The following is a 70192-nucleotide window of genomic DNA, read 5'->3' on the forward strand; positions in this document are numbered from 1 at the left end:
ATAGAGGGTTGTTTGGACCTTGTTTACTTCTTGAAATATTTTGCAAAATGTTTTAGATTTTTCGTCACATCAAATCTTACAGCATATGATAAAAAAATAACTAATTATATAGTTTGTATGTAATTTACGAGATAAATCTTTTGAGTCCAATTAAACTATAATTGAACAATATTTGTTAAATACAAACGAAAATACTACTGTAACATTTTGTAAAAAAAGTTTAGTAAGTAAGGCTTTGTTTAGTTCCAAAAATATTTTGGATTTCGGTACTGTAGCATTTTCGTTTTTATTTGACAAATATTATCAAATTATGGATTAACTAGGCTAAAAAAATTCATCTCGTGATTTACAGGCAAACTGTATAATTAGTTTTTATTTTTTATCTAGATTTAATGTTTTATGCATGTGCCGTAAGATTTGATGTGATAAGAAATTTTGAAAAGTTTTTGGTTTTTGAGCCAAAAATGAATCCAAGGGCAGGCAGGCAGAGGCAGAGTGATGGTGGTGCTGTTCCTGCAGCGGCGCCACACTACAGTCGGCAGCAGAGTGATGTTGGTGAATCCAAGTTGCCGATTCCGAGGGGGCGAGTGAGAGCGACGCGTCCCAGGCCCAAAGATCTCCGACAGCGATGTCAACTCCTCCTCCCTTCCATACAAATGCCCAGAGCTCAGCGAGACGACTGTCCTGTGCGTGCTCCGCCTCTTTCCACTTTCCAACCCGTGGTTTCATTCATCAGTTTGCGGCGCCTCCGATCGGAGCACCGCCGGTATTATCCATTATTCACTATTCATACATACAGCAAGTTGCAGTTGCAGCACAGCTCCATCCATCCATCTATACAAGAAGAGGTAGCAAGCAGGTCCGAGCTCACTCACCTCGTCGATTGATCATCACTAGTATAGTATTATAGGAGTTGGAGTTGTTGTTTATCTGTCTCTTCTTCCGCTGCTGCTTCTGTGCCATCCATCCATCCATCTCGTGACTCACTCACTCACTGACGGGGATCCGGTATGGGCGTCAGGTATCTGGGCGCCTCCGGCTCCAGGAAGTGGCTGCTCGCCATGGACGGCGGCGAGAGGCCGGCGACGACGAGCCACAAGGCGCCGCACCCTTTCGTGTAAACCAAACCTTCCCTTGCTCTGCTAGTCTGCTCCCATTTAGAGTACTTTCTTGTTTCGTTCCCCCCGCGTCGCGTTCGAGTTCTTGACCCTTTCCCGTTCGCGTGGAACGAAGCGCAGACCGGACGGCGAGCTCGTGGAGCTGCTGTGGCAGGACGGCGCTGTCGTGGCGCACTCACAGGCGCAGGCGCACCACCACCACCACCACCACTACCGGCGGCCGCTGGTCCAGGTCGCCGCCGGCAACACGGGCGCCAGCGGCGTCACCGGGGAGCAGGCGCCCGCGCTGCCGTGGCTCCCGTGCAGCGGCGGTGCGATGGGCGGGGACGTGTACTCGCAGCTCTGGCAGAGCATCGCGCAGGCCGACGGCCGCGTGGTGGGCGCCGACGCCGTGGCGGGCGCGCCCCGGCCGCCCGCCAGGAGCGGGAACAGCGGCGTCGGGTCCAGCCGGACGGCCGGGCAGGAGGTCGGCTCCAGCTTTAGCGGCAGCAACCTTGTCGCCGCGGCGATGCACCTGGACGACGACATCGACGACGTCGGCGTCGCCGCCGCGCTGCCCGTGCCGCTGGACGACCCGGCCACGGCCACGGGCGCCGGTGCCGGCGCGTCCACGTCCAGCGGCTGGAACAGCAATGCGCCGCTGCACAAGAGGAGCAGGGACGAGTTCGACGAGGTTGTTGTGTTCCTCGTTCTCCGTTGCTCGTGGCAATGGGTTCAGTTCAGACTGCATAAAATTCAGCTTCAGTTTGTGAGAGAAAAGAAACGCATTTGCAGGACGCCGACTTGGACACCGTCGACGAGACCCCGCCGTCGTCGAGGGACAGGCGGCCGGCGTCCAACAAGCGCAGGACGCGCGCAGCCGAGGTCCACAACATGTCTGAGCGGGTGAGTCTTTTGAGACCTCCAGCTGCTCACGCCATTTGCGCAGCTATATACCATGGTTGTGTTCTTGATTTTGTTCATGTATATGCTGCAGAGGAGAAGGGACCGGATCAACGAAAAGATGCGAGCTCTGCAGGAACTCGTGCCTCACTGCAACAAGGTGAAGAAACAGATTCTAGTAGCACAGTAACATGTTCTTGTGCAATTGGGATGATTCTGTTCTAACACTAGTGCTGATTTCGACCATTGTTCAGACTGACAAAGCGTCGATACTAGATGAGGCAATTGAGTACTTGAAGTCCCTCCAAATGCAGGTTCAGGTCTGAGAAAAGATACTTCCCAATTGATCTGACCTGCATATCTACTACATTGTATTGAATCTTTCTTGATCACTTCGATCGTCTCGGCATGTATACCGATATGTGTCATGCCTCAGATCATGTGGATGTCTACTGGGATGGCGCCGATGATGATCCCCGGTGCTCACCAGCTCATGCCGCCGATGACCATGGGCTTGAATTCAGCGCGGATGCCGCCACCGGCTGTGCAGTTCCTGAGCCAGATGCAGAGGGTACCACCACACTTTATGAACAACCCGTTGCTGAATCAGATGCCTCAGATGTTACCCCCTCCTACAAATGCACCCAATGTAACTGACCAAGCTCAAAGCAACCGCATGGCACTGCCGAGAAATCCCTTCCTTCATCCTAATGATAGTGATGCACTGACAACACCGCATCAGGTTACTGTCGTAATTTCAGAAATCCTTCATGTTCAGAGCTTAACCGAATCACCAAGCTTATGCTTATCTCAGGGTCCCAAAACCAAAATCCTTGCAGGTGCCAAGTTTATTTGGCTATGGACCACAGATGGTACAGGTGAATGAGATTCAAGAGCTACTGACCAGCACTGCAGCGCCGGCTTTGGGGACCGACCTACCGTCATCCTCTGATGGAACTGGAGCATAAGACCACCACAGGTCCACACTACAGTAAGGTGTTTTTCCAGGTCAGTGTACAGTTTCTGTTATTGGTAAATTGGAATACAAAGGTTTCTGTATACATATGATCTTCATCGCGATACGCTATCACAAACGCTAGCCTTACCATGTTGAATTGTACGTGTGATCATTTCCTTTAGCGCTTTAGCCGACTTATCTATCGTGTCCCAAGTTGGAGCATATCAAGTTGTCCTGATTTAGTTTTTTCAGAGGAAAGGAAACCTTGTCATCGTTTGAACTGATTACCACCACTAGAAACTAGATAGATCAGTTTTTGACATTTAGTTCTTCTTTGGCAGCTCTTGCAGCCCTATCATATTAGTAGATGCCTAGATGAACTAGGCTGTGGCGGTTGTACATCCACTTCGCTCGGTCCCTGTTGCATTCATTGGTCTGTTCCGTCGAATTAGCGGAAACAAGTGGACTAGTTCACAAACAATTTGGTACAGCATTACTTTCTTGATGCCGACAGGATAAGGAGTGCAACAAGGACTTGCATTGCATCACCGCAGCAACTAGTGCACACAACTAGCATCATGAGTCGCTTCCTTAGTTCCTTTATTCTGCTCTGTATGACGGTATCAACAACCAACATCGGCTGCTTAGCATTATCTCTGAAAGAACTCATAAATTAGACCTGCGCATTTGTCTGATGCTGAACTAGCTAATGATATTAAATAAGGCTTGGCCATATGATGTTCCTGATTTGATACCCATGCTCTGCATAATTTTGTTCCCTCAACCCAGATTGAGTACCCCAAACATAATTTAAGATGTCAGGGGAAAACCAACATGTCTGCCACATTCTAGCACTGGTGAGAATATAGGATATCTCTTGGCATATAAAACTCACTTGCATTCCCTGTAACACAATCAACGTATAGAATATTTCGTGACTAAATTAAGTTCTTTTTCTGATCATCTTTGACACTGTTGCTATGTATGCAGTGATGAACACCGTCAAGCACACGCGGCTAGGGGGAATGAATGAACAGAAGAAGTCAGAGCACGCAGGTGGTCCTCCTACAAGAATCAATTTGGATTATTAAGACGCACGCAGCGCGTTCTAAGCCCATGACCAGGCAGATCGTGCAAGCTTGATCATCTGGGAACCTCTGAGCAGCCAACACGCGGCGGCAGCGACACCATGCCGACATGATGATACGGCTCTTATCTGAAGAATAAATAGTGCTGGGGACTTGACCATCACCTTTCTGTTTGTGGAAGGACTCGATCGGTCTACAGGGGTCGAACTCGGCAAGGCCATCAGGAGAGGAGACGCGCGCACTCCTGCTGATGATGCTGTGGCGGACGTGGTGGATGATGGAGGTGACATGCTTGATTAGATTGGTAGCTAGCAAATCTCAGAAGCACAATGATACAGCACAATGCAAGAGTCGCAGTTCCTCTCCTCTTTTCGCTGATGTTACACTTGAAGCACTGTTACATTTGTGCCTGATTTGATTAGGCTCTGTGCAGTTGTCTGGTGAGTTCTGCAAGGGCAAGAACTGGTCTCCTTCTTTTACCGGTAGACTAGGTTACCGGCTGTAACTAGAAATTTACTAGGGTTCTCTCAGAGTTAATACATGTATGAAAATTTCATTTTGAGAACAGCAAAAGGCCGGCCAAGATTACTGAATTTGTCCAAAATTTCATTGAGATCATGTTTCTTTTTGTTCTGTTCTCGCAAAATCAAGATTGTGCATTGCATTGCATCCACTGGAGGCGGATGAATAAACAACAGAATCATGCTGGATTCATTCATGAATGAATGAAGCGCACATCGACATAAATCGGACAGAGCATCGATTGATGATGATGCCTTGCCTCCCACCACATGTGTATGGATCTCGTCTCCCCAGACCCCAGTACTCGTTGCATCATCGCCGTACGTGTAATGATGCGCGTTTCCATTTTCCTAAGTTAATTACGACAGTGACGGGCTGAACAATCTCGTTTGCATATTGTGTTTGTGGTGTGTATGTATGTAGTATGTGCGATCGTCTCTGTTGCTTTCGGTGGAGATTGGAACTTGGTTTTTGCATTTATAGTTTGTGATTTGGTTCTCGTGATCGAAGTGACGAGGAGCATCTTGGGATAAGAACTCTTGGCCAAACACGGACTTTTGTTGGACACAAATAAATAAATAAATAAATAATCAAGGTTTCGAGTTTGGACTGTACCGATTCGTCACAAAAGAAACTGTTGGACAAAAAAATAAAAAAAATTGTTGTACAAAAAAAATAGAAAAAAACGGTAGGAAGAAAAACAAATATGGTTTCGCCCGGGCTCGAACCGGGGACCTTCAGTGTGTTAGACTGACGTGATAACCAACTACACCACGAAACCGTTTGTGATGGTCTTAATCAGTTATCTTACTTAATTATTTTTATCTAACCTTCTAGCAGGGCGGATCCAAACTGAAAATACAAGTAAAATTCTTTTTTTTTGTGAGTATATAAAATACAAGTGAATTCGTGTGGTAATCGCTCATGTAGCAAGACAAGTATGTATGCATCACAAGTAGTATAAAAATTAGGACCTCGAAGATAAATGATGCAAAGCTGAAAAGTAGAGGTTGCTTCTTGACGTGCAAGCGATCCTCCTTGTGAATGGTTTATTTGAAAAATAGAAGATGAAAAAAAAAATAGAGGCCACCTAGATTCCATTCACAAACAAAAATGAACATCCTATTACGATCATAAAAATGTGCATTAGCGCCGCTGAAGTTACAAATTGCATCATGTGAGGTCAGCATGCATGTCACGTCGAGGTGCTGCTCAATCTGCTCAACACCTGAAGACGCTGCTGGACCTGTTCTCTGCTGCCACAGGGCTGCATATCAACTTCAACAAGAGTACTCTGGTGCCCATCCATATGACAGATTCTGAAATTTCCCAATGCACTGAAATCCTTGGATGCAGACAAGAGGAGTTCCCACATAATTATCTCGGGTTACCCCTATCAATGTCAAAACTCCCAAACTCAATTTTCAATACCTACGTTGACAGGTCCGATCGTTTTCTTTCCTCCTGGCAAGCATCTCTTCTTAACAGCATGGGGAGAGTGGTGCTGATCAACTCTGTGTTAGACAGTCAGCTGGTGTACATCATGTCGGCAACTCAAATCCCAAATGAAATTATCAAGCAAGTTGATAAGCGCAGGCGATCTTTCCTCTGGGCAGGCGATAAAGAAACCTCCTCGGCTTGGTGCCTTGTGGCCTGGCAAAATGTTTGCACCACTAAGGACCTGGGAGGCCTGGGCATCAAAGATTTTGGAGTTCAGAACGTGTGCCTTCTGCTTCACCTGATTCACCGTCTTCACAACCCTACACAGTCTGCCTGGGCTCAGTGGATTAGGGACAGGGCTGACCTTGCTAATATGAAATGCTCAAGTATGGGTAACCACTGGGACCTGCTCAGCTCAATTCTACCACTTTACCAAGCTATTACAACTGTCTGTGTTGGTGATGGCCGGGCCACTTCCTTTTGGAAGGATGTTTGGATTGGGGATGATGCGTTAGCAGACAGGTTCCCAAGGCTTTTCACCCACTGCACCAACAAGGAGTTGTCCGTCCGTCAGATGTTGGATGATGGTCTGAGTCACAGCTTCGTCAACAGACTGTCTCCACAGGCTTCAGATGAACTCTCACAGCTCTGTGCAATCACTGATGATGTGGTGCTATCTGACCAACCAGACACTAGAAACTCCCAATTTAGCAAAGGTCCGGGGAAGCTGGACTCCACTGCCATCTATGCTATGCTCAAGGCTCAGGGCCAACAATCTGATCCGGCTTCAACCTTCATCTGGAAAAACGCTGCTCCTCCTCGTGTTCAGCTTTTCGCCAGGCTGCTAGTTCGGGGGAGAGTTCAGTGTCGCCTGAATCTTTTCAGAAAACATGTGGTGGACTCCCCGGGATGCACCGTCTGCGGCGCTGCGCAGGAATCTGCTGATCACATAATCTTCTCTTGCCCTTTTGCTAGTGAGTTCTGGTCAGCCCTGGGAGTCGGAGACGCTCATCTTCACCACACCGACGACCTGGTTTGTGGCCCTGACATCCCAGGTCTTCCGTAGGATCAACGAAACACCTTCGTCATCTTGTGCTGCTGGCAATTGTGGAAGCGAAGAAACGGCTTCATCTTCAGGAATGAGTCTCTCAACCTCCGTAATACTCTCTTGCTGTGCAAATCGGATGCATCGCAGTGGAAGGCCAGGATGCCAAAGAAAAGCAAGAACGTGGTGCAGGTCTGGTGCCAGCTTCTTGATCAGGCGATCGAAAAAGTCAATCCCCCCAACCCCTTCCTGTAAATGTAATTTAGCGTGCTTTAGCTTAGCTCCTCCTCCTCGGATCATCTCATACACCCTTGTATTATAGCAAAAGTCCATGCCTTTGAGCAAATAAAGGAAAAATCAGGTGGGGAGAAATTCTCCCCCCCCCGTTGCAGTGTTCAAAAAAAAAAAAAAATTGAACCTCACATTGTTGTGGACCTCTTTCTTTCTTCCTCACTTAGGCCTTGTTTAGATCCAAAAAGTTTTTGAATTTTAACATTGTAGCACTTTCATTTTTATTTGACAAATATTGTTCAATCATAGAGTAACTAGGCTTAAAAGATTCGTCCTGTGATTTACATGCAAACTGTGTAATTAATTTTTGTTTTACTCTATATTTAATACTTCATGCATGTGCCATAAAATTTGATATGACGTGGAATCTTAAAAAGTTTTTGGTTTTTGAGGTGAACTAATAGGCCGTTGAGGGGAGGTGGAGAAGATAGACACGAAAGGGAGTATTTTGTTGGAGGTGTTAAAGTTTAACAGATACTATAGCATTTTCATCTTATTTGACAATTAATGACCAATCATGTATTAATTAGGCTTAAAATATTTGTCTCACAAATTATTCTCTAGTTGTGTTTTTAGTTTCATAAATAATTTATATTTAATACTCTATGTATGTGTCCAAACATTCAATGTGATGAGAGTTAAACTTTACCCACGCTAACTAAGGGCTAAGTCAAAAAGAAAGAAGTGGGCCTAACATGTGTGCCTTGCCAGATTCAAGTCGGTATCCAATCATCATGCTACATATAGACAGTTTAAAACACATGTTTATACCTCATGATGTATTGGCAAATCTGGAGACCCAATGTACCCTGTAGGAATTTGGGCCTCAAGGACCTATCTATATGGTACTCGATACAGGAACAAGGACCGACATTACATCACTCTTTATTTGTATCTAAACATTTTTTCTATGAAAAAAACTATCTATAAATTTTTGAAGTAATATGTTGTCATAGCGACTTGAAAACATTTTGTAGTAATGTGAAATTTTGTGAGGCCGTCCCCTTGGAACGATTTTTCTTGATTTCTCTCCACGGGAAAAATAACACTATTTTTGAAAACAAAAAATGACAATCATAATGAAATTGCTCTATGGATGAGCGAAACTCAAAGTCTAATTTTGTGAAAATATATTATTATGAATTTTTGGAGATATTTGAAAATATTCCTAGTCTGATTTTCCTCATTAAACTTTCAATTTAGGGCCTGTTTGGTACAGCTCACAACAGCTTCATGAGCTGTTGTGAGCTGTTTTTTTTTGCCAAACACTTATTTCCAAAATAGCTTCATGGGTGAAACTATTTTTCTCCTCCTCTCACAAATACACAAGTTGGATGAAGCTGAAAAAAGTAGCTTATTGCAGCTTCTCCCTTATTTCTCTCTCTCAACTATGTATGAAGTAGTTGGTGAAGCTATTTTGCCAAACACTTTTTCTAAAACAGCTCAGCTTTATCTAGAAAGTCACTCATGAAGCTATTTTCAAAAAAAAAACAGCTTTACTAGTGAAGTTGAACTGTGCCAAACAAGCCCCTTAGTTTTATTTATCTTCTCTGGCGTCACGCCACATCAAACGTTCCAAAAGTTGAAGGTGATAAAAAACTGATTTTATTATTTACAAAGGAAAAATCAGATGACAGCGTTTCTTTTCTTTTGAGAAACAGACGGCAGCGTTAGTGGAGGAGAATTTGATGTGAGGCCTTGTTTAGTTCACCCCAAAACCAAAAACATTTCAAGAGTTTCCGTCACATCGAATTTTGTGGCATATGCATGAAGCATTAAATATAGTCGAAAACAAAAACTAATTATACAGTTTGTCTGTAAATCGCGAGATGAATCTTTTGAATCCATGATTAGACAATAATTGTGAAATAAAAATAAAAGTGTGACAGTACCTAAAATCAAAAAAAATTAGGAACTAAATAAGACCTAAGTTTTTTTTCTTTTTCTGATGTGATGTGATATGGGCATATGACTCTTCAGTCTTCACCGAGGCTCTTCGAGGATGAGGCTGGGCCATGAGGCCGTTTTATGGGCTGTGAAATTTATGGGCCGCGTTCTGGCCCACGCGACGTATGGTAGAGTCCTTAGAAATTTCATGAAACCAACGATCGAAGCCCTAGCATGGTACCTGACGGCTGCCGTCGTATCCTCCACCTTCTCCGACCTCGCACCGGACATCTGCCTGCCATGTCATGGCGCCCCACTACTCATACACCCCTTTGGGGTGGTTGAGAGGAAGAATCGTACTCCTATTAATATGATAGGAACAATGATACAAGACTCTAGACAATTATTAGGCCGCATCTTGTGGAAATATTTCTACACAGACAGCGGCGGAGCCAGGAATTATGCATAAAGGGACCAATCAAAAAGTTCCAACATATGAGAATTTAGTGTAGCTTATTAATTGATTAGATTTGTGTTCCGAGGTTAAGCTATATTTTTCTGAATTTATTCTAGTATTTGATGATAACATGTTCGATGTTTTTCTTGTGGTAGATGACTATGTCTATCATCATTGGGGCACATATGATGATTAATGAATATTAAAATCTACTAGTTTAGTATTTTGAAAATATTCATATCCGTGATAGGTGACTGTTCTGTCAACAACGTGGTGCATGTGATGACTCATGAATCCTAAAATCTACCGTCTTAGTATTTCAAAAGTGCTCATAGTGGAGTATGATGTTTATTTGTTCATAGAAGTAAGTGTGCGTGCATATATGTAAATGTCTATATCTATAATGCGATTCACAATAAAAAGAGATGATCACCGAATTTTTATTGCTAGTCAAGTATACATCAGTAAAATATAAAGTATAATGAAACATAAGTATTCTAGTAGTTTTAAAAGTTTCAATAGATATATATCTCCTAATATGTAGACCAACAAATTAAGATAAAATCAAAATCTTTTATTGTAATCATATTATATTCAACTGTATTGTCTAGAGAATATCATATTATATTCAATTATATTGTCTAGAGAATATCCATAGACACATATAACAAGATTTTATTTATTATATCTTTTAATATAAATATAGACTATATATATATTATAAAATATATATAGTTTATATTTATATTATTATGGCCCCTGCTGGCACCCTTGGCTCTGCCGATGCACACGGGTTGTCGTTGCCCTATTGATCCTCGCAACCAAACAACATTATTGGTATATTTTTTCTATACCTATAAAAAAATCATTTTAGATAAAGTAAACATTGATCATAAATAATTTTAAGTTATTAATTTTAAAAATATATATAATTTTTTGATAAATATTTTTATAAAAGTAAAAAGTTAAAGTTAGGTCGTATCATTATTCTAGACGACTTTTTTTTAATATATACGGAGCATTTTTTTTTTTTGAACTAACGCGTAGCCTACACGAGACTTGACTTGCTTGCTCTCGCAGCGGTGCTAGTTACGCGTTTCTTTGAAGTTTCTGGCAACTAGGCGCAAAAAGTTTTTTTTGGATTTTAACAATATAGCATTTTCATTTTTATTTGATAAACATTGTCTAATTATGAAGTAATTAGATTTAAAAGATTCATCTCGTGATTTACAGATAAATTGTGCAATTAGTTATTCTTTTTATCTATATTTAATACTTCGATGTGACGGGGAATCTGGTAAAGTTTTACTCCCTCCGTCCCCGAAAGCTTCAACTCCTAGAATCCGTGCCAGTCAAACTTTTCTAACTTTGACCAACTTTATAAAAAAGAGTATCAATATCTATGACATAAAATAAGTATCTTACAAAAATATATTCTATAATAAATTTAATGGTATTAATTTGGTACTATAAATCTTAGCATTTTTTTCTATAAATTTGGTCAAAGTTGTAAAAGTTTGACTTTGGACAACTCTAGAAACTGCAGCCTTCAGGCACTGAGGGAGTAGGTTTTTGGCCTAACGCGTTCGGAGGATAGTGTCAACGCGTATACTTTTTTTTTTTATAATCTCAATAATGTCTACTCCTAAGCTTCCTTCCTTCTTCTGACAACCTTGATGAATCCTCATCAGTTGGGTGTTTCTTCTTCTTCTCCAATTGGACCGGCGTGACTTGAGTAGAGTAGCATCCGACTACACCAACGCTAGATCTTCATCACGGCGTCCTTCCCTTGAGCAGAGCTGGTTGCTCACTCTCGCTTGGAGCTGCGCCGTCTCACAGCCAGCCGGCAGCCGCCCCCACCGATCCTCCAGACCTCCACAAGTTCCATTCATCCCTTCAGTTCCAGTGGGCGGTAACCGGTAACGACCTAATCGTCTTCCTTCTTCAGTTCTTCTATCTTCCGTAATATCATCTCCGCAGTCATGCTCACCACATCTGTCGCCCTGAGACTCCGCAGGCCCTTGACGACGGCTTGACCCCATCCGGATCTGGGAATGCATGGTGAGGTTTGGAAGGGGATTGAAGAGGATTCAAAGGGATTGATGATGGGGCAAATCCGCCCTTATTAAGCAGTGCCAACGGATGCTCGCAGTTGCAGGTAACTTCTCAGTCACTCTTCAAAGTAAAAAGTTTATAGATGCATTTAGGCTTTTTCAATGAGGAAATACAATACAAACATTAAAAAAAAGGAATGGTTCTAACAGAACATGAGTGCTAACTAAAAAGAAAAAAAAAATGAAGCTTACGCCGTTTAGCAATCTCTCTAGCCGTAGCAAGCAAAGATCTCCATGTTTGTTGTCTACAAATTAAAGCAAGGCACGCCTGATGCGCGGTCTCTCTCTTTGGAATGGACAAATGAGCCCTGAATCAGGATATATGAGTGAACCTTCTGCTTATCAGTTTTTTCTCCAGTGATCCAGAGATTAGAAATATGTATAATACTTAGAGTTAGCAAACTGAGCAACTGATCCAGAGATTAGAAATATGAATAATACTTAGAGTTAGCAAACTGAGCAACTGACACTCAAATGGCAAAGAGCCGACTCTCTCTCTCTCTCTCTCTCAAAAAAAAGGCAAAGAACGAAAAAAGGGCAAAGAACACAGCTTGCTGAGTTTGTGGAAAAAATGTGTACAGAATCGGTTACTAAAATTGGGACACTTTTTTACCAGGGGATAGGATGAAATTTTAGACCTCCTACTGTAACTCTAAGGTGACAAAGTGCTTGCATAAAGCAGAAACTCCGATTTGGTGCTGGCTTGCAGACTTGTTGGTTGGTCTGGACGCTGGTCCTGATCCTAATTTTCTAACAAAGTACTTTGTATAAAGAACCCACATCTTTTTCCTTGGCAGGACACACTGAGAGATTCTAAGTGCCGGAAGGGAAATAACGATGGAGAAAATCATGGTGAGTGCTGCTTGTGGGGTGATGAATTCCCTGCTGCGAAAGCTTGCCACTCTACTAGAGAAGGAATACATGCTACTCAAAGATGTGAAGCACAACATTATCTTCTTAAGAGATGAGCTTACTAGCATGAACTTGCTCCTCTTGAAGCTGTCAGACATAGAAGATCTCGACATGCAAGTGAAGGAATGGAGGAATAAGGTACGAGAGCTAGCCTATGACATTGAGGATTGCATTGACAATTTTATGGGTAATGATAGGCCCAACGCAAGCCTTGTTCGGAAGACAGTAGGCAAGATAAAGAAGTTATGGCTGCGACATGATGTTGGCAAACAGATCCAGGAACTCAGAACCCGTGTTGTTGAGGAGAGCGCTCGCCGTTATAGATACAAGCTGGACGATTCAACCTCTAGGCCTCCAGTGGTGGAAATTGATCATCGCCTCAAGGCACTCTACGTTGAGACAAGCAAGCTTGAGGGCATTGAGAGCCCAGTGGAACAAATCATACAGTGGCTTACAAGGAATGGGAAACAAGATCAAGAACTAAACATAATGGCCATAGTGGGCTTCGGAGGTTTGGGCAAAACTACTCTTGCAATGCAAGTATACAGTAAACTCAAGGACAAATTTGACTGCACCGCTTTTGTGTCTGTGTCAAGAGGTCCCAGCATTAAGAAAATTTTGATAGACTTACTTAAAGATGTGGGAGCCGCCATTGACACTACAGATGATGAGATGCGACTTATCAACAAACTCAGAGAATATCTCATGAAAAGGAGGTAAATAATCAATCATAATTGTTTATGAAAGTTTCCTGAAATTGTTGTTTTGCTAAATGGAACTATATGACTTGTGTGTCCAATAGAAGAGAGTGTGAATTGGGTCACTTTAAACTAATCTAGTGCCTATTACAAACTTACTTCAAGGTAAACCTAAACCATTCTATGTATATGTGCAACTGTGGTTTATCTAATGATCCACCAAAAAGAGTCTTGCAACCCTAGAGACAACCTATAAACTATCATATGATGCTAATCTATGAATGAAAAGGACCGTCCTGGATCAGGGCAAGTAGAATGTAGCGGATACCAAAGTAGTGGAGTGAGGGAAGGTAGAGGAATGGCAGTGGCATAGTCAGGCTTGCCACGGAAGGTCATTGGCTAAGGAGAACATATATGAGCCCAAAGGGATGCTGGTGATGCAATAAGGGCAGCTATGGAAGGTCATCTAGTTGAGGAGCGTGCTGACTGCTGAGGTCAATAGTTGGTCGAGCCCACCCTACGTGATTGGTAGCACACTAGCTGTTATGACCGGCGTCACATGCCAATGCCGGGCCCGGCCCAGTGGCTAGGCCATGCCACCGGCTATGGGCTAGGCGCCCAGGAGATTTCCTTAGATATTTTGTTTACTTCCATAATTATAGGATCTTGATTGGCTGGCTTGTTAGGAGAGGGATAAATACCTCTGAACACTTTTGGAATTAATTAAGCAAGGCAATAATCTTTGCCTGGCCTCAAGGGCCTCCCTCCTGTCTCCCTCTCTCCCCCACGCCCTAGCTGCGCTGCCGCCCTGCACCAGCGCCAACATGGCTACCGTCTGCCACCGAGGGTATCGACCCTGGCCTCCCATCTCCTACCTTTACGCACTGCGTAGCCGCAGTAGGATCACTGATCCTATCACTAGCACTCAACATGACATGGCCAAACTCCATTGGTGCAAAAAACCGTCCAGTGGCCTATACCCTTTCCTTAACTATATATCCTAGGTGCATGTGTCAGCCACTAGGTTGCCAATGCGCTTGTGGCCCTTGGGCATGGAAACAGGAACGGTTTTTAGAGACACACCTCAATCTAAAACTGCCCCTAGAGACACTCAGAGGGCCCCAACAAAATGACCCAACCCGTACAAATGTATTTTTCGCGCCATCTGGAGATAACCTCCATTTCTAGGGGCAGTTGGTAACGCTAGGCGCCGAGGAGGAGAAGGGGACCTCACAAGAGAAACCTTAAAACTGTAAATCTAAGGGGGAATATTTTGCTCTTGCTTTTCTTGCAGGACGTGAATATAGGAGGCGTCCTATACAACACTCAGGTCGTGTAGTGAGGAAAAACTAAGGTTTGGTCAGAGAGAGATTTTATGGATGCGTGAGAAGGCTGAACGTGAGGGAAAACTAGAACAAATCAATGTTTGGGTCTGTAAGATTATTACCAGTAAGTGGTTTCTTATATGATCCAAAACCATAGAGAGCCCCTGATCAATTGTTTAGGTGGCTTTGAGATATCAGCCACAAATGGAAAGACAAGGGATTTGTCAAGAAATCATTTGATCCCATAAACAAATCTGAGATTCAGAAGAAAAATAAATGTTTTGTTGTCTTGGAAGAAAAATATCTAGTGTCTCTTTGGTAGTCATCTACATAATTGATTTTAAGGTAAATAACTTTCCATATATGGCACTTGAGTAGAACAGCTTGCTTAACCATGCCTTCAGGTTTTCATAAATCCTAGGCCCCGTTTGAATCATGCATCTAAAATTTTTGTAAGCTGCAAATAGTTGGAGAGAGGCAACTAATAACTTTTTATAAGTTAGTTGGTTGAAGAGTTCATAATGTGTTACTATAAGGTGATCTTTTAGGATCAGTTACAGTTTTTTTAGCAGCAACTTATTAGCTTATTCAAATAGGACCCTAATATGCCATGTCTTGTCTTAGGCTACCTACTTTTGTTTGTGGCTTGCAAACATCTTAGTTTTGCTAACATATGGCTTACTATTGTATTCAATAGGTATTTTGTAGTGATTGATGATTTATGGGATGTGTCGGCGTGGAGCTTTATCAAATGTGCTTTCTATCAGAATAATTGTGGGAGTCGAATAATCGTAACTACACGCAAAATTGATGTTGCTAAGGCATGTTGCTTCTCCTCTGGTGATCATATTTATGAAATGCAACCCCTTAGTGTTGCTGACTCAGAAAGATTATTTTTTAAGAGAATTTTTGGTTCCGAAGAAAGATGTCCTTCCCACCTAAAAGAAGCCTCCATCAAAATTCTAAGGAAGTGTGGTGGCCTACCATTGGCTATCATTACTATATCAAGCTTGTTAGCTAGTAAAGATCTGACATTGGATCAGTGGAACAGAGTGGCAAATTCTATTGGGTCTACACTTGAGAATAATCCAGACATAGAGGTCATGAGAAAAATTCTATCTATCAGTTATTTTGATCTACCACATTATCTAAAAACTTGTCTTCTTTATATAAGTATATTCCCAGAAGATCACACTATAAATAAAAAGAGTTTGATAATTAGATGGATTACTGAAGGATTTGTACAAGAAGGATATGGGCAAAATGCACATGATATAGGCGAAACTTACTTTAATGAGCTCATCAACAGAAGACTAATCCAGCCATGGTACATTGATCATGACAGTGGGAATGTGGTGACTTGTCGAGTTCATGACATGATCCTTGATTTAATCATAACAAGGTCTGTAGAGGAGAACTTTGTTACTTTGTTAAACTCTCAAGAACTTACATCAAGCTCACAAAATAAGATCCGAAGATTATCTATCCAATGTGGTGATGGAGAACCACCAGCTTTGGTACTGGAAGGGTCACTAGTGTTATCTCATGTCAGATCAGTGACTGTCTTTGGGCATGTGAAGCAACTGCCATCTCTTTCAGACATGAAGGCTCTTCGCATGCTGGACCTAGAAGGTTGTAAAGAATTAGAAAATCATAACCTGGAAAACATAGAGAGGCTAATCCAACTGAAATACTTGAACCTTAGAGAAACAGAAATTACGGAGCTCCCAAAACAAGTTGTAAAACTCCAGTGTTTGGATACATTGGATATAAGAAACACTGGGGTGAGTGAGTTACCTTCGGCTATTATTCAACTCCGGCAATTGGCTCGGCTCTTCATTGATCTTGACACCAGATTGCCAAATGGAATCGGAAAAATGCAAAATTTGGAAGAGTTGACACATGTCAATGCATGTATGTACCATATGAATTTCTTGAAAGAGCTGGCTTTGCTAAGTAAACTTAGAGAGTTGGAGATAAGTTGGGATCGTGAAGGATGGGATCGTGATGGAACACAAGTTGATAAAGTTTCTTATGAGGGTATTTTGATACGTTCATTTCACATACTGGCCAGACACAACCTTCATTCTCTTACTCTTCACATCATGGACGAACAGGGCTTCCATCTCCATACCTGGCATCCTGCTCCTTGTGCATTTCGAAGACTCCACTTCAACATGAAGCTTGGAAAAATTTCTGTAGTTCCACCCTGGATGGGATCACTTGTTAATCTCAAAGAACTAAGCTTCCGCATAAATAGAATGACTCAAGATAGCCTTGATATCCTTGGAGATATCCCGGCTCTCCGCTCTCTTGCCTTGCACTTGGAAAAGCGCCCCAAAACTAAGTGGTGGGAAGATCGTAGCCCCGAGGATTGGCTTAGGACCCAAAAGGGATTTGAAAGTTTGAATGCCTTCCGCTTCATATGTGATTATTGGATGGGACTCATTTTTGAAGCTGGATCTATGCCAAAGCTTGAAATACTTGATATTGAGGTTCCATCTGCTGACTATTTTGTAACTGAGAAACTTGGTTTTGATTTTGGTGTTAATAACCTCTACTGCCTCAACAAAGTTGCTTTTAGATTTAGTCATCGGGGATGCAGTGAAGAACATGAAGTTGCCATCAGGAAAGCAATCAGCAGACATCGCAACAGGCCTGCACTGGAAATAATAAGAAAAAGATTTTTTACGGGATACGATTGACATTCTTCTCACAGTGAATTACACTAAACAAACCTGCTGTTGATTGTGCTTGTGCCAGCAATATTAGAAATTATAGTTTATGTGGTTGTTGTATTCATGTAATATAAGCCGCATCAGGCCACATATGTATCACTATTAGACTATTACAGCTAACAATGTTGCGTATATCATTGCTAGCTTCTTTACAGCTGCTTTAACACTGCCAGTTCATTATTATCGGTTTTTTAAATCACCCGGAGTGAAAATATACTATTATCAGTAGCAGTTTTAATTACAAACCCACGATGATAGTAGCACTTTGAAATCTGCTCCAAAACTAGGTGGTGGGAAGATCCTAGTCCTAGCCCCGAGGATTGGCCTACACGGTGGCAGGAAGACCCTAGCCTCGAGGATTTGCTTATAGGATCAGTAAAAGGTTTGAAAGTTTGAATTCCTTCCGCTTGGAATGTGACCCTTAGGTGTGGATGTGCCTCATATTTGATACTTGATCTTGAGGTTCCATATGTGGACAGATATATAATTAAGAAACTTGGTTTTGATTTTGGCATCAATAACATCTCCTGCGTCACCAAAGTTACTTTGAGATTTAGTAATCAGGGATGTAGTGAAGAAAATGAAGTTGCCATCAGGAAAGCAGTCAGCAGACATTGCAACAGACCTGCACTGGAAAATGGAAATGATAAGGAAAAAGGCTCGAAATTGAAGAGGCCTGAGGAAAATCTGTATGGGCTGATGATAAAACTGAAAACTCTGCTGAACTTCCAGTAGGGAAAGGTACACATTACTCCCATATTGCAGTACATGTTTTTTTTCTTCCTTAATTCCTTTTTATTTTTTAAGAAACAATACATGCACAGTTTTAACGCTTTAGATCAGCATCCATTTTTTGTCAATGAAGTATGGTTAGTGGCTAAAAAGTGTATTCATGTGTAATTTGTTATTAAAAACGTTAACCTGCAGTCAGTTTGTTTCTCAACTATATTCTCAAGAATTCTGGTTTGCGCTCTTTACTTTGAACAAGTCTGGCCACTGAGTTTCTAAGCTCACCTCTGACAATCTCAAGGTTGTTTCGTGCAGGAACCACTGCAGTCAGTTGATAAGAGGATGGCTGTGTGATCATGGCCACATGGATTTGTGCTATGCTGCTCCGTTTAGATCCCCTCTCCAGAATTTCACTGATTCTGCCAAGGGATTTCCTAGCACAAATAAATCCAAGGAACCCTTCCGCTTTTCAGGTTTCAAGATGACACATGGATTTGTCATTCCAAAAGCTCTGTTTGCAAGGAAAGAATGTCTGAGCAGGCTTTACATCTATGTAATAGTATGCATATATATAAGCTCTTTTGTGCATTTTGTTTTTTCTTGAATTAAATGGCTCCACATATATCGAAGACGCTAAACACCAATTGTTTCCATAAATAAATTAATTAAGCATACTGAGACATGGGATGGACAGGGGAAGAAGCTACTGGGAAGACGCTGAACACCAATTTTTGTTTTGGTGAATTATGCCCAGCCCTAGTAGCGGGTGCAAACCATGTGAGCGCAATAATGAGTTGACATCTCATAGTTGGTGATCACCAACAGACTTTCTTTCCAAATTTTAGTTTTTTAGCGCAACTGTTGTTGTTTATTAATTAAATAGAGTGGATATCCTTCATGTAGAATGTAGTGCTTTGCAAAATGAAAAAAAAATGGTTGTTGTTTTCTTTAATTTCTCAGATATTATAGATTGAACAACTTGTACCTTCATTTATCAACTTTCTTTTCATACTTTAAGGCTGGATAATTTTTTGTCAAGAACTGGGAAGATCCAACCACAATATCCAGGTGTTGATTAATTCCCCTTCATTTATCAAATCACTTGGAGATCAGATGTTGAAGTTGAACACTATGCTGAGCTTTGATTAATTTGTGTTATTCAAGTAGACTCAAAGAAGAACTGCAATTGAACAGAAGCATCAATGGGGTGGTGGCGCAGTTGGCTAGCGCGTAGGTCTCATAGCTAATGCGAGTGATCCTGAGGTCGAGAGTTCGAGCCTCTCTCACCCCACTTTTTACTCTTTTGTTTTCCACATAGTTAGCCAAGTTTTTCTTTTTCCACATCATCATTTTCACAATTATTACTCTCTCTCTCTCTCTCTCTCTCTCTCTCTCTCGTTACATGATGACACAACACCATTACTCTGGTTCTAAATTTTAGGCACGATTCCTCATTTTAAGTGAGGGTTTGTAAAGATCTTGATCTTCAGAGCGAGCCTCGTGGCAAATGGCTGTTACAAAATAATTCGTGATTTTTTAATGCTATGCTGATGATGACGGTGGGAAGGTTGACGGGGAAGCCTCTCTCACCCCATCCTTTTTTAGGTACCAGCAACTTTTTTTTTCTTTTTTTTGGTACCAGCAAGATACATATTTGTAAGCTGCAATTTTTTTTTTGGTACCAGCAAGATACATATTTATTAAGCTGCAATGAAACAAAATATAAACTGTTTATTACTGGTTTGCTGACCAACTCTGATAAATGGCGAGATCGATGTCTCGCTTTAACGTGCATATCGCTTAATGATATGATAAATCTTAGAATAAAATAAAACTACAAAGATCATGTCAAGTCAAGAACTTGAACAAATTCTACAGTAAAAAAAATCCTAATCAACAGAGCTGCATCATCAGTTCGTAGTCTTGTTGAACTCAATTCCATATCTCCTGATGAACCATTCCCATCACGTACATCGAACTCATCTCCCTCAAGCAACGTATCTATGCATGGGAAAACAACAAATTGAGTATGAGCACAAATCGGTGGTTTAACTTGAAATTAGTCCATGCATGCAACATCGTTGACACAGTGTATTCGCACCACCCTCTCAAAAAAATCATGCTGTCACCATCATATCAATCCGCACATGCAAAACACTTTGCAATGGCAATACATATCAATCAAAATGTTCACCATGCTTGATCGCACAAAATAAATGACGGGTATTCTTGTTTTAGTTTTTTAGCGCTGTGGGTTTAAAAAACAAAATGTAGGGTGGGGGATTCCGTGAAATTAAGGGACATATTTGAGTATTTGACATCGTAGTTGGTGGGTGGAATTCCACCTTACTATTTGGTATATCTATCTTTTGCTACATAAATATTGTTTAGATAGTAAAATTGATTCAGTAATACCTATCTTTTGCTATATATATGGCATCCAAGAAGTATCTTTACATACCCAAGAATTAAAGGCATGCATGTTAGCCTGTGAGTGGGCGGTACTTCCCCATAGACATATATATGTATATATATATATATATATATAGGAACGTATCATGTGCAACCCAGCTTCGTGTGCAACCTATGTAACCACCAATTAAAGCCACATAATCTAGATCCAACATCTGAGGTTGTTTTCACTTAAACCCTCCCATCTGGATACACACGGGTTAGATTTAAACCCACAGGTGAAGGGGTTTAAGTGAAAAAAACCTCAGACATTGGATCTAAATCCTGTGGCCTTAATTGGTGGTTGCATAGGTTGCACACGAAGCTGGGTTGCATATGATACGTTGCCTATATAGAAGCACATACAATGGAGTTCTAGACATACGAACCTAATAAACTGCTAGTACTCCTTTCTTGTCCCCTAATTTGTCTGGTTTTTTTTCCCTTCTTTGTACTTTTTTGTTCTTGTATGTCTTTTGTTATTTTAATAAAGCTTTTGTAAGAGCCTCGGTCCCTCCAGTTTCGTAAAAAAATAAAAAAAATAAACTGCTAGTAGAGACTAGCCTGAAGATGGCTGGGAATGTAGCAATTCTCCTCCTGCTAGCAGTGTCATTAGCCCCAATAGTTTCTCCACACCAAGAACGAAGTTTGGGTGCAGAGACGCTGAGAAGGTGCGCATCCTTAACGACTGCAGAGACTTCATAAGCTCGGAGGTGGGGTTGTGATCGCAAGCAGAAACAACGATTTTCACTAGTAGACAGAGGTACGCGGTTCGCATCCCTTTTCTACAGGCGGTTTGGCTGTGTTGATGGCTTGTGGAAATAAATTTTTTCACAGGCGGGTGACTGAGAACCGCCTATAGAAATCTTTTTGTAGAAAATACAAAATCGGAAATTTTCCACATGCGGGTAAGTGAGAATCGCATGTGGAAATGCATTTCTATAGGTGGTTCAGTTATACCAACCGCCTGTAGAATTTTTTTTCTAGAAAATACGAAATTGGTTTTTAAAAATAGAGAAAAAAAGATTTTCGCGCGTAGCCTCCTCTATCACTCCACCTATTACTCAGTTGTGTCTATATTATAGTTTAGTTCCCCACATACTATCATAAACTAATCATAAATTGATTATTTGAGGCCCTAAACAGATTCAAATGGAAAAGTCATCAACTACAAAGTTTTACAACTTTTTAAGATCTACAACTTTTATATTGGTAGTTCCTTCATCCGAGGTCATTTACAAAATTTGAATTTCAAATTTGAGAAATTCAAACATAGTTTTCGATGACAAGATGATTTCAAATGAAAAAAATTATCAACTACAAAGTTCCATAACTTTTCAAGATCTACAACTTTCATTTTGACGGTTTTTTCAAACGAGGTCATTTGAAAAGCTCAAAAAATTCAAGTTCAAATTATTTCTACCGGCGGATTTCTTAAGAAACCGCATGTAGAAATATGATTTCTACAGGTGGTTTCTTAGGAGAACCGCATGTAGAAATACATGATTTCTACATGCAGTTTTGTTAGAAAAACCGCCTATAAAATTTGATTTTCACAGGCAATTTTTTAGTCGGGTAAGCCAATTTCTTTCTACAGACGTTCTTTAATTGAAACCGCTTGTAAAAATTATGCTCCACCGCTGGCTTTGAGCACTTCTGTACTGGTGTTTTGCTGGGCTGTGCGAGCGGTGCCGGGCATGGATATGGATTGCATCCTCACTCTCCTCACGCCTGTCCAGAAGAAGCAACATAGTCAAGGCAAGATCCTCGCCCTTAGAAATTACTGCAGGTAGGTAATTGGGGGCGGCTGCAATCGCTGATGGGGTGAATGGCCATATATAATGATGATGATTAGTGAGGAGAAAAGATATACGTGATGTGGTTGATGATAGAATAAAGTCCGAAAAATAATTAGTTATGTGCATGTATCTCTGATCAATAATGAAATTAGAATAAATCATGTGTCTCCTTTTTCTGTGTTGAGCATGTATGTCATCATTATTTCGGATGCAACGTACTTGTGACATTGTCCACTAGTTTACTAATACAGATGTGATGTCAAACAGCAGTAGTGATGCATGTACTATGGTTTACTCAAAATTAGTCCATACTACATCACTCACACAAGTGTATTGCACCGTCCTTAAATCAATCATGCTGAATTTGCAGCTGCATGTAAAATACTTTGCAATGCAAATATATATGGCAAACAAGCCAAGTTTTCATCATGATCCCACAATATACGCTTAGTGCTGTTGGTTTTGAAAAACACAATCTTGAGTGTAGATTCCACACAAACTAACATATATAAAGGACATATTTTGACATATATAAATATCTAAACCCTAGCTTTAAGAAACCTTTGACTCCTCCATAAATGTAGTATACTCACTACCTTAATTGCTATTATATAAGATATGTATCTTTTTCTATATAAATATTATAAAAAATAGTACAATAATTCAGTGATATCTATCTTTACATATCCAAGAATTAAAGGCATGCATGTTAGTTGGTGGGTGTGGGGGTACTTCCCTTTGACTTCTCCATAAATGTAGTAAACTTTACTATATATGGTATCTATCTATCTATCTTTTTTCTATATCAATATTATGTATAAATATTTCACCTTACTATATGGTATCTATCTATCTTTTTGCTATATCAATATTATATATAAAAACAGTAAATTAATACATTAATATCTATCTTTTGCTATATGGTATCTATCTTTTACTTTATAAATCTTGTAAAACTAGTAAACTAATTCAGTAATATCTATCTTTTGCTATATATATGGTATCCAAGAAGTGTTTTCATATATCCAAGAATTGAAGGCATGCATATGTTAGCTAGCCTGTGGGTGGGTACTTCCTCATATATTATATATAGAAAGCACATACAATGGAGTCCTAGACATACATAGTAGTACCAAATACGAACTCCAGCAAGTCCCTAATAAACTGCTGGATCTATATTAGCTAGCCTGAAGATGGCTGGGAAAGTAGCAATTCTCCTCCTGCTAGTAGTGTCATTAGCCGCCATGGCTTCTCCACACCAAGCCAAGCTTGGGTGCAGAGACTTCGAGAAGGCGCGCATCCTTCATGATTGCAGAGAATTCATCAGGCCCGAAGGCAGGTATATTATCCCAACGCGAAACGGCAATTGTTGCTGGGCGGTGCGAGTAGTGCCGGGTCTGGACATGCCTTGCATCATCACTCTCCTCACGCCTGTCGAGAGGAAGCAAAATAGTGAAAGCAAGATCCTCGGCCTTAGAAATGTGTGTATGTAATTGGGTCGGCGAACTGATAAAATCCAAAAGAATAATCAGGTTTTGGGCATGTATCTTTGAATAATAATGAAAACAGAATAAATCATATGTCTCCTTTTTTCTGTTGGGCATGTATATCATGATTATTTCATATGCAAATGTAATTGTGGCTTGTCCACTAGTTTACTAGTACAATGTGTGACATCAACAGCAGTAGTGATTCATGTACTCCGGTTTTAAGAGAGACAAAAATTATGAGTTGGCGAATTGCACATTGTTTAAAGGTATGTTTAGATTTATTAGTGCTAGTTATTGTTAGCAGCTAATATTAGAGTTACCGGATTCAAACGAGAACTAATAGCTCGAAATGAAGTACCTGGTTAATAAAAACTTATGATGTGCAAACTTGCTAATCAAACACTTACTAATTTGATTAAAATTGTTACCTAAGGTCTAGGGACCAAAAGTATCCCCTAGTATTAGATGATGTGGATCGCTACACTGGTACACGTTCGGGCATTAGCACCGGTCGGGAAGGGCCTGTTGCCCCGGTTCCCGAGCCGGTGCTGCCCTTCCAGGACTAAAGGCCCACCCTTTAGTCCCGGTCCGGGCAACCGGGGCTAAAGCCCCCCCCCTTTAACACCGGTTGGTAATAACAACCGGTGTTAAAGGGTCCTGCCAGGGCTGCCACGTTGCAGGACCCTTTAACACCGGTGTTAAAGGGTTTCTTTTTCTTTTTTTTGTTCACTTCTTCGGTTCTGTTTATTGTTTATATATAATATATAATAACAGGTTTTTCAATACATGTTTTTCTGATACAATAATATATTTATATTAAGCATATTAAGCATATATAAATAGAAATTATAGGCTTAGCTTAATAATTAAGCTTTGCTTATAATAAAATGAATAGACCACATCAAAAATTAAATAGATATGTAAAAAGCTTTATATATATATAGTTTTATATGTACAAAATTCGTAACACATATATACATAGAGTTTTTTCTCCCAATGTCTACAAACGATACAAATGATCATCGTTGTTTGGAATAAGAGTTTCGTTGCCGTTAAAGTGAAACTCGCCGTTTGGATTGATCACTTGTTCGCGGAGAAATCCTGCTATCGTCTCTTGGATAGCTTTGATTCGGTCTTGTTGTAGGACCTTTTCCCTCAGCCATTCCGTCTTTAATTTAAAATAAATAAAAAAGGTATTAGTTATCTAAGTTATTCAATATAATTCAGGAGATAATGAAAAGAGACATGTAACGTACTCTGAGCGTCTCTATGGGTGTTTGATTGACTTGTGCCATCATGAATTTGCACACGTAATATGCACATAGATTGTTCCCCCTTCTTGTCTTAAACACCACTGTATGATATATATATATAAATATTCACGACCACGACAATAAGAAGGCTAAAAGTTAGCGAAAGTTTGTTAGCTAGTAGAACTTACTTGTGGATGTATTATGTTAAGCGGCGCTTTACATCCACTGAGATGTTCACGGTCAATGAATCTTTCCCAAACCCTATACACAGCCATTGTGGATCGTGAACTAATAATTACAGAGTTATATTATGATATTTTTGTAGCTGAGATCGACATTACGTACCTTTGAATAATGTTTACCATTTGTTGATAATTTTCTTGTGGTTTTCTCATTGAGTCAAAGATTATTAACCGGTTCTTGGGAATTTCAATGACCATGAGTATCCAGTGAAAGCTGTTTACACACACATATATATAGTCAGTCCTATAATGTAAAATAAAATATGCATACACTTAATAACTATATAACTCACTCGAAGTTGAAGGGGAAGAGTATTTTTTGTTTTTCTTTTTGGTTCACAAAGAACCTCATAAGATTGGTGCAGACTTCTGTCTCATGATCTGCTGTCCACACTGCCTGCGGAGCCTTGAAAACAATATAAGGGTCAACGAACCCAATACTATTGTCATTTTTCATTCTGAGCTCTCTCATTTGGTGCCTGCATATATACATACAAATCCTAAGTGTGTAAGGATTATATACATGTAATTAAATAAGTTAGAAGTATAATAAAAAGAAAAAAATACTTACAGACAAAAGCAGCTGAGAAGAGATTTGTTAAGAGCGTCGAGGTGGCATAATTGGTGCAATTCTTCGAACTGCACGTATATGAGGTCATCTCCACGGAAGTAGTGATGTTGTCTAATACGAACAGAAATCCAATTATCTCCCCTTTTAGACGCCTCAATGCACCATTTGTTTATTGCAAACATTTGTGTGCCGAGCTCGTGTAAACGCTTAGGGTCGAATAGACTCCTGCCCGGTTCATATCTTGCCCTCCATTGATCAACTACCTCGGCTTTTTCAAATGTTTGGCATCCAAGAATGGCGGCAATTTCTTCCATATTTAAACCGCTCTGTCCAAAGTAACGCTCAAGCGAGTCTAGCTCAGACAACGCTAAGGATTTCTTTGGCATCAAGTCTTCATTTGAACGTGACAGTCATGGGACTTCAAGTTCAGGAATTTCTTCTCTGGCACATTAATTATTCCCTTGATATTGGAGGAGAATCCAGATGGGACCTTGATGCTGCTAAGACATTCAAACATGCTTTCCTTCTCTTCTTTGCTCAGAGTGTAGCTAGCAGGGCTTAAGTAATGACGTCCATCATCTGTCTTTTCTGGATGCAGGTTGTCTCGTTCTTTCATGCGCTGCAAGTCTTGTCGTGCTTCAAGTGAATCCTTAGACTTCCCATAGACACCCATGAATCCGAGCAAGTTCACACAAAGATTCTTTGTCAGGTGCATCACGTCGATCGCGTTGCGGACCTCTAGGATATTCCAGCAAGGTAGCTCCCAAAATATGGATTTCTTCTTCCACATGGGTACGTGTCCCTTAGCATCCTTGGGAATAGGTTCGCTACCTCGTCCCTTTCCAAATACCACTTTTATATCCTTGACCATTTCGAGTACATCATCCCCGGTTCGATTGAGAGGTTTGATCCGGTGGTCTGCCTTCCCTTTAAAATGCTTGCCTTTCTTTCGTACTGGGTGGTTCACAGGAAGAAACCGACGGTGGCCAAGGTACACGACCTTTCGACATTTTTTCAAAAATACACAGTCAAGGTCTTCATAACAATGTGTGCATGCATTATATCCCTTGTTTGACTGGCCTGAAAGATTACTCAGAGCTGGCCAATCATTGATTGTTACAAACAGCAATGCTCGCAGGTCAAAGTGCTCTTGTTTGTACTCATCCCACACGCGAACTCCTGGTTTGCTCCATAAAAGTTGAAGTTCCTCAACTAATGGCCTTAGGTAGACATCTATGTCATTGCCAGGTTGCTTCGGTCCTTGGATAAGCACCGGCATCATAATAAACTTCCGCTTCATGCATAGCCATGGAGGAAGGTTGTAGATACATAGAGTAACTGGCCAAGTGCTGTGACTACTGCTCTGCTCACCGAAAGGATTCATACCATCTGTACTTAAGGCGAACCGCAAGTTTCTAGCATCATCTGCAAAATCTGGGAATTCTCTGTCTATCGCTCTCCACTGGGATCCATCGGCAGGGTGTCTCAGCATATTGTCTATCTTACGGTCTTCTTTATGCCACCGCAACAACTTTGCATTGTCCTTATTTCTGAACAGACGTTTTAATCGTGGTATTATAGGAGCATACCACATAACCTTGGCTGGAATTTTCTTCCTATGACGTTCTTCACCCTCAACATCGCCAGGATCATCTCGTCTAATCTTATACCGTGATGCCTTACATACAGGACATGCATCCAAATTCTCGTATTCCTCCCCACGGTAGAGGATGCAGTCATTAGGACATGCGTGTATCTTCTGGATTTCTAATCCCAAAGGACAGACAACCTGTTTTGCTTCATACGTAGTGGTGGGCAATTCGTTGTCTTTCGGAAGCATCTTTTTTATGATCTTCAATAACTGCCCAAATTCCTTGTCAGATGTACCATTCTTTGCCTTCCATTGCAGCAATTCTAGTGTGGTACCCAGCTTTTTTTGCCCCTCCTCAGCGGTGGGATATAGCGATTTCCTGTGGTCCTCTAGCATGCGCTCGAACTTGGCTTTCTCTTTATCACTTTCACATTCTCTTTGTGCATCACGGATGGCATCACCAAAAGCATCATCGCCCCGATCATCTTCTGTCGCCACCTCTTCTTCATTATCTACCCCTATTGCAACATCATTGAAGCGACCGTACTGAGCAATAATATTGGCATGGTCCAATTCTTCTTCTTCTTCTTCTTCTTCTTCTTCTTCTTCACCTTCATCCATTATAATCCCGCTTTCTCCATGTTTGGTCCAACAAATGTAGTTTGGTACGAAACCTGACTTTAATAAGTGTGAATGAAGAGTTCTTGAGTTAGAATATTCCATCAAATTCTTGCACACGGCACATGGACAGCACATGAAACCGTCCCTCTTATTTGACTCGGCCACATTTAAGAAATAGTGCACGCCATTAATGAACTCTTCGGAGCGCCGATCGACATTATACATCCAATTACGTGTTACCATCTGCATTAAATATAACATATATATTATGAAAACCATGCACACATATACTTTCTCATCTTATTGCACAACATGTCTAAGATACATAGTTGATTAATTTAGGAAAGCTTGGCTACAACAAATACAATCGCAACTAGCACTAAAAAAACCAAAACTAAATTGCACTTAAGCAACATAATTAGTTCGCGTCCGATCCTAACTATAATAGAAAGATCATTCGCTTGATCAACATCATTAAAATAACAACGTGGATTTGAGCTAAAAATAATGCGAACATCACAAGCCAAAAACAACATGAAAAGACAAGAAAGACAAAAGTTAGTCACCTCCAAGCACGAAGAGACGATGACGGAGTCGAAGAAGATCAACGATGGGCGTTGGAGATGAAGAACAAGCAAGAAGAAGCTCCAAGAACAACAATGGTGCTCTCGGTTTCAAATGGGCAGAGGGGAGGAGGGAGCCGGCCTATAAACCGGAACTTTAGCACCGGTTCAGGAAAAAACCGGTGCTAAAGGGTCACCCTTTAGCACCGGTTTGTAACAAAAACCGGTGCTAAAGGGTTTGCCTCGGACCGTGGCTCACCAGTCAATGCTAAAGGGTCTCTGTCCCGACAGCACCTGTCAGTAGCCGTTGGGCAGGACCCTTTAGCACCGGTTCGTGTTACGAACCGGTGTTAAAGGGCTCTTTAACCCCGGGCCACAAAATGGCCGAGGTTTTTGGCCATTTTGAGCATCGACCAATGCCTCATTCTGTAGTAGTGCTAGGTTGCATGGAGAGATTGAAAGTTAATGGGGAATGCTTTGGTAAGATGTATATGTAATAGATTTGAATAATAGGTGCTCAAAATTTGTAATGACAGATACCTACGGGAACATATACAACTTTCATAAAAAAGCAAATGGGTTCTGGCACAGTTGGCTCGTGTGTAGGTTCTAATCTGAGTTAAATCTTGACTTGATGATAAATCTTGAGGTCCAGTGATCGCAGGAAATATCGGATAACTGATTGGTTTATACAATTTGAATATCGACATGCATCTACATGTATACCTGCAACACAGAAAATAGTAATGACAATCTCTAGAATAAAATTACACGGATCCTCTGCTGGGATCTAGCTTTAGGTAACCATCTGCTGCTTCTTACTGTGATCAAGGGATCGAACATATCCAAGCATAGCATCTACGGCCACATCAATTAGCATCAAAGATAAACAAGTAAACTAACCAACCTTGGTCTGCCTCAAAACCATATGAACTTTAACTATATATGTCAGATATATTTACATATGGAGCAAACCATTTTTCTATGGAAAGGGAATATTCATAATTTCGTCAAACATACCATAGCCGCACACAAAGAACTCAGAGTAAGGAAAAAAAATAAAAAATACACATTAAGGCAGATTGCATCATCTTTACCTTAATGGTACCACTATAGGAATGTAGAGAAATTGCTGACCTGCATGGAGGTGGGTAACGCATGCATGCTGTGTCTCACTCTAAAATCCTACAATTATCCAACTGATAACTATTTAGTTAAACATATATAAGGGTCCCTCATCCTCTGTTTCACTATCATAATAACTAAATTCTAAACATTGACATGATGACCAAAGTTGCCAAAATGAACTTACTAAAATTAAAGTAAAATCATCTTAACATCTGAAGGAAAAAGGCACTACATTTGATTTCAAGAATGGGATTGCACATGTTTGAGGTGCTTAAAGGATTGTGCAATTCCTAGCCCCGCCCAGGCAGACTGAGCCGAGAAGGAAGAAGAAAGGTCCCGACAAGCTCTATCCATTCCACCGTCATCCTCGTCAGTTTCACGAAGCCCAGATCTCCTCTTGTCAACCCTACAGTGAACCAAGAACAAAAAAATTTCGGTAAAAGGCTTGTCAGAGATAAAGCAAACCGACCAAAGGAACATCATATATCAGCGAGTCCAAGAAACCATTGAAGAAGAAGAAGAAGAAGGGGGTCAACCTTTTTGGTCACACGCCGATCCTGAGATCACCCACCAATTAAGGCCTTGTTTAGATGCAAAAAGTTTTTAGATTTTGACACTGTAGCATTTTCGTTTTTATTTGACAAACATTGTTTAATTATGGAGTAACTAGGCTTAAAAGATTCGTCTCGTGATTTACAGATAAACTGTATAATTAGTTATTCCTTTTATCTATATTTAATACTTCATGCATGTGTTACAAGATTCGATGTGACGGGGAATCTTGTAAAGTTTTGGGTTTTTGGGTGTATCTAAACAAGGCCTAACTCCTCCCGCAAGTCGCCAGCAATGACGCTGCCGAAGCTGAGGCCTTGTTTAGTTCAAAAAAATTTGCAAAATAGGAATAGTAGTATTTTCGTTTGTATTTGACAAATATTGTCTAATTATGGACTAACTAGGCTCAAAAGATTCGTCTCGTCAATTCCGACCAAACTGTACAATTAGTTTTTATTTTGATCTATATTTAATACTCCATGCATACGTCTAAAGATTCGATGTGACAGGAAATCTGAAAAATTTTACAAAATTTTTGAGGAACTAAACAAGGCCTGAATCCATGAACCCCGTCAAGCAACAGGTAGCAGGTGACCAGGTGGGGTTCAGATGGGTGGCAGAGGATGAGTAGTGGAGGCAAGGTACGATCGAATCCAGCGGTGTCCAAATCCTTGGGGGAGCCTTAAATAAAAAAAAAGAAATCCATGCGGAGGATCTCGCCGTTCGCATGCATGAGATGATCTCAACAATGCGGAAGAGGAGGCCGGCGATTCGGAGACCCACCTCGATCATGCTGCATTTGAGGAGGCCGCCGCAGCTTGTCGCTGACCTCATTGCTGTAGATCTTATTACCATCTCTGGAGAAGGAAGAATGCGAGAGCCGGAGAGCTGATCGAGAGCAACAACAACTGGAGGAATAAGGACGGCAGATTCGGAGACCCACCGCGATTGGCGTCCGTGCGAGGTCCGCGGCGGTGGCCGCATGAGCCGTGTGCTTCGTCGGCGACGTGAGCTCCCACCGGTCCCTAATTGCCTGATGGAAACAGAGCGCAGCTTCTCCCCAACGCTGTATGCGATGGTTTCGACTGTCTCGTCACACATGTAGACGTCGAGTCTAAGTTAGACGTCATTTCTGCGTTTTTTTTCCTTCTCTTCTCATTAAATTAGCTGTCACATCAGCAAATTGTCTACGTAAAAAACTCAACCTGTGGGGTAAGACAACCCTTAGGTATTGCATTAAGAAGAAGACCTTTCCATGTAGGTTGAGAAAATCTCGGAACCTTTACTTCATCCATACGTAGTGTCATCGTAGCCCATGTGAGAACACGATGGGCCTAGATCGGTGTTTTGGCATGAGACAGATGAGAGGATTTTTTTTAACCCCAGCCTAAATTTTGCTCCCACGGAAAGTCGAACCCGTCGTTGCGTTGCTCTAACCAACTGGACTAGAGGCCCTTTGGCCCAAATTATCTACATGGCAAGGTAACTAATAGAGATAAAAACCATGATGGATTCTAAATGGGATTTTAAGCTAAAAATGATTATGAAGGGAGTATTATGAAATACTTGTTGAATAAATAGATTTTTAGCAAATTTAGAACAAATTAGGTCTCATTTGGCATAGCTCAACTTTAATAGTGAAGTTGTATTGAGGGGTTTTAGCTTAATGAGCAACTTTCTCAGTAAAGCATGGCAGATCTAGGATTTCAATCATGAGTGTATGGACGAAAACGATATAGTTCATCTACATAGACATAACATAATTAAATCACTAAATTATAATAAAATAGTTGCAGTTATATATAGATGGAATAAGTTACATGTTTCCATAATTCCATTACAAGTTTCCAACTAAATCTTATAAACTATACTTGGGCCTTGTTTAGTTGGACATAACATAATTAAATCACTAAATTATAATAAAATAGTTGCAGTTATATATAGATGGAATAAGTTACATGTTTCCATAATTCCATTACAAGTTTCCAACTAAATCTTATAAACTATACTTGGGCTTTGTTTAGTTGCCGAAATAAAAAAATTTCGGCTACTTTTCGTTTGTTTGTGACAAATATTATCCAATTATAGACTAACTTACATGCAAACTGTGTAATTAGTTTTGTTTTTGACTATATTTAATGCTTCATGCATGTAACGCAAGATTCGATGTGACGGAGAATCTTGAAAAGTTTTTGGATTTTAGGGTGAACTAAACAAGGCCTTGTATGATTTGGAGTGGAAAAAGATACCTTGCGCTTTCTGCTACCGAGTATGAGCATGAGCACTCCATAGAGATGCAAGATTGCTATTCCCTCTTCATGCTGCTTGATGTTCTGCAATAATAAAACTAAGTACTTACTGATCACTGAGTACTCTAGGGATGGATATTTTCTAAGAAAATAATTGGTCAAATTAGAAGAGAGGAATTCCACGAACTAGAACTATTGATTACTCAGCTAATGTCTAATGGTACATTGGAATAGAACAAGATTGAATTTTACCGTTTGCACCTTTGCATCAGGGCCGGGAAGCAGCCGGACTGCCGGAGGGATCCTCAGGGAAGTAGCAGCGCCTCGGCCTGCCGGCCGTCAGCCGTCAGCGATGAGGGTTTTCGTCTTTCCAGCCGGCGGCAGGTTGAGAAGGTACTAGTTGCCTCGTTTGGTCTGGCTGTTCTACATGTGTTGGGTAGTTCGGAACTGGGCTGTTGTCGGGCCTAGAAGCAAACGAACGTAGAGTATTGGAGCTGTTGTATCAGCTGAGCAAAACTAGCAATTGCGTTTAATAATATAGCAACTCCAACAGATATGCTACCCTTGTTATCTAGACTATTTTTATATTTTTAAAGCAAAAAATAAAGTCCAACAGGTGTGCTATCTGGTTTGCTAAAATAGCAAGTTTACTACTTCTGAACTTTCGCTTGTTATATGTAGCATGTCGTCCTCACTAGCTATCATATACAAAGGCTGTTGTGAAATTCTATGCTTTGAGTGAGTTTTTATTTTACACAATGGCTAAACTTTGTAGTTTAGAATATAATTTTACCTAGTCTCTAGGAGATGCTCTTACATATGTACATGATATTAAAGGGTATATATACTTGGTATTTTTCTAGAAATTTTAGGGGACAATTGTACCCCCATGCACCTACTATAAATCTGCCCCTGTGGTGAAGTTGAACTGTTTTAACAATGTATTACACATAATAATTGTATTTAACAATATAATATACATGTACAGGTTATTAATAGGTGATTTAAGATAACTCTATGAATTGAAACTTTCAAGGACTGTGATGTCAACAACACTAGTGATGCATGTACTACGGTTTAAGCGAGATGGAAATTATGAGTTGGCGAATTGCACGTCATTTAAAGGTATGTTTAGATTTATTAGTGCTAATTGCTAGCAGCTAAAATTAGCACTGCTAGATTCAGACGATAGAACTAACAGTTCGAAATGACGTATTAAACGATTTTACTTTTAAAATAACAACTTGCAGGAAACAACAAAGGGGTGGTGGCGCAGTTGGCTAGCGCGTAGGTCTCATAGCTAAAGCGAGTGATCCTGAGGTCGAGAGTTCGAGCCTCTCTCACCCCACTTTTTACTCTTTTGTTTTCCACATAGTTAGCCTTATGTTTTTCTTTTTCCACATCATCAGTTTCACACTTATTATTCTCTCTCTCTCTCTCGCTCTCTCTCTTTTGCGTTACATGATGACACAGAACACCATTACTCTGGTTCTAAATTTTAGGCACGATTCCTCATTCTAAGTGAGGATTTCTAAAGATCTTGATTTTCAGAGCGAGCCTCATGGCAAATGGCTGTTGCAAAATAAATTCGTGATTTTCGAATGCTATATGCTGATGATGACGGTGCGAAGGATTTATACTTAAGTGTTGAAATAGGAATCCTATCAAGTGCATCCAACGCGTCACAAATTATAGTAGTCACTGGAACCATCAGATACAGCATCATTCAAAAGTACAGACTTCATCCTAAAAATCTCCAACATTTCTTCACTACACTCGGTAGCTACCAGTACCTAATTCATAGAAAGATATTTTCCGAACGTTACTTAGGGTATGCATGCATGAATTACACTTCTTCACTGGTAATCAACAACAACCATGGTTTTGTTATTATTAGCACACTAATCACATAATGCTGAGCTTCACGGTAGCTGGAACATTAGGAGCCAGGTGTGTCTGGGCCACCTCTCTTCCATAATTGCACCTCAGAGCAGCATCTTTAGACCTCTCAATCTCCGATATGCGCAAGGCTGGGTGCCTGACTTGATGTGTGCGAATTACAAGTGTCTTCAGCACAGGTGACCTCCTTAACAGAAACAGCAAGAGATGCACCAATTCTGATTCCCCACTAAACCCTCCAATCCTAATAGTCCTGAGACTTGCAGCTGTAAAATTCTTGGGCCATCTAATCTTCAGCATCTTCAGTGGTCGCAGGTTGCCACAAACCTGAATTAAATAAACCAGCATGAACCAGTAGAAGGCTAAAAGATAGTGGCTTCAACACTAGCTTGAGAAGGTACCAACTATGTAGCTATGATTATATTGTTTACAAGTGGGTATATTGTATACAAGAGCTGAAATATCTATGCATAGCAACAAGCAGGGTTCTTTCCCCCATACTAACAAGTACCCAGCGATACATGATGTTCAGAGTTAAAATATCTAGAAAATCAGTGCAAACTTGAAGTATAGTAAATATACAATAACTGAACAGTGACCACTCAGGTAGTGGGGTCATCAAGGGAATGGGAAAAAGCATGAAATCCTATTATTTAAGTCCAACTTATATACCTCAAGATTAAGTGTTTCAACTAAAGGAGCAGATTGAAGGATCAGAGCCACAATACGAATGCTATTTTTCCAAGACTGACGCATTTTTATACACAATGTAATTTCCTTCAAAACAGCAAACCTTCCATTGTGTTGTAGTATACGAGATACCTGGAGATAGACCGAAAATTAAATAAAGAGAAAACAGAGACTGCTTTAGCAAGAACAGAAATTCTACAGATATTATACGACCACATGATGGTTTCTTACATACCTGACAACGTGATGGAAAATGTAATGTCAGCACTTTGAGCTTATTAGGAAAATTATCTAAGAGATCCAAAGTGTGTTTCAGAATCCCGAAATAAGCACCTAGCTTGCTAAGAACTGGCACACACTCATACTCAATGTCTACTCTTCGACCCTTGTATGAGAAACTCTCCAATTTTTCAGCATGAATACTGATATTTCTTAATCTCCCACAGGAATAAACTTCCAAGTTCACCAGTTGTGCATGAGAAACTCTTAGATCAATCAATTTATGGCATGATCTCAGATACAAGTAGCAAAGAGCATTACAGCTGGACATGATACTCAGAAGAACCTCATCAACCACTCGCACATTGCAGAGTGACAGGGAATACAGACAAGAAAATCCACTGAGGTTTGCAGGTACTGTTTCAAAAATGCACTCGTAAAGAGACAATACATGCAATTGACAGCCACCCACATCAGAAAACTGCTTCAAAGGGAAGAAATATGCCTCTCTATGATCTATGGCTATCCTGCCATGCTCATCACAAAGGGAAAGAGTGAGTGTTTCTGCATGGGATGCAACAGCAAATGCAACCCATCGATCTAGCTCAGAAGCATGGGCTGAGCTTAATGGGAATTCGACCTTGAATTCCTTGAGTTTATTGCCCTTGTGATGGCTTAAAAGTTCATTTACTTTGCGCACAAATGTTGTAGCTTCTGAATTCGAGAAATCAAGATTTCCATGATTATCTGAATTTGGGGGCACTTGCATCCCAAAAGTATGCATGTCAAGGATGAGATGGTCCACAGATTCCCAGAGGTGTCTCCATCTTGTAGAAAGAACATCAGTCACTGCAGCCTCACGTACAGTCATCAGTGAAAGGATATTGATCAAAATGCCATCTGGCAGTGAACTGATCCTATCAGGACTCTGCACATAAAATAGATTAACTGGATGTTTTGAACCTTTTTCCCACTACAGAAGAAAGCATCTAATTTTAATATGAATGTTGAGTACAATGGCAAAGTCTCTACAGAGAAGAATATATTTCCTAAAGGTACAAAAATAAATATCCTTCTGTTCAATTTGCATAATGGTTCGAATTCTAGCCTTCAACTAATTCAGCACGACAAAGCACAAGGTCAGGAGGAAAGAGGATCCAAACGTCTCTGCATTTTCTACTAGATAAAACCATTAGTGGAAAAAAATGACATCCATGAGCAAACCAAACAACCCTAATCAGAAAAAATTTGCGGTATTATGTTTCTGTTGCATTGATCTGTGGAGATTAGTATAAACAAACAATGCTTATGAGAAAGAAAAATGGTAGTACATTCGTGGATTGTTAGATTTCCAATAGAACAACAAACAACAAAAACAATAATAAAGCATTCTAGTTTCAGAAAAAAAAATTACTAGCAAAGCCTTCTAGTACCAAACAAGAAAACAAAATTTTCTTCTATTTTATCATCCTTTAAAGGGTGCGATTAACCTAATGCACTTTTCACTAGAATAAGGAAGTGCACTATCTTAAGCTTTGATGAAAAATGGAAGAAACTCTACCTGGACATGTTGCTGGGCATTGCACGAGGTCCTGTTGTTGTCTGGTGGAATGCAGGCATCTGGAGAAAAGTCAAAAACAAACGCTGAGCTGCATGGTTAGGCGACTCAATTGTCTTCTAGCTACAACGTTGTGCCCTTCAAAACTGAGGAAATGGACAAGAAGCGTTTTCACTTTGGGCGTGTTTGTTTGCCTGGGCCTTCCCAGCCAGGCCGGTTCCCCTCGGCCAGGTCCTAAATGGCCAGGCCCAGATGGTGCAGTGCACCTGGTTTGGTTGCACTTCTCAGTTGAGCCTGGCTAGATTGAGCTGGTGCTTGTTTGCCTGCATAGGGTGGCAGTATAGCAAACTACCTTCTAACCAGCACCAAATGAAGCCCATGCCTGCACACGTTCGGCCTGGCTCGCCAGAAACGGTGGGAGTGGCCTTCACTGCCGGGCCTGGCTGGTGGGTGCTTTAATCATCGTGCTGGCCAGGCCCAAAACAAGTCCAGGTAAACAAACATCTCCACCTCACAGCCAGGCCCAACCCCTCGTCCAGGCAAACAAACACGCCCTTTGTGTTTCACCTCTACTTTTTCTAACCCCACATAAAAACAATACATCATAGTTTTTCTTTTTAATGTTGATGAACGGCTGAGGCAAAGTGACAAAGTACTTGGAACTGACACTCTCTGAGAAGGAGCTATTAAACTTGACTGAGGTTGGGAATAAAAAATCAGCTTCACAGATTCTTTTTCCTGCCTGACAAAAGTTTTGAATAGGTGGAATTTCCTTCTGATTTGGGATCGATCCCCACAAGCACGGCATTATGATTTATGAGAGATGATGTATCAACAATTGACCGACCTTATTCCTTAAAAATAAAACCCGACCAAATCCCATCCCCACATTATCGTTACCTCAAAGCTGAAACAGGAGCTCCCAATGGTTCCTCACCAAGCCGAATTTACAAATAAGAACAAGCTTGCAATCTGAGATGTGGCTTCTTGTAACCCCGACTCATTATGCAAGAAAAAAAAAAGGTTTCTCTGTGTGCCCAAAAAAAGTAGAAGTAAATCCCTCGCCCCCGAGCCAGCGCCCCAACCACCTCTGTTCCCTGCCGGATCCCACCCTGCTCGGACCATTCGTCCCGTTCTCTTCTAGTACTACTCTCTTGCTAAAAAAAACTCTCCTTCCATTTCGTAACGGCCACTGCTCTTTGATGCGCACCAGCAAACAATGGATAGGGTGGAGACAATTACCTGCGGAATCCGGCGGCGGCGGCAGAGCAGAGTCCATCTCGGCCAGGGCTGTGTTGCCGATGGCCTGATGCGGCCGCGAGTGGAAGACAGAGGGGCACCGAGCACGTCAGCTTCTCCTTCAACCTCCAGCCGGCGCACGGTGTCTGACTGGCGACCAATCGAGCATCTCCAGTCGCGCCCCCGTCGCCGAGCCTCAGCGCTCGTGCCTGCGCTGTGCAACCGTCCACCAGTGCCTAGGAGCAAGCCGAGCTCGCCGCCCTGGAGGCAAAGCTGGATCTGCGAGCTCACTGCTTACCGGCGTCCCAGCCCGCGCAGATGGGTAGACCTCACCGACGGCGGCCGCGCGGAGCTATCCGACGCGCGCAGGGGTTGGGGAGTGGTCGCCGGTGCGGCCCTAGCGGACCTCGTCGACGCCGCTTGAATACAAGTCAGGCTTATGTGCCAAAAAAAAAAAATATGCAGCTTGAATTGAAGTAAGGTCTGGTTTACTTAGGCCTTGTTTACTTCTACCCAAAAATGCAAAATTTTTCAAAATTCTCCATCACATCGAATCTTTAGATGCATGCATGGAGTATTAAATATAAACGAAAATAAAAACTAATTGCACAGTTTGGTCAAAATTGACGAGACGAATCTTTTAAGCCTAGTTAGTCCATAGTTGAACAATAATTACCACAAACAAACGAAAGTGCTACAGTGTCACGAAATGTTTTCGTTCAGGAACTAAACAAGGCCTAAAAACCTAAAATTTTTCAAGATTTTCAATCACATCGAATCTCACATCGAATCTTTAGACGTATGCATGGAGTACGCTCGTGCTAACGCTATGATAAAATCCAAAACACGATCAAATCACTACTACAATAATTTTAACTATGGCAGACATTTTAGATTAAACAAAACGCCTCGGACCAAAGGTCACAATAAATCTAAGGCATTTTGTTTGTCCGCTTCGGTTAATAAAATAAAAAAAACCAAAAAAATCCAGCGAGCCCATCGACGGGCCCACCAATCCAATGTCACCACTACCACTGCCGTCGAGGGAAGCCAGATCCACGTTGTTTGGGGATGGAGAAGGGGGAGCCGTCACCGAAGCTAGACTTCCCGCGCGCGTCGTCGATGGATACTTGAATTTGTTAATACACCTGGGTGCAAACAGCAACCCCGTGGAACATTAACACCCCAACTCGTTGTAACACCAAATTTCAGCAGTACTTTTCCCCCCTACCCAGCTGCACACAAGAAAACATCATCAGACACAGATTACACATCGTTCAAATGCAGGGAAGCATCGTTTAAGTGTTTCCACATCTCCCAAGCTCTGCCTTTCGTATGACTCAGAATAAGCTCTGCCTTTCGCCTGATTCACAACAAAACATCATCGTTGAAGTGTGTTTGTTTTCTTTTGAGGGAAAGCTACATGTCTGCCTTGCAAACTGAAACTTTAGAGTGCACACTTGCTATAGATAAGCAAAATACTCTCGCATCAGTGTAGTGCACTAACTGCACCAGCAAACAAGTACATCGACAAGAGAAATATGATCAAATATCCCAACACGTCACTGAACAAGGCAAATGATCAGCACCACAAGGCTACATAGCATTCTAATGACACAGCACAGTACTTATTTAAATTTGCATTTGTTCATAACTATACATTCAGTTGCTACCAGTACACAATTCATAGCAAATTATTATGAGTTCTGACCATAGGCTATAGCATTCTCAAAATACCGCTCTTACCGATAATCAGCAACATCCCTTTGTGCAAGCATGCTGCAGACAAGTCACATAACGCTCAACTTTACAGTAGATGGAATTTTGGGGGGCAGGTGTTTCAAAGCCACCCCTCTCGCATAATAGCACCTCATGGCATCTTCAGACTTTTCCCTCTTCCATCGGCCAAAGCCTACGTAGTGGCATGGATGTGGGTCAATTAGCAGATCCTTAAGCATTGGTGACCTCCTTAGCAGAAAGAACAAGAGCCGCAACAACTCAGCTTCCCCACTAAACCCTCCGAGCTTGACAGTGTGGAGCACTCTAAGAATACAATTCTTGGGCCATTTAACTTTCAACTTACTCACCGGTTGCAAATTTCCATAAACCTGTAGATAAATAAACTGGTATAAGATTGCCCAAGCCCAACAAATAATGGCTAAAACCAATTGCTTCAAAAGTCATGTCAGCTTACATGCTTTGATATAATAAGATATAAATAAGAGCAAGATATCTATGTGTAGCAACTAGCAGCACATTAGAATCAGCAGGACCTGACTCCACTAATTTTCCATACTCTAGTTTGAGACTTTGAGTACCCCGATTTGGCTTGGCCATTTAAGCAAGTGTAATTTGAGGACAACTCAGCAAGATATATATTGTTTAAAGGTAGAATTTTAATATAAACAAAAAAGACCAGTACCCATCATATGACTGGAAAAATCCCAAATCCATCACTATTAACGCTGTTCATTAGCAATCCCAGCTTACCTCAAGCTTAAATGTTTCAACAACAGGGGCAGCTTTCAGGAGATAAGCCACCGAATGGATGCGCTCTTTCCAAGATGTCAAGAGACACAGCACAATTTCCTTAAGACCAGCGAATCTTTCACCCTTTTGCAGCACACAGGGTACCTTGATATAGCACAAGAAAAAAAATGTGAATTTTAGCAAGAGTAGAACTTGTACAGAAGTACACACCAATGACACAGAACCCTTACATACCTGTAAACGTGAGGGAAATTGCAAGGTCAAACTTCTGAGCTTAAAGTGTGCACCTATGCACTCTAAAGGACATTCATTCTTCTTCACAAAATGAGCACTGAGACTGTGAACAACTGGCGCATATTCATACTGGACATCCACCTTATGACCCTTGTATGAGAAATCCACGAGCTTCTCAGCATGAATACTGATACTTATTAAGCTCTTGCAGTCATAAACTTCCATGCACAACAATTGTGGATGAGAAGCTCTCAAATTAATCAGCTGATGGCATTTCCTCAGACCCATGAGGCGGAGAGCAGAACAACTGGACATAATATTCAGAACAACTGCATCAACCACAGCCACAGAGTCGAGTTTAAGACAATAAAGATAAGAAAACCCACTAAGGTTTGCATGCACTGTTTCTATACTGCAATTTGACAGGTGCAATCGGTGCAATTTGCAGCCTACCACATCAGTAAAATGCTTCAAAGGGAAGCTGTAGGGCTCTACATGTTGTATGGCCACCATACCATGCACGTCACAAAGGGATAGTAAAAGTTTGAGGCTTTTGGCACCAGACGTCACAGCAAACACAACCCAGCGATTAATGTCAGGAGCATGAGCTGAAGTTAATGGGAACTGAACTTTGAATTCCTGGACTCCACTACCATTATGATGCCGCAGAAGCTCATTTACTTTATGCACGAACTTTGTAGCTTCTGAATTCCAGAGATCAGGATTTTCAAGATAATTGGAATTTGGTAGCACTTGCATCCCAAAAGCACGGGCCTTAAGGCTGAGCTGGTGGATGTTTTCCCACAGGTGTCTCCATCTGCTGGAAAGACAGTCAGTCATTGCAGCCTCCCTTATTGTCACTAATGAAAGAATTTTAACCAAAATGTCATCTGGCATCGCACTGATCCAATCAATATTCTGCAGAAGAAACAGGATGCTAGTTATTTAAGGCACTTCAAAACTTTGCTGTCCCATTGTTTTGCAGCAAAAAGATATTTTTTTTAAGTTGGCCATGGAGTATTCTATCTATTTGTACATGAAGCAACTGCATGTTTTTCTCTGCAAACTTGTGAAGAGAAGAGCATCTTCATAACAAAATATAGTTGGGGACCATATACTTTCCTTCAGTTGCCTAATACTTCAACTTATTCATAAATCAACCCCACAAAATGAAAGCATCATATTAAGCAAAGAGAGGGTCCAAACATCGGTGCATTTCCTATTATATATTCCACTACACTGCAGTTTGGTTCAAGTCCCATACAAACCCAACCGTTGTAAATATAGAAGCATCCATTAACTGTAAGAAATAGGCACAGTTTTCCTTGTAATAATAATAACAGTAAGAAATGCAATTTCATGACAATGATAGAGAAATATAAACACACAATTCATAACTCCAGAACCAATCAATAAAAGGAAATTTACCGACACTTCGGGATGCTGGACATTCCGCCAAATCCTCCTTTTCTTTGGTGGAATGAAGGTCACAGGTTGCTGATCGCTGTGCCAAGTGCCCCTCTTTTTTGGTGGGATGCATTCATCTAGAGAAAAGTAAGAAAGAAGTAATGAGCTGCACAGCTAGTATATCCTAGGGTGTTTGGTTGGGGTTGTTAAAGTTTAACAGGTACGGTAGCATTTTCGCTTTATTTGACAATTAGCGTCCAACCATGGACTAATTAAGCTCAAAAGATGCGTCTCGCAAATTACTCTCTAGCTGTGTTTTTAGTTTCGTAAATGTGTAAAGTGTTCTTGGTAACGTGCCCTTTGTTTTCCTAGGGTGAGGCATAAGAAGCCAAATACAAAACAATATACAGAGTACTAGGAATGCAAAGCTTGCCAGCCAGTCAGCCACCGATGATTTCTCCAGAATCCTTGAGTATTAGGTGGGGATTTGTTGGGAAGTTCCTTCCATCTTGGGTTTGATGATCGGGTCCCCCCAAAGGGCACAACAAAAGAGGATCAAAAGATAAGATTGAGGTTCCTAGAGTTAGTTCTTGAACAAGCAGAATTTCATACAGGTAGACGAGAAAGCACATTTGAGATGGCATTAGGACCAAGGGGTGAAAAAGAAAAGAAAACCAAACCATGTCTATGTAATGCATATCATCTCCACAGCAACTTTTTTTTTTGGAAAACGAGCTTGCAATTTGAGATGTGGCTTCTTGTAATTGTAACTCCAACTCATCATTAGGTAATGTATCAAAAAGAAGAAGAAATGTTCTCTATGTGCTCAAAAAAATGCAGTTTTTGCCTAGTAGAAGTAAATCCCTCTCCCTCAAGCCAGCGTCCCAACCTCCTCTGTAATATTCTCTTGCTAACAAGTTTAAAATAAATAAAAACCCTAAACCTCTCCTTCCATTTCGTAACGGCCACTGCTCTTTGATGCGCACCAGCAAACAGTGGAGGGGATGGAGACGATGATCACCTGCGGAATCTGGCGGCGGCGGGTCCCCGGGCGGCGGAGGCAGAGCAGAGTCCATCTGCGGAATGGATGCGGCCGAGAGCCGAAGGGGCAGCGACGGCAGTGAGGTGGGTGCGGACACAGGAGGCTTTTGGTGTGTGCTTGCTTTAGGCCCTGTTTACTTCACCACCTAAAAAAATTTTATTCATCACATCAAATTTTTGACACATACATGAAACATTAAATATAAATAAAAAAATAAACTAATTACACAGTTTGGTTAAAAATCACGAGATAAATTTTTTAAGCCTTGTTAATCCATGATTAGTCTTAAGTGTTACATTAACCCATAAATGCTAATAACAAATTAATTATACTTAATAGATTTGTCTTGCAGTTTTCAAACGAACTATGTAATTTGTTTTGTTATTAGTTTCTAAAAATCCTCCCGACATCCTTTCGACACATCCAATATAACACTTAAAAATTTTTTATCTCCAATCTAAACAGGCCGTTAGGCACACGTGGACCCAGGGCCACGGCCCGCGAGCCGGCCGCATGGCAAGAGTTCACATCTAGGCTCCATTTAGTTTCCTTTGCTAAATAAATTATTTTAGTTACTGTTAGGTGACTAATAGAACTAAATTATTTTAGTTTTTTTAGTCAATGTGTTTGGAACTTTAGCTACTAAAGTGACTAAAGTTTAGCTAGCTAAAATTTAGCAAGGAGAACCAAACAGAGCCCTATTCTAACCGCCGCTTGCTGTTAATAATAAAGTTGTTTATTATCAAAAAAAAATGTTCAGTTCAGTGTGCAGTGAGCCAATTCTGGAGGGCCAATTATGGCTTCCCAGAAATTTTTGTAAATTTTTTAAAATTCTCCATCACATCAAATCTTATGACATATGCATAGAGCATTAAATATAGATAAAAAAACTAATTGCCTAATTTATCTATAATTTACAAGATGAGTATTTTAAATCTAGTTAGTCTATGATTGAACAATACTTGTCAAATACAAACAAAAATATTATTATATCTATTTTATAAAAAAAAAATGGAACTAAACAAGACCTATCTCCACCATAGCATAGCAAGGTGGATTACGTTTTTAGACTTATAATAATACACTGATGTAGCAGGAAATGTACAGATCAATCATCGACGCTAAACGCCCAAGCTTTGCCAAAGAAAAACAAAAACTAAGTTTTTTTTAGTATCGTAGTATATTTATAACTATAGTAGTTAGTGTACACTCATAAATTAATTAAATTTAAAAAATTTATCTCGCAAAATATATACAAATTATACAATTAGTTATTTTTAATCTATATTTAGTATTTCATGTATGTGTCTAAATATTCGATGTGATACAAGAAATGTTTTTAAACACGAACTAAACGAGGCCTGTAGGGTTCCTTTCGCCACGCAATCTTTCTGAAGGATCAAGATATTCTCTTTCCTGCTTGATCATGCCAATCAACCATTGGTCTTTTTCCATGTTCTTGACCATTTCCCTAAACAATCAAATTAGGCATGGCATTCACAAAAGCCAATTATAATAAAAAAACTTAGTAAAGACCCATACAGATTCGTGTCTAATGTCCTTGTTCATTGTAATTTCAACCAAACAATGGTCATTAGTAAACACGAGATATATGTCAGCGTTAGGCAACACGTTGTCCCACATGCATCTTTACATTCTACACACAACTAACGGGGTAGTAATAAAGATATTAGGCTTCCATCCCTTAATTTTATAGGGAAAAAATATAGATTGAAGCATAATGTCCTTGTACCAAATAAAGATATACTCCCTTCATATAGGATTTAGGTATTATTTTGAACAAGGTTTGGGTCAAACATTGAGAATATAAATCATCAATAACTTTTAAATTGTCGAGTTTGCAAATGCGAAAATTATATGAATAGATTTGTCTTGAAAAATACTTTCATAAAAGTATACATATATTTTTTTCCTAAATATTTTTATAAAAATAAGTTGTGTTTTGGAGACCGTGTTGTTGTCCTAAACAGCATCTAAATCCTATACGGAGGGAGTATAAAGTTATGTCGACCTAACCTCCCTAACCAAACATGAGGTGGGTTTCATTCCATCCCAAAAATCAAGGATGGATCCAGCCCATTAAAAGATTCTAATATGGCTAGAGAAGGGTGAATAGTCTATTTAAAAATTCTACAAACTCACTAGAGCAAGAGGTTAGTAAATAATAAAGCGAAGATTTTTACTCTAGCTCTAATAGGGTGTTTGCAAGTCACCTATCTAACAATGCTAGTTGATATGATCACTAGGCACACAAGAGTTATGTCACTACAAGCTACACTAGTGAACTATGCTACACAAGGCAAGACTAGCAACTAAACTAGTTACACTACTTTGCGGTAAGTAAATGGAGAGGAAGAGATATTTATATCGCCGTGTAGGGGATGAACCAATCACCACTATATGAACAATCAAGCACCAGGAGAATGTCAATCAAACACAATTGAGACACTGAAAGGTCCAAATGGCTAGAGGGGGGGTGAATAGCCTATTTAATTTTTCTACAAACTTCAACTAGACAAGTTGATTAGTAAAACAAATGGCTAAGCAAAACTAGCACTAGCTCAACTAAGCTATGCAAGCCACCTAAACAAACTAGTACAAGGCCAAACACTAAAGCACAACAACAAGAGAAAGCTAGTTACACTCCTAAATAAGAAGACTAAACTAAACAAGCTAAACAACTAGCAAGGTAAACAAGTAAGGAAAGGAGTGGAGAGTGATTGTTATACCAACATTGTAGAGTTGAGATATATCTAACCAATCACTCACAATCACAAGAGAATCCTTGGCAAGAGATGACACAAGATTTTTTACCGAGGATCACTTGCTTCCCGGCAAGCTAGTCCTCGTTGTGGCGATACACTCACTTGATGGATCACGTGCTAATTGGCAATCCAAAGTCAAACCCTCAGCGGGTGCCGCACATCCACTCACAAGATAGGGATCCTCCAAGCCACGAGCAATCCACTAGAGTAGCCAATTGCGATCTCCCGCGGAGAAGGCTCAAGAACCCCTCACAAATCACTTGGTGAGGCTCGAAACAATCTCCAATCACGAGCTCAACACCACCGCTGCTCCAAGGCGTCTAGGGCATCGGGAAACACCCAAGAGTAACAAAAAATCCGCAGCAAACTCAAGAATCACGTGCCGCTAAATGCAACTCTCAAAGCAATGCACTTGAATCTCACTCAATCTCACTAGGATTAGCAATCAAGCAAGGAGATAAGTGGAGAGAGTGTTCTCTAGCTCAATGTATGTCTCAAGTAATCAAATGTGCAAGAGTTTTTCTCCCAAAGCCGGCCACCTTCTATTTATAAGCCCCTCAAAGAAACTAGCCGTTGGCTGCTTTCACTGGCTGAAAACGAGGGCACCAGACGCTACCAAGTGAGCACCGGACGCTCGACCCCCTGCGTCTGGTGCTTTGGAGTTAGCCACGTGTCCTTCTTGAATCACGCGCGATAGTCTCTAATGGCTACCTACAAAACACCGGACGCTCTGCAAGTCCACATCGGACGCGTTCGGTGCACACCGGACTCATGCGCAGAGAGGGTTGCAAAACCTCCTCACACCGGACGCACACCACCGGACGCACTCAGAGCGCGTCCGGTGCTCAACCCTAGTAGGGTCAAGCACACCGGACTCTGAGGCCAGCGTCCGGTGAGTGTTTCTCAGTGAGAAAACACTCCCGCGACTTCTCCAAATTTCCCACCGGCGCAATAGAAAAAATACACTTATTTTTCTCAAAAGCGCCGAATCCCGCCTCGCAAGCTCAGCGGGAGGGAGAGAGGAACCCAAACCCCTCTCAACCCTAGGAACTCCACCTCCTTTGAAAATGTGCTAACACCAACAAGTGTCCACCACCAAAGTGCATGTGTGTTAGCTTTTCACAAACATTTTCACCCAAAGGAGTTAAGTTAGCACTTTACTAGATCCTAATGCATATGCTCAAGATGTAGACCTAGTAGCACTTGATTCGAGAGATGACCGTGATTTTCCCTCTTGATAGTCGGCTATCTATCTTAAACCCGGTCAATCACTTCTCTACTCATCTTAGACCGGCAAAAGTAAAACCCTATGTTTATACCTTTGCCTTGATAATTTTGCTCCTCGTTTGTCACCATGATCTTCACTTCATGCTTTATCCCTTTGTGATCATATGGCCACCTTCCATGCCACCTTGCACCTTCATCACATGTGTTGCTATGCTAACTCAAATCACTTAAATACAAGGCATTAGCAACTTGGTGTCATTAATTACCAAAACCAAACTTGGGCTTCCAGACACCAATTTTTCTCTCGAGGTTCACATGCTTGCTGGCACGCTACGTCCCCGTTGTGTTGACCAATACTTGATGGTTCGGCGGCTAAGAGGTGGCGAACCTCATCCTCACTAGGACACCACAAGAACCTACCCACAAGTGAAGTAGCTCAATGACACGAGCAAATCCACTAGAGTTACCTTTCGACTCTCCGCCGGAGAAGGTACGAAACCTCTCACAATCATCGAGAGATGGCCACGAATAATCACCAACTCGTGTCAATGCTCCTCCCTTGCTCCAAGCCGTCTAGGTGGCTGCAACCACCAAGAGTAACGAGAAATCCGCAGCCAAATCGATCCCTAAGTGCCACTAGATGCAATCACTCAAGCAAATGCACTTGGAATCACTCCCAATCTCACAAAGATGGTTAATTTATGAAGGAGATGAGTGGAAGGTGTTTGCTTAGGCTCATAAGGATGTCAAATATTCAAGAATGGCAAGAGGGTGAGCCCCAAGCCGACCAACAACTATTTATAAGCCCCTCAAACAAATAGAGTCGTTGGCTCTTCCACTGGGCAAAACACGGGACCACCGGACACTCAAACAGGAGCCACCGGACGCTCAACACCTGCATCTGGTGCTTAGAACACAGCCACGAGTCCATGATCTGAATCTCACGCGTTCATCTATAACGATCATATTCAATCACTGGGCGCAGTCAAGTAGACATCGGACGTGTCCGGTACTCATCGAACACGTGTGCAGAGAGTTTGTCAAACGCACAGGATCACCAGACGCACACCACCGGACGCGCTCTGAGCATCCGGTCCCTTACCCAGAGAGCGCTGCAAATGCGCAAGGACACTGGACTCACACCACCGGACTCTCGCTGAGCGTCCAGTGGCCTCAGTCAAAAGCACCTGCTGAAGTCAGGTAACACCGGACGCGCCAACAGTCTCTGCCAGCGTTCGATGCTTAGCTTCTGGTGCTCCCTTCACCTCTGCTAGAAACGAGAGTTCACTAGACATGCAGGACCAGTGTTCGGTACCTCCGAGGCTAGTGTCCGGTGAGTGTTTGAAAAACACTCCTGTGACTTCTCTAAACTTTCCACTGACGCAATAGAAAATATACATTTCATTTTCTCAAAAACGCCGAATCCCGCCAAGCTTGGAAACCCAAACCCCTCTCTACCCTTCAAACTCCACCTTCTTCTTAAAGTGTGCCAACACTACCATGTGTGTACCAACATGTGTAAGGGTGTTAGCATTTTCACAAACATTTTCTTCGAAGGAGTTAAGTTAGCTTACTAGGTTCTAAATGCATACACATGAACAATGACACCTAGTGGCACTCGATAACCGCTTAGCCAAAGAATTGCCCTCTTTATAGTACACCTATCTATCCTAAATGTGATCACACCTTCTATGGTGTCTTGACCGTCAAAACTAAAACCCTAAGCAATATCTTTGCCTTGATCTCCATAGGGTTTTGTTTTTCTCTTTTTTCTTTTTCAAGTTGAGCACTTGATCATCTTGTGGTCATCACCACCATCACCATGATCATCACTTGCTCCATCAGTCGGCATGTATCAACCTCATTAAGTCTACACACACTTAGTATAGAGGTTAGTACTAGGGGTTCATCAATTGTCCAAAACCAAACTAGAACTTTCACCCATTCCCGGAAGTCGGTTAGGCCAGTCTCAATAGAGTTTTATGCACATTAAATATGCTGATGTGATATTGTATTAATGAAGAAAAATATGATAAAAGTTTCAGAGGACTAGAGAGAATTTTATATTCATAAAACTCTTTTGCACTGTGGGGCGGGGGGAGGGGGGGGGGAGTTGCAGAAACTATGAGGAGACTTTTGCAAAAATAAATAGGCTGGTGGACCATAAATCCTAAAGTTGATTTATTTTTAGATGAATTTTTTGAGTTAGGAATCTACTCCATTTAAGAGAGAGTAACGCTTCCCTTCTTTTTTTAGGACGCTTCCCCATTTCAGTGGAACTTTGGATAATTACTTCGCGCGTGTATGAATACATGCAGTCGGCAACGGTGTGCTTTATTTCAATGAAAGTTGACATTTACTACACGCATCTTGGTATTTGTAGTATCTTTTCAAATGTCTTAGGTTAATTTCAATGAAAGTTAAAGAACGAAAATTTTAAATATATTAAAAAATATTTTATATTCAAAATATATTATTGTGAGAATATATTATTTATGTTCAAAATAATATATTTTTTATTTTATGAAATCATGAAAACGTTAAAACAATATGTGACATTGCTTCAAATCTAAAATAGACAAACTGAACTGTGTATTTAATCATTTTTTGTTAGGGGTAAAATAGTCATTTTGTTTTCACTTAACATCATTAAGTGCCTAAGCTAACGAAAATTTAGCTTTTAGGCCTCATAGGTAAGTTCAAAGAAAAACAGCATAGCATGATGCATTGAAATGTACGTTCGGTTAACTAGTAGTACGTCATCTTTGATGAGTTGAGGAAAAAATTGTTCAGTACATGAAAAATTCTAGTTTTGGCTACTATAACACTTTTGGTTATATTTGGTAATTATTGTCCAATCATAGAAGCTCAAAAAATTCGTCTCATAAATTACAAGTAAACTATATATTTAGTTATTTTTTTATCTATATTAATGCATTAGTTATTTTTTAATGTATATTTAATGCTTTATGCATGCATCCAAAGATTCAATATGACGGGGAACCTTTAAATTTTCTGGAAACTGAACAAGTCCTTATAATGGGCAGTGCAAGAAGAAATAACCAAGCCTCTAGATAATGTGCTCAAGTTAAATTACTCGATGTTGATGGATCCTTTCGGCTAAATGAGAAGGCCAGGAGCTGGGGCTTCCAACGTGATAGTGATGGACCATTTGGGCCGGTTTGATGTAAGCACTATTGGTCCATGGGCTGGACTGCAGGTTACTAGCTAGTTGGGCTTTGTACTAAGAAATTGATGAACAATGTTCACGAGCCCAGGCCCAGGTTTGCAGAATCTTCCTTTTTGCTTTCTCCCATTCCACGGCCCATGGCGACTGTAGTCAGGCAGTCATATAGGTCAGTTTCCTCCTACAATAATACTATACTTACACATATACTATTTGAGACTTATATATATAGAAAAAATGGAGAAAAAACTAGACATGAATGAGGAAATTTGTACAAGTAAAAAATGCACGTACTGGATAGGTACCACATTTTTTTTCATTTCTGGATCGGAGCATATATATATGTATGTACAACATTTCAGTGCAGGCCACTATTTATACTTTGGTAGCAGGGCTCAAAGAGCTAACAGTTCAATGATAACCAACACATGTATGAATTGGAGAGATGAAAGTAAGTTGTACATGAATACGTAGTACAATAAGTTGGAAGGTGAAATATATGTATATGATCATTATATATCAAATTCAAATAATGTTGTATATACATATACCACAAATCAATATATCAAATTCGAATAATGCCTCACATTATGTTGGAGCAGGTTGAAATTCATATCAAACTGACCATACATACAACGCCTCACATGACTTGATCGACGACTATTCTAACTTGTTCTCACTGAATGCGTATTTTTATATTATGCCAACCAAGTCTAGCCAACCACGACGTACGACTGTAGGCAGTCATATATAGAAAAAAAGGGAGAAAAACCTAGACATTAAAACGCACTGGATAGGTACCATATTTTTCATTTCTGGATCGGAGCATGTATATATGTACAACATTTCACTGCAGGCCACTATTTACACTAGGTAGCGCGCAGGGCTCAAAGAGCACTCCGATGATAACCAACGTATGGGAGAGATGAATGTAAGTTGTACATGGGTTGTACTATAAGTTGAAGGTCAAATATGTATATGATCAATATATGTATCAAATTCAAATAATGTTGATATAACACAAATATCTATACATTGACAAAAAAACATAATCATATCGACATGACAAGGTTTTTTAATTCACAAAAAAATATATGTCAAAAATATTGAACTAGTTATAGAGGCAAGTAGGCAACAGGCATGGATTAGGATTATAAATATTATGACTTATATATGAGAAGCTAAAATAGTAGCTTCTACCATTTTGGCATTTTGGGGGTACCTACGACACAGAAAGCCAAATTAACAGGGGATACAATGTATACTCAAAGTTTGTAATCATATATTCCGATTGAATAAAGAATACAATTAATTCAATGACGAGATCACGAGAATTAAATACAAAAATGGAGTGGTTAGTTTGAGTTTGAATCTTTAGGGATGTAAACAAATAATTAAAACATAAGATGATCGACTAATGTGAACAATGAGAAATAGTAGATGATCGAATTTATCAAATGAGAGATATATGAGGGCCCATAGAAGGCCTCAATGCAAATGACCTGACTGGTATGCTTATTATTCTCACTGAATGACTGGATGCACATTTTTATGTACTAGTGTGGACTGTAGACAAACATAAGACTGCAGGCAGTCATATACAGATCAGCTTCCTTACAGAGAGTAAATTGTACATGAGTAGTAATAAACATCGAAGGTCAAATATGCATATATATGATCAATACATAATAATTAAATTCAAATAATTGTGTTTATACATTTATATATAATCATATCAACATAATAACATCCTCAATGACAATGTTTTTTAATTAACAAAAACTAAGATTTATATGTTAAAAACATTAAACTATAGGCAGGCATGCATCAGACATTGCTATGAGAAGCTCAGATAGGTCCTAGTATATATACCATTTTGGGGGCACAGGACATCTGCAGCCGACTGAAATGAAAGCCTAACTGACAGGGATCCAAATATACACTCAACTTTGTAATTAATCTGATTGAATGGACTACAATCATCAATAGTTCTGTATGTGATGAATGAAATATAACGAAATGGAGTGGTTAGTTTGAGTTTGGATATTAATCTTAGGGCTGTCAAAAATTGAAACATGTGGTCGCATCTAGCTAGCCGTGCGCGCGAGTGCACGAAACGGCCGGCGATGATACTGCACTAATTAATGTGAGCAATGAGAAATGCTAGACATATCGATCAAATATATGTGTGTGTGTGTGTGTGTGTGTGTGAGAGAGAGAGAGAGAGAGAGAGAGAGAGAGAGAGAGAGAGAGAGAGAGAGCGAGAGAGAGAGATGTATGAGGGCCATGCTTGGCACCTCGCACGCCAGCCGCAGCGGCCACCGAGATCGATCGATGATCTTGGGGTGGTAGCCGTGCGAGTGGCATACAGGGAGCCAGGCATATTCCCTAGCTTTCACCTCTTCCTCCACCTCCATGTCCTGTGCCGCGCGCCATTGCTTGCTTGCTTATACACCTTCCAATAATGTGCCATGGCATACAAGCGCCCTCATATTCTTTGTTTCCTCTAGCTCCCCTTGCAAGCTCATATGGCGCACACACGCATATCTGAACTAGAACTACACACGGCGAGGGAGAGATCGAATAATGGAAAATGGAGACTAGCTAGCTCGCTTAGAGGAAGACGATGAAGCTTGTTGAGGCTGTTGAGTGATGGTGTTGTTTGGCAAGAAGTTGCATATATATATATAGCTCCCGGCCCCAGGGTGGAGGTGAGGTCCCCCAACATGCATGCATACCCTGCACTAAAATATGATCCCACCCACCCACCCACACATGTACACTTGCAGCATGGCCACACACTGCAGTGGCTGGCTCATCCTCACCGTCACCGCTCATGCACACCATCCAACCAAACCCTAGATCGAGAGCTAGCTAGCTTCTATCTATCTATAGACATGATTGTCGTCCATCCCCTTCATTCATTCATACGCACACATGCATATGATGATACGCATGCAATATAGTGCAAGCAAGCGCAGACAAACATAAGCAGATGCGCGCGGGGAACCCTAGAGGAGGCCGCCGGACCGCCGGAGCACTAGCCGGCCGGCCGGCGACATGCATGACACACTACTGCACTACTGTCACCACTCACCAGCAGGGGCCTTTTTTTCTCCTTTTCGTCCCTGCTGCTACCTCTGCCCTGCGTGCGTGACCCATACATACGGTGGGGCCGGGGTGTAAAATCTTGTGCTTGTACACATCTGCGTAAGGCCCTAATGCAGCATCTATCTATCTCCAAACATGTACACCACCGGAATTAACTTGAATGCAAGTGTGTGTGTGTGTGTGTGCAGATATTATATGTGCACCTACCAAGAAAGCCTTGAGCTTTTTGTATGGACGCTTGCGTGTAACCTCTGTATCCTCTCTTTCCCCCTTTACTTGCACAGTAGTGCTGTCCTTCCTGGACTGGGCTTTGTCTCCCAGTGCTTGGCTTTGGCAACAAGTAGGATTCCCCCTGTGTGCATGTATTATGGGGGGTGTGGAGTGTGTGGTGGACCAAACTTGAGTGGGTCAAGCCACTGTTTCACCACCCCCCTGTCTTTTTTACTGCCATTGCATGCATGAGCATATAACAGTGTGTCCCTGAAGCCCTGAACCCTAATCATCCTCCAGCAAGGAAATCTAAACCCTATACACCAAGGGAAAGGTCAGGAGTTAGGACAAACACCATGCATGGACGCGGTAGCTAGCAACCCATATCGATCGATCTCTTTTGGAGACCAATGGTACGGTAAAAGATGAAGCCCTGCATGCATATCTCCTTTATTTTGAAAATGGTATAGTAGGTGAAGCGGTTTATAAGAATCTCATCTTGTCGTTCTCCTTAACATTTTGTACTTGGCACGTAGGAGTAGGAACGAATTAGTCTCAACGTATACATGCGCGAATTTCTACATATAATATATAAATTCCACAGCAATATATGATAAACTAATCCCACGTAATGTACACTAGCATCATGACAGGTGGTTTATCAACTTTCACCTGCCAATTTGCATGATATATAGCTCTTCACAATTAAAGCCGTGGAAAGGTTTTCTTGAACCTTCAAAAACTTAACCACTACTTAAAGGACTTCAATATTAATTAACTACTTAATTACAATGCATGTATAAGAGCAAAATATCAAGTTTTTTTTTGGTGGTGGTGGTGGGGAGGAGGGGGGGTCCGATAACAACCATATGGAATGTCAAATGAATGATTTTCTATAAAATTTTATGAATTTCTCTAAGATGGCCTGAACACTAATTTTATGACAGATCAGATCATAACAAAATGTTGGTCGTCATCCCATAAATTCTAAACAGATGCATCTTGCAGCTAATGCTCCAGGTTTTTTTTTTCTTGTTTCATCTCCAAATTAAAACATTTTCACCATCACAGAGAAAAGCATGAATCGTGATGGTTTATATTATTCCTTATTACTCCCTATGGATTGAGTACGCTTACCAAGCATCCAAGATCTAATTATCCCAACGTTACATCTCTCAAAGCCTCACCCCACTTACGCACTATATATCTTTCTCTTTAGTCCCCACATGCACACTGCTATTGCTTGTTATCTAGCCATAAGAGGAACACAACTATTTGTTCATGTGGCGATCGATCCGCCTCCCAAAACCTAGCATTATTATAGCCACAAGAGCAACTTTCATTATCTTTGGTGGCGATATGTGCCGCCTCCTTGAGCTTGATCATGGCCTTATTTGGGGCCGTTTATAATCGATTCGATTATAATCATCGTACCACATGTGGGGATTTTTTTGATTCTCGATTGTGCTAGCTAGCTAGCTCAAAGTTCTAAAGTGGCAGACAAAAGAATCAGAAATAATCAAAGCATTTGGCAGGAATCTCACTCTTTCCCACCGAGAAACGGATTATATGAGCCGAAACAAATAGGGCCCATGATAGGTGTGTTACCAAAATGTACCTGTCAAACCACTAGCTTATCCTCTCCCTATGTGTTCAAAAATATTGGTTGATTCAATTTTGTCCCAAGTCAAAGCTCACTTTGATCAAGTTTATAGAAAAATACACCAATATCTCAAACATTCAATTATCTTTTTCACCATACAATAATAGTCCATCACGAAATGTCTTCCAAGCATTCAAGAAAGAAATTAGTGATCATCTCTGCAGGATCAAGCCCACGCTTCATCACTCCATCGAGTTGTGGTTCAATGCCTTGTAATTTTTCTTCTGTGGTCTCTAGCTGTAGCCTAGTCGGTTTTGTGAACTTTTTTTCCTCTCTTCCCCTTGTCTAACCCCTGGTTAGCCCTCTTTGTGTAAGTAACCTTTTGTACTATGTTGTTTTAATTTAATGTTGCCGGGGGGGCTCTTTGTCCCACGATTTTCGCTAAAAAAATATGTCTTCCATGCATTTATTTGGTTTTAGATATGCTAATATATTTTTTATATAAACTTAGCCAAAGTTCACGAACTTTGACTTAGAAAATAAAACTAAAAAGACCTACATGTTGGAATGGTTTGAGAGTATATACTAAATCCTTGCATTGGAGAGGTTTTCTTTTTTTAATCTTCAAAGCTTAATAACCACTATTTTACAAATTCTAGTTTTTTCTCTCTAGGATTTGAATTCAAAATGAAACCAATCCGATCGATCTGATCGATCCATATATACATATGTATACCAAGCTACCATATAACATATAGAACAACAGAGAATCTCGAGAGTACATACATACAATCAGGCCACGTCTGCACGTGTGTAGCACTAGCGTGCACGAGGGCTGCGTGGACGACGACGGCGGTATACGGTGACACAGGTGAGAGATGGACCTGCGGCCGGCCGGCGCGGTTGAGGTGGGACGACGGAGAAGATTCGGCGTGGCCGCTACCCAACAAGAAGACGCCAAGGCAAGCAGCAGGGCAAAGCAAACGCAGAACTGCTGCATGCATGCATGCCAATTAACTGCGTACACGCGGAGTGGGTGATCTCGGGGGCCGGCGCCTTGCCAGGTTTAGGCATTGTTTAGTCGTGAAAAGTTTTTAAATTTTGATACCGTAACAAATTCGTTTTTATTTAACAAACATTATCTAATTGTGAAGTAACTAGGCTTAAAAGATTCGTCTCATGATTTACAGACAAACTGTATAATTAGTTTTTATTTTATCTATATTTAATGCTCCATGCATGTGCCGTGTAACAGAAATTTTGCTAAACAAGACCTTTGTTGTAAAATATTTTGTAAAATGAATACTATAATATTTTTATTTGTATTTGACAAATATTATTCAATTATAGACGACTAAGTAGACTTAAAATATTTGTCTCTTAAATTATAGATAAATTGTGCAATTAGTTATTTTTTAATCTATATTTAATATTTTATGTATGTTGACAAAAATTTTAATGTGACGAGAAATTTTAAAATTTTTTACAAAATTTCTGAGATTAAACAAGCCCTAGCTAGCTCCAACTGGCACGTACGCCGCGGCGGCTTGCGCTTGTCGTCCTCCGCTCGCCGTCTTCTGTTCTGATCTGCCACCGCCTGCCACGCTGCTGGCCGGTGCGCGGTGCTCGCGCTCGCGTGACTGCATGCATGGCCATGGGGGGCCGCCGGCCGGATCCACGTTCCTGGCCGGCGCCGGCCGGCCGGCCGGCCGGCTGCACGCACGCATGATGGCCGCGCCTGACGATGATCTGCAGCAGCACGACGCGGATGTTCACGATCGATGATGGATAGAGCATGGGCTTAAATAGTTCACCACCACCCCTAGCTGCCCGCCGCCGCCTGACACTGTTCACTTTGTTGCATGCATGCAGGTTCAGGTCTCTGCCGCCCGCCCGCCCCGGCCGTCCACTTTATTTCTCGTTCATATACGCAAGTTCTTCTTCCAATAATTCAGGCTTACATTTATACTCCCTCTATTCTAAGTTATAAGATGGTTTGTTTTTTAGATACATGATTTTTTGTTACTGATCGTCATCAAAAGACGGTCAAATACCAACACCGAAAGAGTTCACAAACACAGAGCAATTGTTATAGCTCTTGTATGTGTTCTAAGGGTGTGTTTGGTTACCGACATAAGGGCTTAGCCATGCTTGTGGAGTATAACCTGGGCTTGTTTGGATGGCTGGATGACCTGCTAGCCAGGCTCCACGAAGCTCAAAAAGAGGAAATTGGGTGGCTTGTTAGAAACAACCGTTTCGGCCAATCTCCATAAGCCTGGCTTGGCTAGCCCCCACCGTCGCATCCGGTCACCTCCTCCTCCCTTGCCCCTTCACCTCTGTATCTGCCCAATCTTCTTCCTTCTGCCTAGCGCTGCTACCTCGACGGCGAGGAGCTCCCAGGAGGTGCGCGGCCCCACTTCCTCAACCGATTCTCGAGCGCGGGCCACAGCCATGGTGTTCATCTCCATCCTGCTCTGCTTCATCCTCATCTGCACCTACTGCCGCTACACCCGGTAGCGGGGGCATGCCGCCGCGTCATGCACGACCTCGTCCCGAGCGGCGTGGCGCTCTTCCTCCACCCCACCGCGGCTGCGCTGCCGCCTGTGGTGCCATACGTCGCGGCCGCCAGCAGCGGCAAGAAGGGCTTGTTGCCTGAGGACTGCCCCATCTGCCTTGAGCCCTTCGGCGACAATGACGGTGTCAAGGTCGTCCCCACGTGCGGCCACCTCTACCACGTGCTTCTCCCCCACGCTGCTACTGCTCCCCCCACGCCCTACTCCCTGTCGCCGCCGAGATGCTGCCACCCTCTACCGTCGCCGTTCTTCCTCCTCCACACCACCCTCCCTCCTCCATTGACCGCAGCAGCAACCTTGATTTGGACAAGGTGCGGCGACAGCAAACTCGACCCAAGAGAGAGCATGACCTCGCCAAACAACTGTTCAACTTAATGCCTAAAAAGGGTATTGTTACCAAAACATGGAGGAGGTGACTGTATTTGAGCTAGTCAGACAACCAAACATGATTCAGTCTGTCTAGGCTTAGCTAAGAAACATGAACCAAACAACAATATCTTGTACGGGATCGAGGAGCCAGGCTTGGATTGACCTGGTTTGTTTTTGCTAGCCAGGCTTGGTGGAGAAGAGAACTAAACACGCCCTAAATGTTCGGACTACTACCGACAAAAGGGTCACTTGTGATGATCTTAACATAGTGCTAAAATTTGACGGTTACTTTTCTACTCTTCCTCCGGCCACAAATATCAGACGCGTTGACTAATACTCCCTCCATTAGAAATTAAGACGTTTTAGTTTTTTTCTTTGCGATTTCGTTTTAGTTTTTCTAGAGACAGAGTTTTTTTGCTATGCACTTAAATATACATTATGTCTAGACATAGAGCAAAAGCAATGTATCTAGAAAAGCCAAAATATCTTAGTGGACGTTTAAAAGTTTGACCATGCTTTCAAAATATCGAGTTTCAAATACAAAATTCACATATGTCTAAATTTGTATTGAATGACACATTTACAATAGTCACATACAATTAGTTTATTAGACATATTAACTATACCTTTAGAAAGATTTATGGTCAAAATCAAACCTTTGAAGACCATAATAAACAATAAAACGTTCATCATTATATTGTACTTTTTTACCCGTGAGGGAATTTAATATAGGAGTGAAGTATTTTGTACAGAATTAATTGTTTTTTATCACAAACTTTGCATAATATCGCTAGATTAGTCGTTGATTACAGAGTTTAAATCTTGAGATGAGAAATGGAGTGAGTTCTCTTTTTTTAGCTACTGGATCATGCCTATTGGGCTCTCCTCTTTTTTGCAAAAGGAGATACTGGATCATGCCTTAGCCAGCATGATGGAAGTTTGATTGGCAGCTTATCATTAGCAGCATCCATCTTATCCATTTAATAAAAAAATGTGTTGTTATTGGTATGATCTTTAAAATACAACTCGGACTGCCTCGCTGGGCCATGGTACAGCCCGAGCATGGCCCAGCCCATGGCCCAGCGATTTGCACAGCCCGAGCATGGCCCGGCCCGAGGGGCTAGGTCGTGTCTAGGCCACCACCTAGGCATACAACGGCCCGTCGATCGGCCCGGTAATGGCTTGATGAAAATGAACAGTTGTGCAGTTATGACTTATATATATATATGTTGTTAATTGTTATACTGGTGAAAATGATGAAGTGTTTCAACACTTAGTGAAAATGTTAATGAAAATAAGTTGCTTTTGGCTTGACGGGCCATAGGCCCGCACGGCACGGGAAAAATGACGTGCTTGATGTGCCGGCGCGGCACGAAAACCAGCCCACGGGTTGTGCCTTGGGCTAAAGGCTAGGCATGAAGCCCGTAGAGGCACGGTCCGCTAGGCATGATGGCCTGTAGCGGCCCGACGATCTACGACATGACACGACCCGTTGGACATTTATATGTGCTAAGAAAATCACTTCTATTAGAAAAGGAAGGTGTCTGTAAAAATCATTTTTATACTAGTGCTCCATGGGGACTTCTTCAAACTACAAAGACATCTAGTCGGAAGAAGAAGAGACAAGACCAGCATGGCAGGCACCTGTTGCACATAGAGGTACATGCCATTCACTAGGTTGGGAGGAAGGGAGAGCCATTGGGGCCAACTAGCATCAGCGGCACATAGAGCAACACATGTGGTGTGGTAGTTGAGGAGAAGGTGTCTATCACATACAACCATTGGAGGACATCCTATATCACCTCAAGACCTATGTGTGGGCAGAGGTCAAGAGGAGGTTCACATACCCGGAGAGGGCATCAACAAAGACCCGATCAAGGCGTACATGCTAAGTAAATATGCCAAATCCTATTGTCGGTTCATGTGGATACTCAATGAAAAGTACATCAATAAAGTGAAGCAACTCAATGGTGAATATATATAGGTTCATCACACCTGATATTTGGGAAGCATTTGTCCAAGAACGAACAAGGGAAGAAGCAAAGGCCAAGGGCTAAAAGTTCTTCACGCTCGCTGAACAAGAATGTGTACCACCACCTAGGCACTACAGCCTACAGGGTACGCCAAAATCTAGCGGGAGAAAGAAAGGGCGGTAGATGAGGCCAAACAATTGATAGAGTATGACACGAGACTACCTCAATGCCCATAAGCCGAAATGGCTACAGGAGGGGAAGATGAAATTCAATGAGCGGCAGAGCGTGAAGGCGGAGGTAGGATCTTGGTGGTCGCTATGGTCGAGCAGAGTGGATCGTTCAACCCTCACACAAAGAGAGAAAGACCAATTATTCAAGGCACTGAAAAACCCCGAGCACCACAACCTTATCCGAGACATGTCCTCGAATGAGGATGTGTGGTCATCCAACACGAACTCATAGGTAAGGGTACAAGGACAGGTTCGTCTACAAGTCCACAGATGTAGTGAAGGACTTGTGATGGGACAAATTGCCGATGTATTCACAAGCAACGACCCCCAATATGGTGAAGATGAGGTTACCGATGGTCGAGGTTGTATTCCACGTCCCCACTATATCCATATGCCTATACAAACAAAAATTCAGGTTTGACGTCTTATGTCTCATCAATGTGTGGCTGATGATAGGGAAGCCGCCAACCCTAGCCCCGCTGAAAAGAAGGTAGCGAAAATTCCTTCCAAGGTGGATATGTACTTCCTCCATCCCAAAATTATTGTCATTCTCGTTTCCTGATAAATCATTCACTTTTAACTTTGACCAAATATATACAAGAAAATATTAATATTTATATTATATAATACATAGTTGATTAATTTTCATAATAAACTTATTTGGAGATGCAAATGTTGTTAATATTTTTTTATAAACCTAGTCACACTTAGAAAAGCTTTGACTGACACAAATAACATAGCGACACTTATCATTACTGGTTTTTTTAGGGAAAAAAAGAAGGAAAGAAAGAAAGAAAAAAAAAAGGAATAAAGCATCCATGTCTGAAGCGTAGATACAGTGGCGGAGGGAAGGGGGGGCTGAGGGGGGCCTGGCACCCCCCAACCTTCCCATAACTCCCTTAATACATCCCATAAATTAGATGCTGAATTGTCTAATTAACTAGTTATTAATAATATTATCTATACTAAGATTTTTATTCTTATTTCATATTAATCTCTAATAGTTTTTTATACAAATAAAATCTAGATCTTTCTAATATTTTCTTCATATCTTTTATTTTTATTATTGTCTATCAAACATTAGTTTGTCACGTACTACATACTCTAATTAGCTAGTTAATTAAAAATCAGTGTTTTTCTTGTTTAATCCTTCTGAATTGATCCCCAACAATAGAATCTATATTATTTAGCATTAGTCTTCCTATTATCTTTCTTATCTCCTAAGTTTTTATCATTATTTGTCTAAACTCTAAACGGTTATTTAGCTCGTGTACTCAACTTTTAAACACTAACAGTGGTATGGTGTTTCTGTTTAACCTTCTATTTTTGACCATTTTACCCGTTTAAGTGATCGTCTTGGCTGAGGCTAAACGACATGCAACTGATTGTTTGTCATCCAATGTTAGGATCTAGTGCTAATTAATTTTGCCCCTGTTTAACTACTTGTTTTATTGTGGTTCTTTTCCTGGCCAAAGAAATAGATTGATTAGGTGAAGGTTAGAGGCCTGAGTAATTAATTTATCTTTATTTTTTTAGTTTTTCTTCTTGTTTTTATCGTGACGCAAACGTTTATTTTGCTGCTATGTACACCTTTGTCATGTAATATTTTGATATACATAACTGTTCTTGGTTTGCACGGCCCTCCCTATGTTTAAATTCTAGCTCCGCCCGTAGATATGGTCAGCCGACTGCATGCATGCAACACGTAACGCCACCCCTGTTGTTGGTTGTTGCTGGAGGAAACAATCTCTTCTTCCTTTTAGGCCTTGTTTAGTTCCAAAAAATTTTGCAAAATTTTTCAGATTCCCCGTCACATCGAATCTTTAGACACATGCATGAAGTACTAAATATAGACAAAAATAAAAACTAATTGCACAGTTTGGTCGGAATTGACGAGACAAATCTTTTGAGCCTAGTTAGTCCATGATTGGACAATATTTGTCAAATACAAACGAAAAAGCTACAGTGTCTATTTTGCAAAATATTTTGGAACTAAACAAGGCCTTAGTGAAGGCAACAAAATGATTAATCATGGTATTATATTATTGGCCTAAAGCTGATCGAGATATGTACATACTACTGCATTGGCATCATCATTGCCCATCTGAACAACTAAAGAACATCCCTGTAAGAGGAAATGGTTGCACAAAAGCTACTGTAAGATCAGGCCATGCTGGCCGGCCGGGCAGAGGCTCCTGCATTGCAGGCAGAGGGAGAGGGGCAGCCTGGAGGAGGAACGCCACAGTCCCCACCACACCAAACCATGAATGCACGGGGCATTGCAGGCAGAGGGAAGATAGGTGCGGCTGCAGAGACAAGGCAGCGGCACCAAACCTGCTGTGCTAGCCACCTTGCTGGTTTCGCTGAGGCAGCTCGTGGTTTAGATCTTGTATTTAACAATTCGTCCCACAAATATAGGCCTTGTTTAGTTCACCAAAAAATTTGCAAAATTTTTCAAATTTCTTGTCATATCAAATCTTTAGACGTATGCATGGAATATTAAATATAGATGAAAATAAAAACTAATTGCACAGTTTGGTCGAAATTGGCGAGACAAATCTTTTGAGCCTAGTTAGTCCATAATTGAATAATATTTGTCAAATACAAACGAAAGTACTACTATTCCTATTTTGCAAAATTTTTTGGAAGTAAACAAACAAATTGTACAATTAATTATTTTCTTAATCTATATTTAATGCTCCATACATATGCCGCAAGATGCGATGTCACGAGAAATTTTGAAAATTTTTTGAATTTTGTTTGACCTAAACAAGGCCTCAGCATGCGCACTGATAGGCAGCCTCCTGTGCATCACATGACAGCTAGCACCGGCATGCATACATGGCAAGCGCCACAACCACAAAGCCGCGGCTAATCAGACCAGACGAAGAGACCAGCGGCGGCTGGTCACACATACAGACAAGCATTTCCGAGGAACTATGTGTTTTCAGACAAGGCAACGAGCGTGCCCACGAATCTTGAAAAGTTCAGGAAAACAACAAGTGCATCTGCAAGCAGAGCAAACTCCTAGCCATGGCTGTTGCTTTCAAGTAGTAGCTCGCAGTGTTACTACACACAGGAATTTGATGCTTTTTCCCAAAACTCAACAATTACTACTTACAAGATTAGCAGGGAAAACAATGAAGAAGCGGATCTATTAGCTAGACAGGCTCTGACCCTTACTTCAGACATTTTGCAGCCTTTCCAGGCTTTCTGCTCAAATGTAACACATGACCCTGCCCTGTTCTTCAAGCTCTGAACATTGTAACCTTACCCTCTGTACGGTTACTTACAGCTTCTTGCTGTTCATAAATGAAAATTTGGTTTTCATAAAAAAAAAGAAGCACCAGCTAGTAGTCACCTACAAGCTCCAGTTCCATGCCGTGTACTGCAAACCCGGCCACCATCTTCAGACAATCCTTGAGCCATCTCGATCATTTGCTCGCCTCCAAACAACCTGAAGCTGTTAAAATGTCCAAGAGTGCACTGAAGTCATGTTTCAATAATACACTTTCTGACTTCCACGGCATCCAAGTTCAATGGTAAGGAGTACTTACACTAATACAAATGTAGGTTACATGGTTTGAGAGGAGTACAATATTAGTGGAATATTTCACGCTACATCCCTGTTACAGAGTGCTTGATGAATAATTAAAGAGCAAAATAGCAGCCATCATATTTACATATGCATCTGCATAAAAAAATATCTAGGATGCAGACTACATTTCCATAAGCTAGAATAACTACTTTCCCCTTCCATAAGCCGGGGAAAAACTCATACCAAAACAAACAAAAATTGGTATATCGCCATTTTTAAGTTTCCATGGTGATACCCTGTAACTTAAAACCAGCCTTGATTGCCCATGAGTCTTTTAAGGAGGCCAGTGCTGATCTTTGAAGGCCCTGATGCATTCCACTGTGGACCTGATGCTACTTGACACGCCCTTCCCCAGCTTCGGCAGATCAACTCCTCCTGATACCGGAGGGTTGTCCTGGAACCTCAGAAGCTTCTGTCGAGATTCTTTCCTCAAAGCCAACACATTACCTGCATAGCTGATGGCATCCCATACCAAACTTCTGATGATGGTTATGGTGTAAAATCTTGCTGAATCAACAGGGAAGTTACTTGCAAAACCTACAGGTAAGGTTCAGAAGGTGGATCCGTCATTCATGTGACAGATGCTTGTATACAAAGGTTGGGGATAGCAATAGCAGCAAACAATTGGGCACAGAGGCCTGCGAATTAATGTGCATTAGTAATGATAATATACTATCAGTTTTTGCTAATTCATGTGCACCAACCACAGTTCATGTTAGATTGAAGGGAATCCTATGTATAAAAACATGAACAAGGACAGGTGCAGCATGGTTGACTGAAGATCCCCTCCAGGGCATGGCAACCATGCTGCTAAAAACACATTTGATTTCGCCAATTACTTTCTACTTGACCCAGATTTTCATTATATTTCTCACAAAATCAAGTAGAAATATAGAACTGCACTAACTGAAACTCCCACTAAATCCAATAATTAGTCCCACCAACATCAACCTCATGATTATTTTTTGAAGGGAACAAATTAAGAACAGAGCATAACTAATTACCACCGTGCTCGTGGTTCCTGATGAGGCCGTGCTGCGGCAGGCCGATGCCGACGCCGGCGAGCGTGAACCCAACGCTGAACCCCACGCCACACCCGGCGCCGACGTACCCAATGACCTCAGGTCCGAACCCGGGGCCCCAGCCGACACCGCAACCGAGGCCGAGCCCCACGCCCCAGAAGGAGCCGGCCGTCGGGTGCACGGGGTTCCAGCGCTGGTACCGCCCGAGCACGCCCTTGATGATCATCCTCAGCTTCGCCGCAGTCTCAATCTGGACAACGGGACAATGGAAGCAGCAACCTCAGCAAAGATCCGATTTTTTTTTCCCGCGGAAAAGGAGACGAGAAGAAGAAATGGTGGTCGCCTGCTGCCTGCAGGGGAGTACCAGGGTGGGTTGCGCATTTGCTGCCGCTGGCGAGGCTGGTGTTGAGCTGGCCGCCGGTGGCGGCGGCGGCGGCGCGGGAGGGGAAGGTGGGTGGTGGAGCTGGGGGGAGTCTGGCATCAGCGGACCTGCCGCTGCTGCTGTGTGGGCTGCTCTTGACTCGTGGACGCCGCCTTGCTGGAGCCCCTCGCCGCCGTCCGTGCGGTCTCCCAGCTACAGACCGAGGTGTGGCAAATCTTATCGCCGTCTCCTCGCCGTCGCTCGTTCTGTCCCAACCCAATCCAGTGCGTCGCCGTCGTGGCCTCGTGCGTGGGATGGCCGGATGGGAGCCTTTTCTGGCAGGAAAGCGAGAGCCCGTGCACTTTTGTTCGTTTTTTTTTTCTCGGGCCCTCGACCATTTCGGCCCAGCCCATCTGCGCTTGTGGTTGTTGGTAGCCTCGCGGCTCTCTACGGGAGGGTTTAAATCTTGAAGTGGAATTTAGTTTAAGTTCTAATCCAATCTACCACATGTGTTGGAGTAGAATTTAGTTTAAATTCTAATCCAATCCACCACAACACATGTGGATTGATGCGAATCCAACTACATCGCCTTAGATATTAGATTCTGAGAGAGAGAGAGAGAGAGAGAGAGAGAGAGAGAGAGAGGGAGGGTCTGGGTTTTGTGACAGTTGAGATCATGGAACAACTCTACAAGCAATACACTGGTACGGTACATGAAAAGAAACCAAAAGCCATCCTTTCATCGGATTATTAAAGAGAACAGAATCAGAACATATCAACATACAGTGATACAGGTTACGAAACAACCTTGCTTCAAAGAACAAAAGTTCTGAAACAACCCTACACTACACGACCAAACTACTCCTGATCAGGGGCTAAAGCACAATGAAGTGCTGCTGCTGGTTTGCTCAGGCAAGGAAGAAACAACGGGTGTTAGAAAAGGCTCAGAGCTGTACAAGAAACCCCTATCCCATTCATCGCTTGGAATCCTTGAAGCCACCAAGGTTGCCGGAACCTGAAGTGCCGAACCCACTAGAACCTCTGCCATAACGTGAGGAGCCTGAATCATCAGAGCTCCGGGAACGACCAAAGTCAGTGTTACCACGTCTGCTGAAGTCACTGTCTCCAAAGTCGCCAAATCTATCAGAACGACTGAAACTAGGCCTGCCTAACTCACTGGACGATCGTCTCAAACCTCCAGATCCACCGCGGTACCTTGAACCTGAGTCACGGAATCCACCACTGCGGTCAGAGGAACCACCAAAATCACCAAAACTGCTGGAACGATGGTCTCCAAAGCCACCATAACCTTCACGGCTAAAAGGTCCGCCCGTTCTTCTGCTTCCAGCTGATCTAGAGCGAGTATCTCTCGTGACATTAAACATGTCTGCAGCCTCATCTGAAACTGGCATCTTGGGAAGCTGCAAGCGGCAAAAAGAAATAAATGGATAACTTTCCACATATCATCTCAACTATAAAAATAACTTGATCAGGATTCGATATGCATGGTAACTAAATTACCCTACCTCTGTGAACCTGCATCCTATATCTTGCTCGATGACCCTTACAGCTCTAGTCTGCTCATATGTGTATATTAAAATTGCACTGCCTTTCTTCCCTGCTCGTGCAGTTCTCCCAGATCTGTGAACAAATAACTCCGAGGTATTTGGAATCTCATAATGTACCACCTGAATAAATAAGGGGAATAACTCAAAACTATGCACATAAAAAGAGTCAGCAGGCGTATTTTCTAGACAATGAAAAAGTTTGTGCGCTAAATATTTCTATAAGTATACCCCAGGTCACTTACTAGATCAACATTGGGTATGTCCAATCCACGAGCTGCGACATCAGTTGCCACAAGGATATTAAAACGACCATCACGAAATCCTGAGAGTGTCCTCTCTCTTTGATTCTGTGAAATATCCCCATGTAGTGCCTGACATGGATAACTCCTTCCCATGACATATGCCAATCTATCTGCATCCCGTTTAGTTTGAGTAAACACAATGCATTTTCCACCATTGGCATGCTCCTAGTGATGTGAACGTGGAAATGGTTATGAACTGTTTATGGCATGTAAATCATAAAACACATGTGCACTTAAGAGGATACTCACTTTAATCAAAGGACCAAGAATTGATTGCTTCCCGAAGTTATCAGAGGCAATGGAATAGAGAGAGATTCCTTCAGGTAATTTCTGGTCTGAGTCACCAACCTGAGGAAGACGGGAAGAAAATGTCAGGGAATGCCCCTTAGAATGTAGCTATGCTGTGCTGAGAAGAAATCCAGATAAAGTTCAGGTGCTGATGGTATTCTTTTTATAAAGGAAAGCTTTGATACTCATCAGATGGTTCAATAATGTTTCTACTCCCAGGAAGATCTATTCAATGCAGGACTTCAAGACAAGCTAAGAGAAAGTAAGATAAAATTCACAGGAAAATAAGAAAAGAAGTCACTCACAAGGTCAATTATAACTGGATCATTTAAGTACTTGTTCGAAATCTTTCTTATCCAACTAGGCATTGTTGCAGAGAACAGCATACTTTGACGGTTCTGCGGCAACTGCTCCATGATCACCTCAACATCTTCATCGAAACCCACAGCCAGCATCTGATCAGCTTCATCTAGAACCACAAACTGGATTTGTGAAAGGTTTAAAACACCCCTTCTGAGAAGATCAATAATACGACCTGGAGTTCCGACCACTATGTCAACACCATAGTTGAGAACTCTCATTTGCTGATTGATAGGCACACCTCCATAGACACAGAGGGTGTCCAAGGGAGCAGATTCTCTAAATTCCTTCTCAACCTGCCGAGCAAGTTCTCTTGTTGGAGCCAAGACTATGGCTAAAGGATTCCTACCGTTACTGCATGCATCACACTATGCAATTATTACAATATATTCTATCTCCCTGGTAGATAAATTAAAAGAACTCCAAATGTGAAAGAGAAACAAACCCATTCTTCTCGTTGTGACTGAGGATCTTGTCCATGATAGGAATACCAAAAGCCAAGGTCTTCCCTGTCCCTGTTCGAGCACGGCCAATCATGTCTTTTCCTTGCATTGCTGGCTCAAGAACAGCCCTCTGGATAGAAAAATAGCATGAACTGAATCAGATTGGGAACCCAGCATAGTTATATATACAGCACCTTTTCAGTGGAGCAGGAAATAGGAGCAGATGCATGACATTTGTTCTGAACTTCTGGATCCTTCGAGTTGATTAACATTTAGGTCAGAACATATTGAACCACCATTTTGACTTAGCAGTTTACTAAATAGGCAGCTCATACCTGGTGTAGGTTCATAGGAACGATACAGCAGAATGACAGAGGGCTCCGTTATACTTTAATGATTCCAGCACAATAGTTCCGAGCAATGCTACAATATCACAGGTTTCGAACCAAAATCACAGTTGAAATCAAACTAGACATGTGTTTTTGTTCGAATTTGCAAACGCATCAAGAGGTTGCAGAGCACAGTATCAGAAGCGCAGTTTACATCATATCAGTATTATAGTACTAGACAACCCTGATGTTACAAAACTAAGAAATGCATTCTCCTCCATTCCACGAAGCGATTCCATGGAACTCAGTTAAAACTAGCGTTTCAGTAGCGGGTAATTTCATTTACATCATATGATCCTAACAACTCGGAAGCTTTTAAAAGGACGAGAGTACCATTTCCATTCAAAATCAGACCAAACTGAGGCAGACGGCATCATCATCCAATTACCACGCGAGAGGCAGCACCTGGATGGGGAAGAGCTTGGTGATGCCCCGCGCCGCGAGCTTCTCCACGATCCGCGGCGAGATCCACAGCCTCGCGATCTCCAGCCCCTCCTCAGCCCCCGTATCCACGCCCACGCCTTCCCCCGGTCCGGGCCTGGTCCACGACGCGGGGGTGGACCTGAACCCCAGGGGGTTCGGCGAGCCGTGGAGCGCCCGCCTCGGCGGCGCCGGCGACCCTGGCGTGGGCGCCTGGCATGGGCCGGGAGGTGCCGATGGCGGAGAGAGGAGCGCGGCGAGGAGGGGCCTCCGGCAGGTGGCGGCCGGAGACGAGGCGAGTGCGCGGCGGAGCAGGGAGATCATCGCGGCGGTGGCGGTCAGTGGGAGCTCGTGGTGGAGCTAAAACCTCGACGTCGGGGAGACCTGGAAGGGAGAGGGCGAGATTTTTCCCGTCTCCCATTTTGTCGTGGGCCGGGCTTTACGGAAAGGCCAGGACAAAACCGGCCCAACCATTTTTTTTTACTAATCGGCCCAACATATTGTGAGGCGCGTTTATTCTTTTTTCTTCTGTTTTGTTTGGGAAATCTCCAACATCAACAGCAAAGCAAGTTGGATATAGAGTGAAGCCTACTGACGGTCCGTTTGTGTCATTTTCTGTTTCTTAAACATGCAAATCGCTCGTTTGGGTCTAATTTATCCTGTTGCGTCTCATTTCACTT

General features: G+C 41.6%; 6 protein-coding genes and 3 non-coding genes across 15 annotated transcripts; 4 read left to right on the top strand and 5 right to left on the bottom strand.

The window, feature by feature from the left end:
- LOC8086399 (transcription factor PIF5) lies at positions 639-4659 on the top strand. Its single transcript, XM_021452399.1, has 9 exons — positions 639-859; positions 1022-1117; positions 1239-1791; positions 1893-2003; positions 2095-2160; positions 2255-2320; positions 2437-2742; positions 2840-3008; positions 3949-4659. Exons 1-8 carry the CDS (start codon positions 657-659, stop codon positions 2966-2968), a joined length of 1530 nt encoding a protein of 509 aa, XP_021308074.1. The 5' UTR covers positions 639-656; the 3' UTR covers positions 2969-3008; positions 3949-4659.
- On the bottom strand, positions 5276-5349 carry TRNAV-AAC. Its single transcript has one exon. It is a non-coding gene; the product is annotated as a tRNA-Val (tRNA).
- Positions 11300-19156, top strand: LOC8086400 (putative disease resistance RPP13-like protein 3). 3 transcript variants are annotated; one of them, XM_021454005.1, is made up of 5 exons: positions 11300-11607; positions 11706-11846; positions 12600-13430; positions 17763-18216; positions 18520-19156. In XM_021454005.1, the coding sequence occupies exons 3-4, from the start codon at positions 12640-12642 to the stop codon at positions 17869-17871; spliced, it is 900 nt and encodes a 299-aa protein (XP_021309680.1). In that variant the 5' UTR covers positions 11300-11607; positions 11706-11846; positions 12600-12639; the 3' UTR covers positions 17872-18216; positions 18520-19156. The 3 variants fall into 3 exon arrangements, with proteins under 3 accessions (XP_021309680.1, XP_021309681.1, XP_002459339.1); XM_021454006.1 differs by lacking the exons at positions 17763-18216; positions 18520-19156 and adding exons at positions 14707-15082; positions 15435-15575 and having other exon boundaries at positions 11302-11607; XM_002459294.2 differs by having other exon boundaries at positions 11305-11607; positions 15435-18216.
- Positions 19409-19495, top strand: TRNAM-CAU. The gene is given in 2 exon segments: positions 19409-19446; positions 19460-19495. It is a non-coding gene; the product is annotated as a tRNA-Met (tRNA).
- On the top strand, positions 33976-34062 carry TRNAM-CAU. Its single transcript is given in 2 exon segments — positions 33976-34013; positions 34027-34062. It is a non-coding gene; the product is annotated as a tRNA-Met (tRNA).
- LOC8086401 (F-box/FBD/LRR-repeat protein At1g13570) lies at positions 34377-43547 on the bottom strand. The gene is made up of 6 exons (XM_002461397.2): positions 43511-43547; positions 38323-38343; positions 37084-37142; positions 35539-36450; positions 35286-35435; positions 34377-34940 (listed from the first exon to the last, which is right to left on the bottom strand). The coding sequence occupies exons 1-6, from the start codon at positions 43524-43526 to the stop codon at positions 34620-34622; spliced, it is 1479 nt and encodes a 492-aa protein (XP_002461442.2). The 5' UTR covers positions 43527-43547; the 3' UTR covers positions 34377-34619.
- On the bottom strand, positions 39155-43596 carry LOC8079916 (putative F-box/LRR-repeat protein At3g58880). 3 transcript variants are annotated; one of them, XM_021453197.1, is made up of 6 exons: positions 43472-43596; positions 42472-42587; positions 41044-41961; positions 40810-40953; positions 40066-40427; positions 39155-39554 (listed from the first exon to the last, which is right to left on the bottom strand). In XM_021453197.1, exons 1-5 carry the CDS (start codon positions 43524-43526, stop codon positions 40110-40112), a joined length of 1551 nt encoding a protein of 516 aa, XP_021308872.1. In that variant the 5' UTR covers positions 43527-43596; the 3' UTR covers positions 39155-39554; positions 40066-40109. The 3 variants fall into 3 exon arrangements, with proteins under 3 accessions (XP_021308872.1, XP_021308871.1, XP_021308873.1); XM_021453196.1 differs by lacking the exon at positions 39155-39554 and having other exon boundaries at positions 39707-40427; XM_021453198.1 differs by lacking the exons at positions 39155-39554; positions 40066-40427; positions 40810-40953 and having other exon boundaries at positions 41238-41372; positions 41497-41961.
- LOC8079917 lies at positions 64259-66045 on the bottom strand. The gene is made up of 3 exons (XM_021452371.1): positions 65746-66045; positions 65364-65631; positions 64259-64896 (listed from the first exon to the last, which is right to left on the bottom strand). Exons 1-3 carry the CDS (start codon positions 65860-65862, stop codon positions 64634-64636), a joined length of 648 nt encoding a protein of 215 aa, XP_021308046.1. The 5' UTR covers positions 65863-66045; the 3' UTR covers positions 64259-64633.
- Positions 66457-69901, bottom strand: LOC8079918 (DEAD-box ATP-dependent RNA helicase 53). 3 transcript variants are annotated; one of them, XM_002461400.2, is made up of 7 exons: positions 69498-69901; positions 68706-68833; positions 68206-68614; positions 67862-67960; positions 67553-67777; positions 67269-67430; positions 66457-67163 (listed from the first exon to the last, which is right to left on the bottom strand). In XM_002461400.2, the coding sequence occupies exons 1-7, from the start codon at positions 69834-69836 to the stop codon at positions 66717-66719; spliced, it is 1809 nt and encodes a 602-aa protein (XP_002461445.1). In that variant the 5' UTR covers positions 69837-69901; the 3' UTR covers positions 66457-66716. The 3 variants fall into 3 exon arrangements, with proteins under 3 accessions (XP_002461445.1, XP_021310608.1, XP_021310607.1); XM_021454933.1 differs by having other exon boundaries at positions 69481-69633; XM_021454932.1 differs by having other exon boundaries at positions 69426-69633.

The sequence above is a fragment of the Sorghum bicolor genome, chromosome 2 (assembly GCF_000003195.3).
Source record: "Sorghum bicolor cultivar BTx623 chromosome 2, Sorghum_bicolor_NCBIv3, whole genome shotgun sequence".
Taxonomy (NCBI): domain Eukaryota; kingdom Viridiplantae; phylum Streptophyta; class Magnoliopsida; order Poales; family Poaceae; genus Sorghum; species Sorghum bicolor.

Coding starts and splice junctions, on each gene's coding strand:
- LOC8086399 (XM_021452399.1), top strand. CDS start 657: ATGCCCAGAGCTCAGCGAGACGACTGTCCTGTGCGTGCTCCGCCTCTT. Junction 2,004..2,094: donor TCCACAACATGTCTGAGCGG/GTGAGTCTTTTG, acceptor TATATGCTGCAG/AGGAGAAGGGACCGGATCAA. Junction 2,321..2,436: donor CCCTCCAAATGCAGGTTCAG/GTCTGAGAAAAG, acceptor GTCATGCCTCAG/ATCATGTGGATGTCTACTGG.
- LOC8086400 (XM_002459294.2), top strand. CDS start 12,640: ATGGAGAAAATCATGGTGAGTGCTGCTTGTGGGGTGATGAATTCCCTG. Junction 13,431..15,434: donor GAATATCTCATGAAAAGGAG/GTAAATAATCAA, acceptor TGTATTCAATAG/GTATTTTGTAGTGATTGATG.
- LOC8079916 (XM_021453197.1), bottom strand. CDS start 43,526: ATGGACTCTGCTCTGCCTCCGCCGCCCGGGGACCCGCCGCCGCCAGAT. Junction 42,588..43,471: donor GCCGCCGCCAGATTCCGCAG/GTGATCATCGTC, acceptor ACTTTTCTCTAG/ATGAATGCATCCCACCAAAA. Junction 41,962..42,471: donor TCCAGCATCCCGAAGTGTCG/GTAAATTTCCTT, acceptor TTTCTTCTGCAG/AATATTGATTGGATCAGTGC.
- LOC8086401 (XM_002461397.2), bottom strand. Junction 35,436..35,538: donor ATTTTCCATCACGTTGTCAG/GTATGTAAGAAA, acceptor GTCTATCTCCAG/GTATCTCGTATACTACAACA. Junction 34,941..35,285: donor TTGAAACACTTAATCTTGAG/GTATATAAGTTG, acceptor TATTTAATTCAG/GTTTGTGGCAACCTGCGACC.
- LOC8079917 (XM_021452371.1), bottom strand. CDS start 65,862: ATGCCAGACTCCCCCCAGCTCCACCACCCACCTTCCCCTCCCGCGCCG. Junction 65,632..65,745: donor CAAATGCGCAACCCACCCTG/GTACTCCCCTGC, acceptor CCCGTTGTCCAG/ATTGAGACTGCGGCGAAGCT. Junction 64,897..65,363: donor CAGGAACCACGAGCACGGTG/GTAATTAGTTAT, acceptor CCTTACCTGTAG/GTTTTGCAAGTAACTTCCCT.
- LOC8079918 (XM_002461400.2), bottom strand. CDS start 69,836: ATGATCTCCCTGCTCCGCCGCGCACTCGCCTCGTCTCCGGCCGCCACC. Junction 68,615..68,705: donor AGTCACAACGAGAAGAATGG/GTTTGTTTCTCT, acceptor TGATGCATGCAG/TAACGGTAGGAATCCTTTAG. Junction 67,431..67,552: donor ACATACCCAATGTTGATCTA/GTAAGTGACCTG, acceptor TTATTTATTCAG/GTGGTACATTATGAGATTCC.